This window comes from Carcharodon carcharias, chromosome 2, assembly GCF_017639515.1.
Source record: "Carcharodon carcharias isolate sCarCar2 chromosome 2, sCarCar2.pri, whole genome shotgun sequence".
Classification (NCBI taxonomy): domain Eukaryota; kingdom Metazoa; phylum Chordata; class Chondrichthyes; order Lamniformes; family Lamnidae; genus Carcharodon; species Carcharodon carcharias.
This window is the reverse complement of record NC_054468.1, coordinates 210,403,798-210,475,886: the sequence shown is the minus strand read 5'-3', so window position 1 is coordinate 210,475,886 and position 72,089 is coordinate 210,403,798. Positions and strand designations below refer to the sequence as shown.

General features: G+C 45.0%; 2 protein-coding genes across 15 annotated transcripts; both read left to right on the top strand.

The window, feature by feature from the left end:
- The first annotated feature begins 16,829 nt into the window (after positions 1-16,829).
- On the top strand, positions 16,830-53,024 carry LOC121275255 (NLR family CARD domain-containing protein 4-like). 14 transcript variants are annotated; one of them, XM_041182687.1, is made up of 12 exons: positions 16,830-17,017; positions 19,626-19,839; positions 23,566-23,624; positions 31,484-31,545; positions 31,966-32,040; positions 35,351-35,611; positions 38,411-40,423; positions 40,972-41,064; positions 43,054-43,224; positions 44,013-44,105; positions 49,608-49,775; positions 52,594-53,024. In XM_041182687.1, the coding sequence occupies exons 6-12, from the start codon at positions 35,392-35,394 to the stop codon at positions 52,935-52,937; spliced, it is 3,102 nt and encodes a 1,033-aa protein (XP_041038621.1). In that variant the 5' UTR covers positions 16,830-17,017; positions 19,626-19,839; positions 23,566-23,624; positions 31,484-31,545; positions 31,966-32,040; positions 35,351-35,391; the 3' UTR covers positions 52,938-53,024. The 14 variants fall into 14 exon arrangements, with proteins under 14 accessions (XP_041038621.1, XP_041038617.1, XP_041038622.1 ...); XM_041182683.1 differs by lacking the exon at positions 31,966-32,040 and adding an exon at positions 31,660-31,752; XM_041182688.1 differs by lacking the exon at positions 31,484-31,545.
- A 3,421-nt stretch (positions 53,025-56,445) lies between these two features.
- LOC121274414 (ankyrin repeat domain-containing protein 9-like) lies at positions 56,446-58,199 on the top strand. Its single transcript, XM_041181727.1, has one exon. It carries the CDS (start codon positions 56,838-56,840, stop codon positions 57,711-57,713), a length of 876 nt encoding a protein of 291 aa, XP_041037661.1. The 5' UTR covers positions 56,446-56,837; the 3' UTR covers positions 57,714-58,199.
- Positions 58,200-72,089: the final 13,890 nt, after the last annotated feature.

Sequence of the window (72,089 nt, the reverse complement as noted above, 5' to 3'; positions counted from 1 at the left end):
CAACTGCAGCAAGATATCTTAACTCCTGTACTCAAATCCCCTTGCAATGAAGGCCAACATACCATTTGCCTTCCTATTCGCTTGCTGCACCTGCATGCTAACTTATAATGACGCATGAACAAGGACATCCAGGTACCTTTGGACACCTGCACTTCCCAACCTCTCACCATTTAAGAAATATTCTGCCTTTCTGGTTTTTCTACCAAAGTGAATAAATTCACACTTATTCACATTATATTCCCAATGCCATGTCTTAGCCCATTCATTTAGCCTGTCCAAGTCCTCTCAAAGCCTCCTTGCATCCTCCTCATAAATTACGTTCCCACCCAGTTTGATGTCATCAGCAAATTTGTAAATATTACAGTTGGCCCCCACATCAAGCCATTTATATAAATTACGGACAGCTTTGGACCTAGCACTGATCCTTGCGGTACCCCACTAGTAAGAGCCTGTCATTCTGAAAATGATCCATTTATTCCTACTTTCTGCTTTCTGTTAACAAATTCTCATCCAATCTGGTCTATTTCTCCCAATCCCAAGTGCTCTAATTTTGTTTACTAACCTCCTTATCAAAAACCTTCTGAAAATCCAAATATACCACATCCACTGGTTCTCCTTTATCAATGCTACAAGTAATATCCTCAAAAGCGTCCAACAAGTTTGTCGAACATGATTTCTCTTTCACAAATCCGTGTTGACTGCCCAATTTTACCAGTCTTTTCTAATCTTTTCACATCCTTTATAATAAATTCTAACATTTTCCCTACTACTGATATCAAACTAACAGGCATGTAATTCTCCATTCTCCCTCTTCCTCCCTTCTGAAATAGTGGGGTTACATTTGCTACTTTCGAGTCCACACGAATCTTTCTAGAATCTATAAAATTTTGAAAGATAACCACCAAGGCATCCACTATCTCTCTAGCCACCTTGTTCAACACTCTGGGATGAAGTTCATCTGGTCCAGGGGCTTTATTGACCTTCAATCCAGTTAACCCTTCAAGTACTACCTCTTTACTAATACTAATTTCTTTTAGTCCCTCAGTTTCAGAAGCCCCTTCGTCACCTAGTATTTCTGGGAGATTTTCTGTAACTTCTGTGAAGACAGATGCCAAAGTAACTTTTTAGTTTCTCTGCCATTTCCCTGTTTCCACTATAAATCCTCCTGTCCTCATCTGTAATGGGCCCACATTTGTCCTAGCTAACCTTTTCCTCAATAATTTGCATTCTTATTCTCTTTTCTCTTTCTTTATCAGTTTATTGGTCATCCTTTGCAGGGTTCTAAATTGCTCCCAATTCTCAGGCTTACCACTTTTCCTGGCATCCTTACAAGCCACTTCCTTTGATCTAATGCTATTATGAACTTCTTTCGTTAACCACGGTTAATTTACCATTCCTTTTGGTTGTTTGTGCCCAAGAGGAATGTATATCTATTGTAGACCATGTAGTATTTCTTTAAATACTAACCATTGCCTGTCTACTGTCAAATCTTTTAGCATATTTTCCCAAATCACCATAGCCAACTTTTCTCTTTTCCCTTCGCAATTTCCTTTCTTCAGATTTAAAACCTAGGGCAGTATTTTATATGTGACGTGCGGGTGGCGGAGCCCACACATCAGCGCTTAAAATGTCACGCGCTGATGTTGGGCAAGCATGCCAATGTCAGCGCGTGCCATCGCGCTATTTAGGTGAGCAGGCGCTATGAAGCGCAACACGCGCCCGCCCTTAATTAAAGGCCTTGTTAAGGCCCTTAACTCGGCAATTGAAGCCGATTTTGAGGAGCCCGTGCGATCTTCACCTCGGCGCACGGGCCCAACGGGCAGGCGGGTACCTGATTTTTTTAATAAACCTCATCCACGGGTGGAATATGTGGGCTCAGAGGGGTTGTTAATGTTTTATCTGAAGTATTTACTGCAGAAAGTGTTTTGAACTTGCCTGTGTGATTGCTGGCAGTTCAGATCCATTTCACTGTACTTTGAAGTTTCAGCTCAGCACTCTGTAGACAGTAATCTTTATCGGGCCTGCAGCTTTCTGGAGGCCTCCATTTAGCTTGGGGGTAAGGGTTCTGACATCTCCACTGGAGGCAGCTTTTCTGAGGAAGAATGGAGGGATAGAATAAGGAGGAGGCCAGGAGTGGACAATCAGCCTCCAGGGGAGCCACATTTGGGAGGCCAGGCACAGGCACAAGGGGTGCAGGGCCAAGAGGTTGTCCAAGGTGGAAGAGGCAGGAGAAGATGCCACTATCCTGCTGCCAGGGTATACAGGCGGTGAAGCAGCTACCTCAATATGACTGAGGTGCAGTGCCAAAAGAGGCTCCGACTGTCAAGGGAGACAGTCAACTATATCTATCAGATGATTGACCCTGAGATCTCCCTAACTGTGTGGGTGGACACCCCATGCCAGCGGCTTTGAAGCTCACAGTTGTCCTCCACTTCTATGCATCTGGCTCTTTACAGGGCTCAGTGGGTGATCTTTGCAATGTCTTCCAATCAGCTGTCCACACTTGTGTCAAGCAGGTTACAGACGCTCTGTTCAGACGTGCATTGACCTTCATCCACTTCCACTACGACCAGGCCAGCCAGACACAGTGAGCCAGAGGCTTCACAGCTATTGCTGGCTTCCCCCATGTCCAGGGTGCAATAGACTGTACACATATGGCCATCAAGGCACCAGCAGGTGAGCCCGGTGCCTTTGTCAACAGGAAGGGCTTCCACTCCATGAACGTGCAGATAATGTGTGATCACAGGATGCTGATTCTACAAGTCTGTACAAGGTACCCAGGCAGCTCCCACGATGCCTACATCCTCAGACACTCCCAGGTTCCGGGGCTCTTCAGTGCTCTGGCTCGGCTGGATGGATGGCTGGTGGGTGACAAGGGCTATCGCCTCAGAAGGTGGCTCATGATGCCTCTCCACCATCCAAGAACATAGCTGAGAAGCGCTACAATAGGAGCCATGGTACCACAAGGGCTGTGACGGAAAGAGCCATTGGTCTTCTCAAGATGCACTTCCATTGCCTGGGCCACTTGGGGCGCACTCCAGTACGCCCCCGGTTCGCGTCTCTGTGATAGTGGTAGCGTGCTGTGCCCTGCACAATCTTGCACTGGAAAGGAGGAATGCAGTTGATGATGAAGACCTTGACACCCTGGATGAAGCTGCACATGAATCCAGCAGTGGCTCAGAGGATGAGGAAGCACAGGCTAATGATGAGGGACAGCACACTGACCCGCTACTACACCAAGGAGGCAGGGACATCAGGAACACTTTAATCCAACGAATCTTCAGCTAGCTCCACACATATGCATCTGCAGGACCAGCATTGCCTGGCGCTTCCACACATGGCACTTAGGTGCTACATCTTCCACCTCATCAGCTTAGTACAGAAACATCAATGTCCACTGAAACACTCATGATATGTCTGTGAAACATACAAATGCAGCACAAAGGAAACACCCTCATCCATGGTCAGAAAAGTGGACTTTATTGCCACCAAAATAAAGCACCTATGTGGCTCTGACGCACATAACGATATTTTCCCTAATCTAGGGCCAACACAAAATCTCAGTGACAAACCCGTGGAGTTCCTAACGTGCCTTATGCTTATGTTTGCGGGTGCTACGTCTTGGTGCCGCCCCATCGCTCAGAGTGGCTTATGAGACAGCCTGCTGACTCTGCTGTCCTGTTGGCCTCGATGACCTTGGCGGCCGTCTTCTGGCCTGTGGAGCCTGTGCTGGCCCCACCTGGGAGGGAGTGGGCAGTTTTAGAACTGGCACCTCCCCAGTTGTCGCAGCCTCAACAGATGCAACGGTCACTGGCAGAGGGGCAGAGGAGCTGCTGCCCTCATCCAGTGCCCTGAGAGGAGCTCGCAGCGATGACAGGCAGCTGCTGCACCAACGTGCCGCAGATGTATGGGCACCGAGCTGGGACACTTGGTGCCCAGAACATCTCCCACATTGCCAATGACCACCTGTGGCCGTTAGTGCTGTGAGGGCTTGCAGGTCTGAGCGTATAACTCAATCAGATGATTCTCAATCTGCTGGAAGTCCCTCTCCATGAGAGTCGCCAATCTCTCAATGGAGGAAGCCTGAAGCTCTGTCCTGAGGTTCATGCCATCACTGACACTCTGCCTGGATTCCTCCACCACAGAGACCAAGTGAAGCACATCCTCATGCAACCCTGCCAGATGCTCCCGCGCACCCTGCTGCTTGTCCTGCAGCTGCTGCATGTCGGGCACATCATCACTGCCCGACTCAGCATGTGCTTGGTCCCCTGCAGTCCTCTGGCTGCTGGCGCCATCAGCACTCTCTGTCCGTGCCATCTCCTCCAGCAATTGTGAAGTGCCCTCTCCACTGTGCCCTGGGACACTAGCTGACGTTATAATCCCCACCGATATGGTAGTCGCTGCCCTGGTGCCTGGCTCGCTGAAATGATGTGATGCGAGTTGCAAGTGATACCCCTCAAGTGTGGAGGGGGAGCTCTGGACTCGTTGGAGGCGGCCATGCGGTGTTGATGCTGAAATTAACAACAAGGACAGTGCTCAGTTAGCGTTCAGTCAGTAACACCTTTCATCCCTTTTCCCGCCAGGCTCATAAATCACTCACCCTTCAAGAACCTAAGGAGACGAACATTGGTGGGGTGGTAAATAGTCAAGAGGAGGCCTAAGCATTACACGCGCTTACAGACAGGCTGGTCAGATGGCCAAGGAAAGCCACATGGAATGTTATGTGGATAAGTGTGTGGTTAAGCACTTGGGCAAGACAAACAGGGTACGGGAATACATGAGTAATGGTAGGACTGTGGAAAGTCACGACAATTACAGGGACCTTGCTGGGCAGACCCATTAAGGTAGCAGAACAGGAACATAAGGCGTTTAACAAGGTAAAAGCCAGACTTGCCTTTATTAGCCGAGGAATAGAATGTAGGAAAAGGGAGGTCATATTGCAAGTGCAGAAAATGCTGTCGAGGCCACATCTACATTTCTGCGTTCAGCTGTGACCTGCCCTTCATGGGAGGGGTGGCATTGGATTGGGGAGAGTGTAGAGGTTCCTGACCTGGATGCATGCTGGCCTGGAGAGCTGGAGTTATGAGGAAACATTGCAAACACTTGCGACATTTGCTGTGGAGCACAGGAGATTGACAGGTCACATTATTGACCTTCATACCGTTATGAGGGGCATAGAACAGGTTGACAGAAGGCACATTTCCCCTTGGAGCAGGGATGACTAACGTGGTGGCATTTATTTAAGGTGAGTGCCATGAGGTTGACAGGTGAGGTGCTGAGGACCTTTTGGACAGAGCAATGTGGGACACACTGGCTGAAAGGGTGGTGGAGGTACAAACCCTCCTCAGATGGAATAAGTCTTTGGATGTGCAGCAGCGATGCCATGGCATGTTAGGCCATGGGGATAGTGGTCACAAATGGGATAAGGCGACTTTGGAAGGTGGTGGAGACGCGCATCCTCAAGGGGCCGAGGGACCTTTGTGTATGACCCACACGTCTGACTGTATCAGTCTGTGAATGAGCAGTGTTGCTGCATTAATGATTGCAGCAACCTCAGTGCTTTGGATGGTGGGGAGACAGAAAGGATGGGACTGTGGCCCTCAAATACCTGGCTGCTGCACCCCAGCCTCGCCAACACCTGCCGACCTGGCCGCCTGCCTCCTCCCCAGCTCCATGGCCTGCTCCTCATACGTGGTGAGGTGCTGCAGCATGGCGTACCCACCACCAGTCCGCAAACACTCCGGGCTATTGTGCTGTGTTTTTGCCTGCAGAACAGAGAAGAGCATTTATTGGGGCTGATCGCTCATGTACACTGCACGCGCATGCCGCATCCCAACCACAGTGACCCATCTGAGGCTCCAGCGGCTCCTGTCCACACGACTGGTGATCAGTCCCCAGAAGATAGTACGGCTGCTCCCAACCCCCTCCCCCAACGGCCATCTTGGACACATTCGGTGTCCATCACTTTGAATAACACACAGGTCTTAGCACCCATGGCAAGGAGGCGCAACTAGGTGTGGCACCAAGGCCAGCAGATGGCTCTTGGCCACGACACCTTGAGGCTCCCCTTCCACCATCTCATTACCATCAATAAGACATGTGTTGGAGATCTGTTTGTGTCTAGCTGCCTCCCCTGCAGGTTGCCCCCAGACTACTCAAATGCGACAAACACCAACATATGCTGCGAGGAGAACCCATCTTCTCCTCAACCACTAAGGCTGATGTAAGCATGGTCACTATCCGTTTGCCCATCCAGCATGCGCCAAATGCCTAATGCAACAACACTAAGATGTGGAGCAGAGTTGGGGGGGGGGGGGGGGGGGGGGGGGCGCAAGGCTACCTGCTGGATCAAATGGTCAAGGCTGACATGGTACTCACCATTGCAGAGTGCAACAAATCATTGAAGCGCTTGTGGCACTGTGTTCCTGTGCGCGCACAGCATCTTGAGAGCTAACAGCCTCCGCCACCTCCTGCCATGCCTGCCTGGTCACGTGGGGGGCCCTCCTCCTCCCATCCTCCGGAAACAAGACCTCCCGACGATGTGACGCCTCTTCAAGGAGGGCAGCAAGGCAGGCATCAGAGAACTGAGGGGCACATTAGCCCCCTGCTGGCATACCCTGCAGCCTGCCCCCCTCCTCCTCCTCTGCCCTGACCTCCTCTGGAGCCCGGTCGCTGGCCATGGTGAATAGCCTAAAGGAGGCTGCCTGGTCTTTCTTTATACAGACTGCCAGTTCCCACTGTACACGGGAGTCTACAACACGCTGGGTGGGCCTTAATTGGCCCGCCCGCGCAAAATGGCAGCATGGCCTGTTTCGCCGGCGGAGATCAACTACGTGCCTGCTGCCAATTGGGTTGGGCCCGCCCTTCCGACAAACATAAAATTCTGCCCCTAGTTTCAGAATGAACTATATCGCAATCAAACATAATGCAAAATTATATATCATGGTCACTAAGAGCCCACTAAGAGCCCAAAAGCTCTTTTACAGCAAGGTTATTAATAAGCCATTTCTCATTACACAACACTAAATCCAAAATAGCCTGATCACTGGTTGGCTCCTCAACATACTCCTCCAGAAACACACCTCATATACACGGCAGGAATTCCTCCTCTAGAGCATTAGTGCTGATGTAGTTAACCCAGTCTATGTGTAAATTGAAGTATTATTACTGTATAACCCATGTTACATGCATCCCTGATTTCCTGATTTATACCATGCCCAACATTAGCACTACAGTTTGACAGCCTATGAACAACTCCCACCAATGTTCGCTGCCCCTTGTTCTACCCAAATGGATTCTACATCTTGCTACTTTGATCTAAGATCCTCTCTTCCTAATATATTGATCTTGTTCCTTATTAAGAGTCATCTTCCTTTTTGCTTATCCCTCCAAAATACCAAATATCCTTGAATATATAGGTTCCAATCTTGGTCACCCTGTAGCCATATCTCTGTAATGGGTGAAGGTGCACAGAGTCACATGACTGGGGGCAGGGCGAAGGTACACAGAGACACATGACCGGGGGCAGGGCGAAGGTGCACAGAGATACATGACCGGGGGCAGGGCGAAGGTGCACAGAGACACATGACCGGGGGCAGGGCGAAGGTGCACAGAGACATATGACTAAGGGCAGGGCGAAGGTGCACAGAGACACTTGATTGGGGGCAGGGCGAAGATGCACTGAGACACCTGACTAGGGGCGAGGTGAAGGTACACAGACACATGACTGGAGGCAGGGTGAAGGTGCACTGGGACACATGACTGGAGGCAGGGGGAAGGTGCACTGAGACACATGACTGGAGGCAGGGGGAAGGTGCACTGAGACACATGACTGGAGGCAGGGGGAAGGTTCACTGGGACACATGACTGGAGGCAGGGGGAAGGTGCACTGGGACACATGACTGGAGGCAGGGTGAAGGTGCACAGAGGCACATGACTGGAGGCAGGGGGAAGGTGCACTGGGACACATGACTGGAGGCAGGGTGAAGGTGCACAGAGGCACATGACTGGAGGCAGGGGGAAGGTGCACTGGGACACATGACTGGAGGCAGGGGGAAGGTGCACCGAGACACATGACTGGAGGCAGGGGGAAGGTGCACTGAGACACATGACTGGAGGCAGGGTGAAGGTGCACAGAGGCACATGACTGGAGGCAGGGGGAAGGTGCACTGAGACACATGACTGGAGGCAGGGTGAAGGTGCACAGAGGCACATGACTGGAGGCAGGGGGAAGGTGCACTGAGACACATGACTGGGGGCAGGGTGAAGGTGCAGAAAGACACATGACTGGAGGCAGGGGGAAGGTGCACTGAGACACATGACTGGAGGCAGGGTGAAGGTGCACAGAGGCACATGACTGGAGGCAGGGGGAAGGTGCACTGAGACACATGACTGGAGGCAGGGTGAAGGTGCACTGAGACACATGACTGGAGGCAGGGGGAAGGTGCACTGAGACACATGACTGGAGGCAGGGGGAAGGTGCACTGAGACACATGACTGGAGGCAGGGGGAAGGTGCACTGAGACACATGACTGGGGGCAGGGTGAAGGTGCAGAAAGACACATGACTGGAGGCAGGGGGAAGGTGCACTGGGACACATGACTGGAGGCAGGGTGAAGGTGCACAGAGGCACATGACTGGAGGCAGGGGGAAGGTGCACTGAGACACATGACTGGAGGCAGGGTGAAGGTGCACTGAGACACATGACTGGAGGCAGGGGGAAGGTGCACTGAGACCCATGACTGGAGGCAGGGGGAAGGTGCACTGAGACACATGACTGGAGGCAGGGGGAAGGTGCACTGAGACACATGACTGGAGGCAGGGGGAAGGTGCACTGAGACACATGACTGGGGGCAGGGTGAAGGTGCAGAAAGACACATGACTGGGGGCAGGGGGAAGGTGCACTGAGACACATGACTGGAGGCAGGGTGAAGGTGCACAGAGGCACATGACTGGAGGCAGGGGGAAGGTGCACTGAGACACATGACTGGAGGCAGGGTGAAGGTGCACTGAGACACATGACTGGAGGCAGGGGGAAGGTGCACTGAGACACATGACTGGAGGCAGGGGGAAGGTGCACTGAGACACATGACTGGAGGCAGGGGGAAGGTGCACTGAGACACATGACTGGGGGCAGGGTGAAGGTGCAGAAAGACACATGACTGGGGGCAGGGTGAAGGTGCAGAAAGACACATGACTGGGGGCAGGGTGAAGGTGCAGAAAGACACATGACTGGGGGCAGGGTGAAGGTGCACAGAGACACCTGACTGGGGTGTGAGGGGGAAGTTATTCAGGGTCAGAAAGCATAAATTGTCCTGGGCTATAGCGCACCAATTTAGAGGGTTGTGCTTGGCAAACCTGTCCTTGGCCCTATGAACAGTACAGGGAGGGGTTGGGCCTGACCATCCTGTGTCAGTCGTGTCCAGCATGGTGTCCAGAGTGTGGTCAATCTCTCAAATACATTGGTCCTGGGGGTTGTTGGATTGGTAATGTGACTCAGATGGCACAGTCAGGGGAGGCATCAGCAGCCTGTAGATGGGGAACAGGTAAAACAGTAGGGGGGGTACTCGATGGTCTCATTGTGGGGGCAGGGAGTCTTGGTATGTCACTGTGCATACGGCCTCAAGATGGGAAGGGGTCAGGTTGACATGCAGCATCGTGATGTCCAATAAAGGAGGATGTCAGGCGGGCTGAGCTCAATGAGGGCGAGGAAGCTGGGGCTCCAGAGGATGGGCCAGAGGTGGCAGACATGCCTGAGAGATGCTTATGGCTACAAGGCTCCAGGACAATGATGACGACTAGCTCAACAGTTGGCCTTTAATTGTGCCCTCCACGCTGCCTTGACATTAGCACGTTCAGTGCTATCCTCAGCATCCCCACGAAGGACATCAATCTCAGAATGAGTAGTCGCAATCTTGCGTGATGATGGCCTCATCCTTGGAATGCTAGGCAACCTCTGGAGCACGTGGCCATTCTGTTATGTGACCATAACACCACCAGCTCACCTTGTGAATAGAGTAGATATGGTACAGTCTCTTCAAGCATCTTGCCAGCATTCCACTGTCTTCATCAGCCTTCATGAGGCAAGAGCAGCATTGCCAACCTCAGTGCACTCATGTCAGTATGACTCGAGTGTTGCTAGGTGCTTCAGTGAGGACAATTAGCACTCACTGGTTCTCACTTTGATGTGTGAGGTCTAATCTGAATCTGGACTGCAGAGTCTCTCCACAGGCAATCTTATGCAAGATTAGTGTTCAGGCCACATCATCATACTGAGTCCACAGCATGAGATCTTTCTTTAGAATGCAGTGATGGATGTGAGCCTATGAGTCAGGTCATCTTTATGTAAGAGCTTCAGCAGCAGCATTGTCTGATAACTGACAATCACTCATGACCCTGCCTTTGTCTGGAGTATCCCATCTTCTTGTGCAGCCTAACTTTTACATCTGTGGGCCTGAGAATGCAGTCACTGCATTTGGGCCTTAATTAGATAATTTGTTGCTTATAAAGAGCACACATCAGATATAGTGGAGCTTAGCTCTAATCCCATTTGAGGCCTCCTCATCTTCCTTCCAGAAGTCTCAGGTATCCACACAGAAACACAGGTGGCATTCTGATGATGAGATGACCATGTAGATTGCCAATCGGAGAGCTGGCTCAGGGATTTGGGCAAGCCCCGCCAGGCTTCAGATCCAGAGCAGCATCCTCCCATGTAATATTCCAGCATGGGACCTTGACACACACCTCTGATCTCACTTAGTCATTGTCTTCCAGCAAGCATTTCAGGAGTCACCAAGTGTCAGCTAAGTCCAAAGCTCTGCATAATGTAGGTGGAGAAGTGGGGACTACTTTGGGCTGATGTCTAGTTGTAAACGTGGAGACGGTATGATACTGCAGGCTGCCAGGAGTGCATAGGATCCCCAAATATTGGTAGATATGTAATCTGCACTCAAGCCTAACAGGAGGCCGTTGAAAGATACACTGACTGAGATTGCAGCTCGGCATTAAAATCTATACGGACCACATGGATCATTCCTCAGTGCAGAAGCATCAGGTAAACAAATCAGACTGCAAAATCTACACTCATTAGGCCACATGATATGATCCTCTGACGCAAGTCTCAGATATGCATTGCTCAACCACCATTTTACTGAAGCCAGACACCTTGCTCATGTCCCTGCTGTGCACAGAAAGGCAATGCATTGTAATGAAATGGTGTGAGATACCGTAGACCTGAAGCACATGATGGAATGTATAGGTTTATAATTGTATAAGTTACACAATTTATGAATTGTTGCTCCCTTTGAAGTTTGGGATTCTTGTGTCTATTCTGATGAGTGCAAGACAAAAATCTTCAACAGTATGTCTCTTTTTTTCAGTAATACACAGATACCAAACAACCTTTTATGGTGGTGGAATAAAAATATAATTTTAACTGACTGCTTCACCGAACCATCATCTCACATCTACCACCCTGAAGAAGTAAGCGTTTGAGTTGGAATTCCCAAAACTTTTAAATTTGATTACTTTTTTTGTTCTTTTTCAATCTTCATGCTTCAGCGATATTTTCTAATTTTCTTTAAATTAGGCTAGTTTTTTTTTAGTCTTTTATCAGTTTTTAAAAGCTTCATTAGGAATCCCACATTGTATACACAACCAAAGACGTGGACCAATGTTATGCTTGATTCGGCTGCTGGTTGACATATAAATAATGTGGGATAACTCAACTTTCTGTTTTCCGATCCTTTATCACCTATGTCTCCCTCTACATCTCCTTCACTGCTCCCTCGGTGTGAGAACAACTAATGGTGTGTACTCATCAATTACATTTCTCTTAATCTTCTTCACTTCTTTTTCCTTCATACTCTCCATAAGACCATAAGATGTAGGAGCAGAAGGCCATTCGGTCCATCAACTCTGCTCTGCCAATCAATGAGATCATGGCTGATCTGATAATCCTCAACTCCACTTTCCTGCCTTTTCCCATAACCCTTGATTCCCTTATCGATTAAAAATATGTCCATCTCAACCTTTAACATACTTAATGACCCAGTCTCTACAGCTCTCAGCAGTGAGGAATTCCACAGATTGACTACCCTCTGAGAGAAGAAATTCTTTCTCATCTCTGTTTTAAATGGGCGACCCTTACTCTGAGATTATGCCCTCTGGTCCTAGACTCTCCCACCAGGGGAAACAACCTGTCAAGCCCCCATGAGTCTTATATGTTTCAATAAGGTCGCCTCTCATTCTTCTAAACTCCAATGAAAACAGGCCCAACCGACTCAACCTCTCATAAGAAAATCCCTCCATCCCCGGGATCAACCTAGTGAACCTTCCCTGGACTACCTCCAATGCCAGTATACCTTTCCTTAGATAAGGGGACCAAAACTGTTCACAGTATTCTAGGTGTGGTTTAACTATTGCCTTGTATATTCCACTCCCTTTGAAATAAAGGTCAACATTCCATTTGCCTTACCTTCTGAACTTGTATGCTAGCTTTTTGGGATTCATGCACTAGAACCCCCAAATCTCTCTGTGCTGCAGCTTTCTTCAGTCTTTCTACATTTAAATAATATTCTTCCTGTCAAAGTGCATAACCTCACACTTTCCCACATTATATTCCATCTGCCACATTTTTGCCCACTCACTTAACCTGTCTATATCCCTCTGTAGACTCTTTGTGTCACCATCACCACTTGCCTTCCCACCTATTTTAGTGTCATCCACAAACTTGGCGATGGTACATTAATTTCCCTCATCCAAGTCATTTATATTGTAAATACTTATGGCCCCAGCACCAATCCCTGTAGTGCTCCTCTAGTTACAGGTTGCCTTCTGGAAAATGGCCCCCTTTTCCCAACTCTTGTACATCTATTAGCTCTTGTTTATCTTCCCTGCTCCTTTAATTCCTTTTTTTTTCACTTCCTTTTTTTTCTAATGCTCTTTTCCTATTCTGTTTTTACATTTTTCTTCCATTTGTCTCTCTATCGCTCTTTGATTTCTTGCAGAATATGCAATAACACAGGGACAAGTGGGGAGGCAGGTGGAGGAGTCCAGAGAACAGGCCGAGTTCCAGATGCAGCACAGAGAGTAAAATTGCAGCACCAAGTGGGGTATGAAAAACAACTGAGGGCACTGATTTCACTTTGGCATGCAAGGGAATTAATGTGGTTGCAAAGACAAAGATGATCGTTTCTTTCGGTTGTTCTCCTCGGTCATTTGCAGCATTGTCCACAAAATTAAACTTTAATTCCTGAAAATTCCAAGAAATTCTTGAGGAGTTGGCACTCTGGATGAACTCAGAGCATCAAAGTCTTTTACACACTGTGGAAGCAACTTGCCAATATGTTAAGTAAATGGGTTATAAAAACACTACTGGTATCAAATGATAGCTGGGGTTAAGGAAAACTGCACCCAATATCCTGTGCTGGTCAATCATAGTGTAGTTGATTACAGGTTGGCAAATATTTCAAGTATTGTTTTACATGTCTGGAAAAGGACAATATTCAATTACTGGAGATCCTGATCAATGATTCCAGCACTGATCCTGATATAATCCAGCACAGATCCTAACACAATCCAATCCTGATATAATCCAACCCTGATCCTGATATAATCCAGCATAGATCCTGATATAATCCAACCCTGATCCTCATATAATCCAGCACAAATCCTGATAAAATCCAACACTAATCTTGATTTAATCAAACACAAATCCTGATATAGTCCAACCTCGATCCTGATATAATCCAACCCTGATACAATGCAGCTCTGATCCTGGTGCAATCCAACATTAATCTTGATATAATGAAACACTGATTCTAATACAAGCCAAACCTGATCCCGATACAATCAAACACCAAACCTGATATATAGTCATCTCAATTTCTCTGCTCCTCTCACCCATTCTAATCTGTCTCTCTCTGAACTTACTGCACTCCGTTCTCTCAGGTCCAACCCCAACATTGCCATCAAACCCGCTGACAAGGGTGGTGCTGTTGTTGTCTGGCGCACTGACCTCTACCTCGCGGAGGCTGAGCGTCAACTCAGAGACACTTGCTCCTACTTCTCCCTGGACCATGACCCCACCACTAAACATCAAGCCATTGTTTCCAGGACTGTCACTGACCTCATCTCCTCTGGAGATCTTCCTCCCACAGCTTCCAACCTGATAGTCACCCAACCTCGGACGGCCCACTTCTACCTCCTACCCAAAATCCACAAACAGAACTGTCCCGGTAGACCGATCGTGTCAGTCTGCTCCTGCCCCACGGAACTCATTTCTCGTTATCTTGACTCCCTTCTCTCTCCCCTTGTCCAGTCTCTTCCCACCTACATCTGTGATTCCTCTGACACCTTACATCACATCAACAATTTCCAGTTCCCTGGCCCCAACCGCTTCCTCTTCACCACGGACGTCCAATCCCTCTACACCTCCATCCCCCACCAGGATGGTCTGAGGGCCCTTAGCTTCTTCCTCGAACAGAGGCCTGAACAATCCCCATCCACCACTACTCTCCTCCGTCTGGCTGAACTTGTTCTCACACTGAACAATTTCTCCTTCAACTCCTCTCACTTCCTCCAAATAAAAGGTGTGGCTATGGGTACCCGCATGGGCCCCAGCTATACCTGTCTCTTTACGGGGTATGTGGAACATTCCTTGTTCCAGGCCTACTCCGGCCCCCTTCCACAACTCTTTCTCCAGTACATCGATGATTACTTCGGTGCTGCTTCATGCTCTTGTCGGGACTTGGAAAAATTTATTAATTTTGCTTCCAATTTCCACCCCTCCATCATTTTCACATGGTCCATCTCTGACACTTCCCTTCCCTTCCTCGACCTCTCTGTCTCAATCTCTGGTGATAGACTGTCCACCAATATCTATTATAAACCTACTGACTCCCACAGCTACCTCAACTACAGCTCCTCACACCCCGCTTCCTGTAAGGACTCCATCCCATTCTCTCAGTTCCTTCGCCTCTTTCACATCTGTTCTGATGATGCTACCTTCAAAAACAGTTTCTCTGACATGTCCTCCTTCTTCCTTAACTGGGGTTTTCCACCCACAGTGGTTGACAGGGCCCTCAACCGTGTCCGGCCCATCTCCCGTGCATCCGCCCTCACGCCTTCTCCTCCCTCCCAGAAACATGATAGGGTCCCCCTTGTCCTCACTTATCATCCCACCAGCCTCCGCATTCAAAGGATCATCCTCCGCCATTTCCGCCAACTCCAGCATGATGCCACCACCAAACACATCTTCCCTTCACCCCCCCCCCGCTGGCGGCATTCCATAGGGATCGTTCCCTCCGGGACACCCTGGTCCACTCCTTCATCACCCACTACTCCTCAACTCCCACCTATGGCACCTCCCCATGCCCACGCAAAAGATGCAACACCCGCCCCTTCACTTCCTCTGTCCTCACTGTCCAACGGCCCAAACACTCCTTTCAAGTGAAGCAGCATTTCACTTGCATTTCCCCCAACTTAATCTACTGCATTCGTTGCTCCCAATGCGGTCTCTACATTGGAGAGACCAAATGTAAACTGGGCGACCGCTTTGCAGAACACTTGCGGTCTGTCCGCAAGAATGACCCAAACCTCCCTGTCGCTTGCCATTTTAACACTCCACCCTGCTCTCTTGCCCACGTCTGCCCTTGGCTTGCTGCATTGTTCCAGTGAAGCCCAACGCAAACTGGAGGAACAACACCTCATCTTCCGACTAGGCACTTTACAGCCTTCCGGGCTGAATACTGAATTCAACAACTTTAGATCTTGAACTCCCTCCTCCATCCCCACCCCCTTTCTGTTTCTTCCCCCTTCCTTTTGTTTTTTCCAATAATTTATATAGATTTCTCTTTTCCCACCTATTTCCATTATTTTTAAATCTTTTATGCCCTGCTAGTGTTTCCACCCCACCCCCACTAGAGCTGTACCTTGAGTGCCCTACCACCATTCTTAATTAGCACATACATTTAGATAATATCACTACCTTCAACGCCTCTGTGTTCTTTTGTTTGTGACATCTTTTGATTATCTGCTCCTATCACTGCTTGCTTGTCCCTACAACCACACCACCACCGCCCCCCCAAACTTCTCCCACCTCCCTCCCCACCCTTAAACCAGCTTATATTTCACCCCTCTCCTTATATTCGCTCAGTTCTGTGGAAGGGTCATGAGGACTCGAAACGTCAACCCTTTTCTTCTCCGCCGATGCTGCCAGACCTGCTGAGTTTTTCCAGGTAATTCTGTTTTTGTTCTGATATTATCCAATACTGATCCTGATACAATCCAACGATACATCCGATTCTGCGACACCACCCAAAACTGATTCTTGTGCAACTCAACCCCTGACTCTGATATAATCCCGTTTCGGCCCCGATATAATCCAGTGCGGGCCCTGATGCAACCAAACTGACACAACGCAATGTTGACCCTGCTCTAACCCAATGTTGATCCTGCTTTAATCCAATGTTGACCCTGCTCTAACCCAATGTTGACCCTGCTCTAATCCAATGTTGACCCTGCTCTAACCCAATGTTGACCCTGCTCTAACCCAATGTTGACCCTGCTCTAATCCAATGTTGACCCTGCTCTAACCCAATGTTGACCCTGCTCTAACCCAATGTTGACCCTGCTCTAATCCAATACTGGTTCCCGTACAATGATATCGTCCAGTTGCGGATCCCGATAAAAACCCAACACTGCTCCCAATCCGAATTCAATCCAACCCCCTGATCCTGACCATGGATCTAAGGAGGATGAGGGGCCCTCCGCAAGATGGAAGTTGGACCTTCCTAGTGTGACGCTAACTCCGGTCGCCTCAAAACTATTTCTGGTCACGTGCATCCAGGCGAGAAAGTTTCTTCCAGTTTTCGGATCAGATTGCCAGTCGCGGAGAAGAGGGAGAGGCGGGGAAAGGGAGAACAAGTCTGGTGTCGGGTAAAGCGCTGGCTGCACCTTGACAGGACCCCTCCCCACCCCCACCACCGAACGGGAAAAGCCGCGAGCAGCGCAACAGGTGAGGGCAGCAGTGGATTGATTCACCCCTTCAGTGTCTTAAGTCTCTTTCAGTCACTTCCTGGTTCCTCCTTCCTGCTCCCTGTCCCCATTCTATCCAGCAGCTTCTTCGATCACATTCCGCATGTGCTGTTATCTGGAGCTGTCTGACCAGCCACCCAGGACCAACATTGAGTTGTATCTATTTTTACTTAGTTCCGTTGAAGAGTCACACAGACTCGAAACGTTAACTGTGTTCCTCTCAGCAGATGCTGTCAGATCTGCTGAGTTTTTCCAGGTATTTTTATATTTGTTTTGGGTTGTATCAGTTTGGTTGTATTCCTCTTAAAGGAAGTGGCAGTGGAGAGTGGCGATGCTTGGCTATAATATTCCAAAATTCCCTGGATTCTGGAATGGATCCAGTGGATTGGAAAAATGCTAATATAATACTCTTATTCAAAAAGGTGGCGGGTTGGCGGGGTGGAGACAGAAAGTAGGAAACTATAGACCAGTTAGTTTAACGTCTGTCATTGGGAAATTGTTGGAATGCATTATTAAGGTAGTTGTAATGGGGCATTTGGAAAGTCAAAATGCAACCCATCAGAGTGAGTATTGTTTTATGAAGAGTAAATTGTGTTTGACTAATTTGCTAGAGTTCTTCGAAGATGTGACAAGCAAAGTGGACAATGGGGATCCTGTAGATGTAGTATATCTGGACTTCCAGAAGGCCTTTGATAAGGTGCCACACAGAAGGTTAATACACAAGGTAAGATCACACAGAGTTAGGGGTAATATATTAGCTTGCATAGAGGATTGGCTAACCAACAGAAAGCAGAGAGTTGGGATAAATGGGTCTTTTTCTGGATGGTAAGCTGTAACTAGTGAGGTGCCACAGGATTTGGTCCTTGGGCCCCAACTATTTACAATCTATATTAATGACTTGGATTCAGGGATAGAAGGTACTCTAGCTAAGTTTGCCGATGACCCCAAAATAGGTGGGAAAGTAAGTTGCAATGAAGAAATAAGAAATTTACAAATGGATATGGGCCAAAATTTGGCAGATGGAGTTTAACGTGGATAAGTGTGAGATAATCCATTTTGATCGGAAGAATAAAAAGGCAACTTATTATTTAAATAGAGAGAAATTTCAGAATACTTCAGTGCAGAGGAATCTGGGTGTCCTCATGCATGAATCACTGAAAGCTAGTATGCAGGTACAGCAGGTAATAAGGAAGGCAAATGGAATTTTGGTATTTATTGCTAAAGGAATAGAGTATAAAAATAGGGAAGTGTTGTTGCAACTGTACAAAGCATTGGTGAGACTGCACTTGGTGTACTGTGCACAGTTTTGAGGAACTTACTTGAGGAAGGATGTAGTTGCACTGGAGGCGGTTCAGAGGAGGTTCACTAGGTTCCAGAGATGTGGGGCTTGACTTATGAGGAGAGATTGAGCAGTTTAGGCCTATTCTTGCTAGAGTTTAGAAGGATGAGAGGAGATCTAATTGAGGTATATAAGATGCTAAAGGGGATAGACAAAGTAGACGTGGAGTGGATGTTTCCCCTTGTGGGGTATTCTAGAACAAGAGGCCATAGTTTTAGGCTAAGGGGTGGTAGATTTAAATCAGAGATGAGGAGGAATTACTTTTCTTAAAGGGTCGTGAATTTGTGGAATTCACTACCTCAGTGCAGTGGATGCCAGGACGCTGAATAAATTTAAGGAGGAGATAGATTTTTAATTAGTAATGGGTTGAAAGGTTAAGGGGAGAGGGCGGGAAATTGGAGTTGAGGCCAAAATGAGATCAGTCATGATCATAATGAATGGCAGAGCAGGCTCGAGGGGCTGAATTGCCCACTCCTGCTCCTAGTTCTTATGTTCTGATGTTTCGCCTTTGAGCCCCACTGTTTACTGCCAGGAGTGAGTACCCGGGCGTGCCTTAAATTCCCCTGAATAAATGTGGTACTGGAAGGGGAGGCGATGGCATAGTGCTATTGTCGCTAGCCTAATAATCCAGAGACTCGGCAGATGGTGGAATAATCTGAAAATAAAAGTCTAATGATGAAACCCATCTGGTTCACTAGTGTCATTTAGGGAAGAAAATCGTCCTTACTGGGTCTGGCCTACATGTGACTCCAGACCCACAGCAATGTGGTTGTCTCTAAACTGCCCCTACCAAGGGCAAGAATGGGCAATAAATGCTGGCCAGTGATGCACACAGAGTGCATTCCTTCAGTTCTCTTGCTGTTCACGCACCCCACGTGGTGACTGGGGAGTTTTGAAAACATTTCCACTTTTTCCTTGTCCTGCTATTATCACATCCTGCTTTCTTACCTTAATGCCACCATCAACACCTCTTTTACCATTAACACCCCTTTGTCCCTTTGTTCATGACATCTCTCCTTTGCCTCCACCTATTGCTGACCTAAGCTTCACTTGCTTCAACACCCACCCCTTAAACAGTGTAAATCTCATCACATTTTTCTTCTCTTTATCTCTGAAGAAGAGTCATATGGACTCGAAACGTTAACTCTGTCTTTCTTGCCACAGGTGCTGTCAGAACTGCTGAGCTTTTCCAGCATTTTCTGTTTTTGTTTCAGATTTCCAACATCCACAGTATTTTGCTTTTATCCAGCTTTCCTCTACTGGGGCTGAGTGTTCGGATTTTATTCAACTGGAGAAGGGGTGAAAAGAACCTGTGTTCCAGAATGTGATTGGAAGGTCGCAAAGGTAGCCCCACGGTTCAAGAAAGGAGGGAGAGAGTAAACAGCAGCTTCTAGACATTAGCAGTCGAGAAAATACTAGAATCTATTATTAAGGACATGGTAACAGCGTCATTGGATAATCAGGTGAATAGATTTTCCTGTGAGTAGGAAAGCAATGGTTTTCAGCATTCATCTCACTTACAGTTGCCCAGGAGGCTTGTCAGCAGAGATTTCCAGTCACCCACCCTTTGGGCTGAATCTTACACCCCCACAGAGCAGGTTGGCAAGTGGGGGCATAAAATTGGGCACAGTGCCGTGGGGGCGATTCCCAGCGTCAACTCACCTGCCCCTAGTTGCCCTGCCGCAATTTTGCACACGGCAGGGAAGGCGTCTGGTGGCCCACCTGTGGGCCAATAATTGAAGCCTTTAGGGGACCAATTGATGCCAACTTAAGGGCATTTTTCAGGCCCCTGCCGCAATTTTTCCCGCAGTAGGTGGAGGCCAATACCAAGTGTGAAGCCTGGCATCTTCACTGATTGGACTGGTTGTGGGCAAAAGTTGGGAGGGAAGGTAGTTCCCGTATGGCCCCCCCCCAGGCCTATTGGCGGCCTCCCCAGGTCTTACTCATGCCCCCACCCCCCATGTTTCCCCTCCGCCCTTGCCTGTCCACCCTGGATGGAAACTGTGAGGAGGATGGGAAGCAGTTGCCAAGGGATATGGACAGGGCAAGGACATGATGGAATATAATTTGGCAATGTGTGAAATTATCCACCTTGATAGGAAGAATGGAAACACAGGATATTTTATAGAAAGGGAGCTTCAGTAAATGTTGTTATTCATAGGGATTTGGGTGTACTTGTACACAAATCAGCGACGGTTAGCAAGCAGGCACAGCAAACAATTTTACCCTTTATTGCAAGGGTTTGAAGTCTAAGGGCAGGATTTTTAACTTGTCAGGTGGGCGGGCCCAGGAACCCTCACGAAGCTGACCGCCACCCACGATCAGACCCCAATTAATAGCCAGCCGGCATGAAACGTGCACTGCGGCACTCAGCGCTGCTGCGGTGGTGGCGGGAGGAGGGCGAGTGCGCAAGTCAGCGCATGCATGCATGCACGTGCGCGCCATGAAAGCTCCCTGACGCACAGAGCTGCCTCAGGGAGCTGAAGATTTTAAAACTCAAAAATAAAAAAGTTACCACTGTTAAAAACACGTCCACTCATGTGACTCTGTCGCTTGAGCTGGGACATGTTGTGAATGAAATTTTGCAATTTTTATCTAATTTTTAATTGTTGGAAACAGGTTTCCTAAAAAATCCAAAAGCCGCTTGGCCTTTTTGCCTGCCTGCCAACCGTAAGGTTGGACGGGCAGCGAAAAATTCCATTCAGTTGTTACTTTAATGGCCTTAATAGGCCTGTTAATTGTCAGTGGGCGCGCTACCGATACCCGTGCGCTTTTGACTCCGGCACACGCCCTCCAGCCAAAAATCACGCAAGTGTGCAATGATGCCGGGAAGCTCGGCCAACATCATTGCACGTCATTTTACATTTGAACGGGCCAGGTGCGTGCCCAACCGCTCAGTGTGTAAGGAATTCTTCCTGCAATTACAGAGAACTTTGATAAAAGCATGCCTGGAGCACAGAGTATAGTGTTGGCCTTCTTACCTAGGGAAGGATATTTTTGCCTGAAAGGTTCATTACTTTGACTCATGGGATGAAAGGGCTGTCCTATGGGGAGAGATTGTGTAGAATGAACACATAGGGCAGAATCTTTTGCTCGGTGTGCGGGTGCATGCCCAACACGCCTGATCGTGAAATAAAGCACGGTTACGTCGGCCAAGTGTGCTGCACTCTCGCGATCGTTAGGTTGGCAGGCGCGCGTCGGAGCCGGCAGCACTCCCGCCGACAATTAAAAAGCCTATTAAGGCTATTAAGTTAACGATTGTGTTGAATTTTTCACTGCCCATTCAACCTAATGGTTGACGGGTAGCTGAAAAGGCAAGCGGCCCTGGCATTTTTTTAGGAAACCTCACCCACAGTTGGGATGAGGTTTCCTAAAGCAAATAAAAATAAAATAAAAATTTTACACTGTTCCCCTTAGTTGAAGGGTCAGTCACAAGGGGCATAAGTTCAAGGTGAGGGGCAAGAGGTTTAGGGGGGATGTGAGGAAAAACTTTTTTACCCAGAGGGTGGTGACAGTCTGGAATGCGCTGCCTGGCAGGGTGGTGGAGGCGGGTTGCCTCACATCCTTTAAAAAGTACCTGGATGAGCACTTGACATTTCATAACATTCAAGGCTACGGGCCAAGTGCTGGTAAATGGGATTAGGTAGGTAGGTCAGGTGTTTCTCAGGTGTCGGTGCAGACTTGATGAGCCGAAGGGCCTCTTCTGTAATGTGATTCTGTCAATTAAAAACATGTCCCTGCTCATGTAACAAAGTCACATCTGTTACTGTCACTGGCAGCTGCCTCAGGGAGATTGAAGCACTCATTCATATGTATGAGCGAAGCTCGCGGTAGTCCCGCTCAACCTCCTCCCCCTGCTCGCACAGGCAGCGGTGCCGTTTGCATTCCATGCTGGGCAGGCCTTAACTGCCTTCCCGACCACCCCCATCTGCCCCAAACGGGCGCCTCTGCCAAGGGCAAAATTCTGTCCATAGAAAATGAGAGGTGATCTCCTTGAAACATATAACATTCTTAGAAGACTTGACAGGGTAGATGCTGGGAGGCTAGTTCACCTGGCTTGAGAATCTAGAACTAGGGGTTATAGTCCAAAGATAAGGGGTTGACTATTTAGGACAAGTGAGGAGAAAATTCTTCACTCAGGGCTGTGAATCTTTGGAATTCTCTACCCTAGAGGGCTGTGGATCCTCAGTTAATGAGTATATACAAGGCTGAGGCTGATAGATTTTTAGAGTCTAAAAAAAATCAAGGGATATAGGAATAAAGTGAGAAAGTGAAGTTGATTCAGAATTTCAGCCATGATCTTATTGGATGGTGCAGCAGGGCCAGGGAACAAATGGCCGACTCCTGCTCCTGGTTCTTATGATATTAAATCAGGCCAAATCGGTGTTCCAGAATATGCTACTAAGGTTTTCCTGTCTCCCATATAATGGAGGTCGCTGCGGTCCTTGCAACAAAATTCAGGGAGACTTTCACCCTCACCTCTGCTCCCCCCCCACCCCCACCGCTGTTTTGGGTGTTAATTAAACAATTAGTGTGGAAAGTAACATTCAAATTGTGACATAATAAAGGCATAATGGTGATTTTGAACATGGAAGAGGAAATAAAATTCCATGTGAATTCTGTGAACAAAGTGCTACCATTGCCTAGATATTTCCCTTTACGTCCAGGAATCCTTCACTGGCACCTACTACCTTTCGTAACATAGTTCCAGCTCTCATTGTAAAGACGTTAGTCCAAATTTCCTGAATTTATTGCTGGGTAACCTACATTGGCACTTGGCTAAGAATCATTTTGATTTGAAAATTCTCATCCTTGGTTTCAAATCCACCCCAAGGCTTCCAGCCTCTCTATCTCTGTAACCTTTAGCACTACACCCATGTAAAATAACTGTGCTCCTCTAATCCCGGCCTCCTGCACATCACCAATTTTAATCCCTCCACCATGGGTAGCTGTGGCTTCATTTGTCAGGGCCCTAAACTCTGGATTTTTCTCCCTAAACTTCTCCAGCTCTCTACCCTCCTTTCCTCCTTTAAGATACATACATCTTTGACCAAGCTTTGCGTTGTCTGCTTGTACATCCCCTTATATGGTTTGGTGTCAAATTTTGTTTGATAGCACTTCTGAGACATTTTACTATGTCAAAGGTGCAATATAAATGCCAAGTTGTTGTTGTTGTTCTTGTTTCCCAGCAACTGTACAGTTATGCGGAGAAATCCAGGCAAAGCAGATCCTGAAGTCAGCTGATAAGGTAAATCATCATTCTAGGTGTTGAGGAGATGTTCAGACTTTTGCAGCTGAATGCGGGGAATTACTTGGCCACTTTTCGGGTCTCTTTCCAGCGGGGCGGTGGGTGGCATTTGCCCCTTCCAGGATCTCCAGTGTTCCACATTGGAGTCCAAATTTTTGGATCAACATCTACGGAAGGGAAGGAAAATTTAAAAATGGTTACCTTCCGTGCCTTGCCTGCAACCACTCCCACCCCCACCGCTAGCACACCCCGTTGTTCACCATAATGGAGAAAGAGAGGCTAGAGACTGTAGGGGGAGAGGGTGGTGAAGGTTATACAAGGACCTCTCTGGGGAGCAGTTTGTGTGCAGACTGTTTTTCATGAAGGAATCAATTGGGCACCCTTGAAGCTGTAGTCCATCTCACATGGATAAACATTCTATGGCCCTAAATTTCTGTGGATGGGGACCTTTCCAACATCAGCCCAGCAGTTTCTGCTGTGTGATCCAGGGAGGTGTCAGGTCCTGTGTTTGACAGGTCACAGATGCTCAGTACCAAAAGGCTTCTGACTTCATGTTCAATATGGTCACCTGAGCAAAGAGACAAGGCCATTAAAGTGTATCAGTCCCCTCCAGTGCAGAGGGCTATTGACATCATGCATGTGGTACTCAAGGCCCCTAAGGTACTCTCTCTTTATTAAACAGCAAATTCACAGAATTGTTATGGTGTAGAAGGAGGCCATCCAGCTCATTGTGTCTGCACCGGCTCGCTGAGCATTTTAACTTAACGCCAATCTCCTGCCTTTTCCCCATAACCCTGCACATTATTTACATAGAAACAATCATCCAATGCCCTCTTGAATGTCTCAATTGAACCTGCCTCCACCACACTTCCAGGCAGTGCATTCCTAACTACTCACTGTGTGAAAAAGTTTTTTCTCACCTTGCATTTGATTCTTTTGCAAAACACTTTAAAACTGTGCCCTCTGGTCCTCAATCCATTTACGAATGGGAACAGCTTCTCCCTATCTACTCTGTCCAGACCTATCATAATTCTGAAAACTTCTATCAAGTCTCCTCTTAGCCTTCTCCTCTCCAAGGGAAACAGTCCCAAACTTCTCCAGTCTTTCCTCATAACTGAAGTGTCTCATCCTTGGAACCATTCTTGTAACCTCTTCTGCACTCTCTCCAATGTGTTCACATCCTTCCTATAGTTTGGCGCCTAGAACTGTACACACTGCTCCAGCTGAGGTCTAACCAGTGTCTTATATAAGTTCATCATAACCTCCCTGCTCTTGTACTCTATGCCCCTATTAATGAAACCTAGAATACTGTATGCTTCAGAAACAAACCTCTCTATCTGTCCTGCCACCTTTAATCACTTATGTATTCTTCCACTCTTCGCAATGCCTCCATATTAATGTTGATCACCTGGCAAGCTGCCTTGGTGACTTCATTCTCCATGGTTTGGTCGTCACCAAATCCAACATAAATTGCTGTCAGCGATATCAACAAGAAAACTTTTTATTGTTGTAAAATGCCAATTCTGCCAATCCAGGAAATGCTACCCCAGGAGGGCTGCATGAGTTTACAAAGACAGGCAGGCACAAGGAATGAAAGAATTTAAAGATAAGGATAAGAATTTTAAATTAGAGGCATTGGGGGTCACTGTAGGTGAGTGAGTAATGAGCAGAACCTGATGAGAGATATGGTATGGGCAGCAGATTTTGGATGAGCTGATGATTACAGAATATGGAGGGTGGGATGTTGAATAAGAGACCATCGGTCTAGTTACCAACAATGTATCCAAATCTGCTGCACAATGTGAATGGAAATTATATTATTCAAAAGTGCATTAACATGCATGGACTTGAATTCACAATGTGAGACAACTGTTGGCTTTTTACTGGTTGGCTGACTTCCCCATGGTATCACTGATGGAGCCCACACTGCTGTAAGGGCCCTTTAATTTATGCAGCACCATATATTAGTGGAAAGGAGCTCAATGAAATCAGTGTTCAACTTGTCAGTGATTGTCAGTGCTGCACCATGTGTCCTTATAACCATTTCCGTTCCAGCTCCTGGAAAGCTTTCACTCTAAAACAGTCTAGTGGGCTAAAGGGGATAAATTATGTGGACAGATTACATAAACTTTCATTCCCTTGAGTAAAGAAGATTAAGTGATCCAATTGAGGCTTTAAGCTGATTAAAGGATTTGAAATGGGAGATGGAGAGAAACTATTTCCTGTGATGGCAGAGTCCAGAACTAGGACAACATAACCTTAAAATTTGACCTTGGCAATTGAAGGGTGATGTCAGAAAGCATTTCATCATCTAAAGGGTAATGAAAATCTGGAACTCCTTCCCCCACCACAAAAAAATTGAGGCTAGGTAAATTTCAGAACTGGGATTGATAGATTTTTGTTAGGCAAGGGTATTAAAGGAATGAAGGACAGACAGAAGGAGTTAAGATACAGATCATCCCTCTTCTAATTAAATGGCAGAACCGCCTCGAGGGTCTGAGTGACCCACTCCTGCATCTATGTTCTTAACCATAATTACAGGATCCTTTCTTTACATCTGACTGGCTGTTAGGCACCAAGTATACCCGCTGCAGGAGTTGATGATGACCCCTTATGCACTTTCCAAAGCACAATACTAGAGATAGCTACAGTAAGCCTAACTCTTGTATTTAATGGTGTATTTATTTTGAATATCTTGCTTAACCTGGATTGTGTACATCAAACGCACCTCTGCCCTTTTCCTCCAATATGTTACTCTAGTCACCACTTCCTGATTGTAGTACCCTGTTGCCACATTGATTGGAATCAGCTAACTGAACAGAGACCAAGAATTAAATATGGAGGCTTAATAGACTATCTTGCTAGACTATATGCAGGGTATCAGCAGGTTGTAGAAATCCGAGAAAAGTCATGGAGTTTGTTAAATGACTTTCCAGGCCTGGAAGGGTCCAGGTAATTTCCAAAAAAAAGCCCAAAGTTGTTGAAAATCCATGGAATTTTATAAAGACAGGGATGAGACTTTTCTCGCTTTGGACAGAATTCAAACCTTTTCCACTGTTTTTCCAACGTCCACTTCCCTTTCTCTGTAATTGTTTGCTTTGCATGTCCAGAATCCAGTATAGGTTTTGTTTTCCTGCCTGATCCTGCCCATTACCCCTACTGATTGGCTGCCAGAAGAAAAAATAGTAATCATTGGCTGAGTAGTCTGTCAATCAGGGATGGTCCACACACCCGATTGGCTGCTTTGGATATTGCCAGATCAACAGCAGTAATTGATCGAGTGGTACGTGTCAGATTCCCCAGTCCCTCCTTTCTTGCTTGCCTTGTGTAAGGAAAGGTGTGTTTGTTAGTGTCAGCTGCAGATTTCTGTTGTAGAGGCAGAGGACTTGGTGGGTGTTTTCTTTGAGAGCAGGAGCATGTTGAACATGGTAAAGTGGAGCAGGACAAGAACCTAGGTCCATTATACTGGGAAGGCCTGCCACTATCCAGTTAAGTGCCTGAGTGGCAGTTAGCTCAACAGGCCTTCCCTAAAAGAGACAACCCAAGGCTCTTACTGCCTCGCTAGCTGGCAGATGAGACCCCCTTCACCTCCATTAAATATCGGCCATTGTATCTCAACCAGTGAATTGCAAGGCCACACTATCAACATGTTGGCAGTTGCTTGTTAATGCAGGTCATGTTGATATTCATTATTATGACATGATCCTGAAGGAATTCCAGCAGCTAGTTGACAGCTGCAGAAGTTCAGTTTACGTCTTTCAGCAAGGACACAGACAGGTTGGTCCACACACCAGATTGGACATCTTCTACAATTAGTCGCTTAGCAGTACAGAATCTGAGTATTGCTGAAATAAGAGATATGCTGTTGAAGCTTTTTGTCTTGCACTCATTAGGACAGATTCACAAGAATACCAAATCTAAAGGGAACAACAATTTATACTGCATGTGAAGAGGATGCTGATTGGTTGGTGAAAGGACTCTGATTGGTAGAGGCATTGCCATGGAGGATGCACCAAGGAACAGTTAACTGCCAAACTTTTGTTTAAATTCAAACCAGGCAGATCAACTGATTGGTCAAGGCATTGCATGGGGAATGAACCAGGGAATGGTTACCTCCCAAGTTTTTATTTAGTTGAAAAAGGACAGGCTTATTCTGTTTGCAAAGGACAGGGCCCTGTGTGTAAATATATGTAGCTTCTAGCACACGTTAGTGAGCTATACTGTGAGCCCAACTGATGATCTTAAATTTATTGTGCTCAGAATTACACTGACAATCAGGATTACTTAGTAATTGCTGTCCAATCACAAAATCACATCTAATGTTGGACACTATGTTTTGAATTTTGCAAGCACAGGCTGGTTCAGTACGGTCAGTACTTTGCCTATTGCAAGCAGCCCAAAGGACTTGTTGCTTGATACGATCTGCAAGTTATTGGGACATAGGTCCTACATACCTGACATCACACCAGCACTGAAAATCGGATACCAGATTACTAACTTATGCAATAGGCAGAACACATTTTTTGCTTGACGCCAGCAGTTAGTGGCGAATGCCACTCATGTTGCTACCGCATTGCAGCAATGTGAAACAGACAGCTTCACCTGTTGCTCAAATTTTTGACACACCCTTCCCTTTCAGGGCTATTTGAGGTAGACTGGGCACTTTTCAAGACCGAAAGTGGTGGCATTAGGCCCTTTCGTGAGCTTGCATGATATACAACTAGCAATGATCTAATCAGGGTAGCCATTATCCCGTAGGATAGCTTTGATGTGCCCTATTTCAGCATCAAGCTAGTTCTGTGAACAAATGGCTTGGGCCTTATTTATGAGGTTGCCTATAAGGCCAATCTTATAACACATGGAGTAATAGGAATCCCAGTGCGCATATTGATCAGTGACGGTAGGCTTGCAGTAGATGGTAGTAGAGAACTCATTAGCAGACTTTTCAACTAGTACGTCAAGGAAAGGGACTTCATTTGACTGCTCAATTTCAAAGGTGAATTTGAGCGCAGGATAGAGCCCATTAAGGTGCGTAAGGAAATTCTTACATGCAGCTGCAGATTCAAATATAGCAAACATATCATCTACATATTGGAAATATGCAAGGAGAAGTTAGGTGTCATTCCATCATAGACGCGTTTCTTATTGAAACCAACAAATATCTTAGGGAAAGCTGAGCCTAGAGGGGATCCCATGGCATCACCATCAAGTTAGCGATACATGGGGCAGACTTTTGCCCTTGATGGGTGGGCGGGCCCCACCGGCTCGGCGGCGGGTGGGCAGCCGAATGCCGTCGCCGAAACGGGCCCCGCTGCCATTTTGAGTGGGCGGACCAATTAAGGCCTGCCCAGCAGGCTGTCCAATGGGAAGCGCTATGTGCTTCCTGTGCTGGGGGGGTGGAGGGATTCCCCAACTGTCAGAGTGCGCTCTTTCGCGCATGCGCACATCTCCCTGAGACCAAGTGCTGTCTCAGGGAGAGCGCTGAAAGTTTTATAAACTACAAAAATAGAAAAATACAAAAATTATTAACGTCCCCCTCATGTGACAATGTCACACGAGATGGGAGATGTTAATAAATATCACATAAACTTTATTAAAGTTTTTTTAAAGCTGACATGAAACCTCATCCCACCGGTGGATGAGGTTTCATGTTTTTTCAGAAGCCCGCTGGGGCTCCTGGCCTGCCCGCCAGCCTTAAGGTTGGACGGGCAGGGCCTTTAATTGGCTTAATTATCCTGTCAATGGCCTCAATTGGCCATTGACAGGTCGGTGGGCGGACAGCTGATTGCGCTGTCTGCCCATCTTTCTGAATATTTAAATGGGGCGGGATGATGTCGGGGCTTCCCCCCAATGTCAGCCCGCGTCGCAAGCAGGCCCCGCCCCCAGCTCGCCGATGGAAAAATTCTGCCCATGGTGTTGTTCAAACTGAACTTAATGGCACGAGTTGCTGAGTTCTTAAGTTTGATGAATACAGATTCAGACATTGACAGTGCGCCTGGATTGCCATGATATAATGAAGTGGTGCAAATGCCTGTGGTTTTCGTGAGTGTTACATTAGTGAATGAGCTAGCAATATCGAATGACCACATTAACACTTCATTGCTATCAATATATATGTCCTCTCTGGTCTTCGCAAAGATGATTCCGCGATTGGACAGCACTCGCTAAACAATCCTGATTGCGCTCGAAATTACACTGACAATCAATTTAAGATTATCAGTCGGGCTCACAGTGTGGCTCACTTACATATGCTAGAAGCTATATATATTCACACACAGGGCCCTCTCTTCCACAACAGAAAGAACATAGCCGTGTATTGCACCTTTTTCAACTAAACAAAAGCTTGGGGGATATACATTTCCTGGTTCATTTGCAGTGGCGATGTCTTGACCAGAGTCAGCCTATCTGGTTTGAATTTAAACAAAAGTTTGGCAGTTAACTGTCCAGTGGTGCATTCTCTATGGCAATGCCTCTCTCAGTCAGAATCCTTTTGCCAACCAATCGGCACCTTCTTCTCATGCAGTATAAATCATTGTTCCCTTTAGATTTAGTATTCTTGTGAATTTGTTCTGATGAGTGCAAGATGAAAAGCTTCAACTTCATGACTTTTTCAGCAATACCTTCGACTTTGCATTGGAAGGAGAGACAAATACAAGCATTTATGCCACATGGCCAGGCATCAGTGGAACAAGAATTCTCAGAGCACAAAGAGTTGGTCATAGAAAACCAAAAGGAGAGATTGCTTGTTTCAAGGAGACTTTTAAAAACCATATTAGAGATGTGGGAAGTGTCTGCAAAGTAGTAGTCATTAAAGACTCTTTAGCATCAACTGATAGTGCCAGACAGCGCTATGGAACCTACCTGGAAGAAGAAGTGGCCAAGAAATAAGAAACCCAGAGGAGAAAAAAGCAAGTTAGAGAGGGAAGTGCAAATTTGAAAATAAAAGGAAATCAAATCGAACTGAGACTGATGTCAAATTACAACAGCATGATGCAGTTGAAAAAGCAGAAGTTATGGAACACACCAGTGTCTTAACTCTGCATTGCATTTGCAAGCAGTGTGCCATGAGTTGAAATAAAAAAGTGAAATTTTGCAGAACATTGAGGTTGTGCAGAATGTGGAATAACTTAAGCAGCACTGAGCATGCAAAATGCACATAAAAGCTTTGCAGCTATTGAAAAGCAGATTGCTCATCTGTTCATAGAAATAAATCTGGACTGAATTTTAGATATGTTCTCAGGTTGTTTGCTTACTTTTGTTTTTTTCTTCTTTTAACAAGTAAATAGACTAGTGACCCCATGCGCACTTAGCATGGAACACAAATTCGATAAAACTAAAAAGTCTTATGAGAAATTGAGGTTATTAGGTACACAATGACACACAATACAACTTCCAATGCTTATGTAAAACTACAAATTCTATAGCTTGTGATGTATTTGAAAGAAGCAAATGGTCATGAAATATTTTAATTTGTTCATGGAGAAGTCATGGAATTTTATTTGATTAAAGGTGCTGGACCCCTGTAAATGGCCGTATAATATCTCCTATACTGGCTTAGTGTTAATTTTGTTTGATAGCTCTCCTGCAAAGCACCTTGGCCTATTTTACTACATTAAAGGCCCTATACACATAAATATAAAAGTTATTGTTGTTCTTGATGGTCATTATAGTTTAGCAGTGCATTTACCAACTAAGGAATTCGGGGAGCCTAGTGATGTTTGTTACTGAGAACTGTTAAGATCCTGAAACTCTGCCATTTTAATTCAAGATTGAAACTGATGATCATGTGCATTTGCTGGTTGGTTAAGAAAAAGTTACCTTGTGCTACTCTTAAATATGTTAATTGGCTTATATTTCAGGTACAACTCCTCTGTTATGGCTTCTTCAAATCATCAATAGTTCTTGTGACTAAGTGATACCAGTAAGTATCTATTTGCAAGACTGTTGGACTGATTTTAGCTCTTAGCTTGTGGGAAGCCCACGTTTTTAACTTAACCCACATTCTCCATGTGCTTATGGCACTTTATATCCACAGTGGCCTTCTCAGAGGACCTCAGAATTAGCAGACCATCTTTTGGTGTTGCCTGCTGTTAAAGACTCACTGTGGCCTGAAAGCAAAAACATTTAAGTGAGTTAAAAACAGAAAGGGCTGGAAAAACTCAACAGATCTGGCAGCATCTATGGAGAGAGAAACTGAGTTAACGTTACTAATCCACATGTCTATGTTAACTCTGTTTCAGTACCGAAGAAGAGTCATATTGGACTCGAAATGTTAACCGTTTGTCTCTCCACAAATGCTACCAGACCTAATGAGTTTTTCCAGCACTTGTTTTTATTTCAGATCTCCAGCATCCTCAGTATTTTGCTTTTACGTTAAGTGGATTGAAGTGTTTCTGAAGAAGTATGAAATAATCAGGTTAGTCCGGCATTCATGTGCCTTAGCAGAGTCACAGGAAATGCTGACCCAGCTTTCTTTACTAATAATTAATAAGAATTGCCTTACACATATTAATGCTCTCCATCGCATGCTCAAATTCACCCTTGAAATGAAGCAGCCTAATGAGCTCTTTCCTTGATGTGATTGTTGCTAATGGGTTCTCTACTACTGTCTACCACAAGCTTGCCTTCACTGGTCACCTTGGAATTCCTATAGCTCCATGCGCCATAAGATTGGCCTTATCAGCAATCTCGTAAATAGGGCCCGAGTCATTTGCTCAGCTTGCAAGCTTGATGCTGAAAAAGGGCGCATCAAAGCCATCCTGCAGGGTAATGGTTACCCTAATAAGGTCATTGCTCGCTGTGTTTCACACATACTCAGAATGGGCCTAATGCTGCCAATTTTGGACCTGAAAAGTGCCCAGTCTACCTCAAATTACTCTAGAAGGGTAAAGTATCTCAAAAATTTAAGCAAAATGTGAAGCAAGCCATTTCATGCTGTTACTATGCAGTACTAACAGGAGTGGTATATTCCACTAATAGGATGGTGCCATCAAGCCAAAAAGACATTCTGCTTACCACGCAAATGAATAATGTGGTATATGAATTTTAGTGCTGGTGAGATGCCAGGTATATAGACCATATGACTCACAGATTATATAAAACAGCATACCCCTTTGGCTGTTAGCAATAGGTAGGGTACTGACTGCTCTCAAGCAGCCTGTTTATGCAAAACTCAGGACCTAATGTCTAACATCAGATATGGTTCAGTGATTGGGCAGCACTTGCTGAACAACCCTGAGTATGATAAGAATTGCACTGACAACGAATTTTAGATTATCAGTCGGACTCACAATGTAGCTCACTTATGCTTGCTAGAAGCTACATAAATTCATACACAGGGCCCTGTGTTCTGCAAACAGGAAGTGCATGTCCAGACATAGTGCTTTTTTAAAAAATTAAACAAAAGCATGGGGGACAATAGCTCCCTGATGCATTCTCCTTCACAATGCCTCAACCAACCAGAGCTGACTGACTAACCAATCAACATCCTTTTCTTAAGCAGTATAAATTGTTGCTTCCTTTGATATTTGGCATTCTTGCATCTGTCCTGATGAGTGCAAGACAACAAGGTTCAACAGCATGTCTTTATTTTTTAGCAATACCCATGTTCTGTATGACCAAGCAACTATAAGAATTAATTTGTTCACTCTCAGATTGTAAGCATCATTGACAATTTATTACCCATCCCCAGTTGCCCTGAGAAGACCTGTTTCTTGGACGACTGCAGTCCACGTAGTGATAGTGCTCCCTTTGTAGCATGGTGCTACAAATAGTTTTCTTCTATGTAGCATTTTGATACATCTGAGTATCTTACTAGCCATTTCAGTGGGCAATTAAAAGTGGGACTGGAGTCACATATGGGCTAGGCCAGGTGTAAGAATGGCAGGTTAAAAAGCAAAATATTCTGGTTATTTGAAATCTGAAATAAAAAGAAAAAACCTGGAGACCCTCTGCAGCTTAGGCAGCACCTGTGGGGTGAGAAATAGAGCGAATAAGCCTGATTTTAACTCTGTGTAAGTGAATGAGTTTTGACTGGGTTAAAATTGGGTCCAATGTTTCTGACCTTATATCAGAACAGAAGTGATCAGAAGGTTGGCAAGTTTCCTTCCCTAAAGGAAATTTATGAACCAGTTGGGCTTTAACAATGATCCGACAGCCCTATGGTCACTTTTACTGATACTAGTTTTTTTTTAATTGCATGTTTTTTTTTAAATTGAGTTCAAGTTTCTCAAACTGTCATGTTGGGATTTGAACTCATGTCCTCTGAATTATTAGTCTAGAAATATGGATAGCTTGCTCAGTTACATAACAATATGCTAAGACAGCCCAAAGTAAAATATGTTCACGTCTGCTAATAGTATGCTGATGTGTGGTCTTAGGATCCCATTTGCCATTTTGGCTGCGAGAGTACCTCCCATGCAGTCTACCTGCCTGGAAAGCCACCATTGCTCCTTCCTCCCTTCCAAGCATTAAATAGGGACTTATATTGGTAAACCCATTGGCATCAGTAACTGTGCTGGATGCAAAAAAAACATAACAGTTGACATAAAGTTTCATGAGAACCAAAATGTCAGCAGAGAAGGTCTGGTGAAGCTAAGGCAGCAGAGCAGCAGTACCTCTAAGCAGTGCCTAGCCTATGTCCTTTCTTCCAAATATTTTCCACATGGTGGATGCCCATTTAACATCTGGTACACCATGACATCACCACAATAAATTAATATTTAAATGAAGTGCCTGGCTATTTGAGCCTTGTGTTTCCAATGTTGCCGATCCCAGCCTCCCAGTTTGACACATGGAGCCAAGAGGGTAGAGTTCCAGCAAAATTATCTTCTGTCCTTTATTCACCCTTGGCTGCTCAAAGTGTACTAATAGAATAAGCAGCCAGGTATGGAAAATCTACACAGCAGCATGGGCCCCATAAACAGCTGATAATTTTCCCACCCCATACAGCATGTTAATTTTTAACAGGAAAAGGCCGTTGGGCCTAAAATAACATGTATCTTGCTTGGCAGATTAACCCTATCTACCTGCCTTCTGACCACATCACTTTCTTCAGAAGCACAATGGGCCAATTTTCACTGTTATGCTTGCTGTAAACAGGGTGGTAACAATCTCAAAATGAGGTTGGTACCCTTACCACCTCAACATTCCAAAGATGTGGCTGGCACATTAAGAAAGGGGCCTAACTCTGGCTGCCTAAAGTGCCTGCTGGCTTTAGACACTAAACGCCTCTGAATATGTTCGTTAATAGGGGTCCTAGGATCCTAATGCCTTTTGGATAGTGTACCTCCTATGTAGCTGATTTATCTGGCATCCTTTCATTAAGATTCATTCATCCCTCCCCTCTCACACTTTAGAAAGAGGAATTTTGATGGGGCATTTCGACAATGTAAGCTTTTTTTAAGGTCTTAAGTGGTTGATTCCTTATAAAAGCAAACTGCTATCATGCTTCTGGCAGCTCTTTGAAAGCCACCCATCTAGTCCCTCTTATGGAATGCTAGTGACAACAGCGGGCTTAAATCTATATAAAATGTTCACAATGAACATAATATTCAGCCTGACAAAAGCAGTTCATAGCCGTTTCTAAAAGAACATACTGAATATATCAAGCTTCATTTGTCTATGATAGTTACCAATGATACATTGCTCCTCCTATAAATAAATGCATCATCCATTTATCTGGAATCCTTTCTAACTTCATGCTATCCCTGTCAATCATTTTTCAGTGGATTTCATTCGAGAACGTCGTTCTGAACTAGTTCAGCGAATGGGAAGACAGATAATCAACCAGGTGGTTGATGAACTTTACAGTAAAGGTGTTCTGAACGTTGAAGAGAAAGATTTGATTCTAGGAACACAGCTGTCTCAGGAGAAAGCTAGGTTGATTCTTGGTTACATTGAGAACAAGGGGACAGCTGCGTGCAAACTCTTTTTGGACTACCTCAAGTGCTACGACCAATATCTCTTTGAGGACCTAAAATGGACAAGTGAGCAAGAACATGTTTTTCACATAAAATTGAGAACATAATCTTTCTGAAGTTCGAGCTCTAGCAATTTTATATCTATTGGCATTTTAGTTTCCTACCAATTATTTTCTCTGTTTATATATTCCATTTTTCCCTAGCCCCTCAAATCACAGTCATTTTTGTCAGTATTTTTAGTTTTTTTGTTTTTTTTTCCTTCCTGTGGCTGATTTGACTACTGACAAGAACCATTCTCACCCCTACTCCCATCACTTCAACTACAATGAACTCAGCTGGGGTCTCTTTTTTCCCATTCCAATAAGCATCCTCCGATTAGCAGAAAGCTCTATCTTATAATAAAATTTATCATAAAATTCCTGTCCAAATAATCTGCTGGATTTTTACCTTTGGCTTGCTGCTGTTTCTAATTCCTACCATGAAGCAGCATGAGCACTGTGAGAACTCAGCAGGAACAACAGTGACTGAATATCACTATAACAAGTGTTGTGCTTAATTGTTACTGGAGGCTTCTGTGCCACTTTGAAGCATCTTGACTAATGGCTTCCAGTAAAGTTGTCTCACTGACCATTCATTTCACTTTGCCTGATACTGGATATACTGTTCAATCATAATCACATCAGCCAGCCTCAGATTAGTTTTCCAATTTAGATTTTTCAGATGTCTTCAATCTTCAACTCCACTGGTATCTTTCTGGATTACCATTCCAATGTTATCTTCTGGATTGTGACCTGACAGCACACTCTTAGACTCTGATTATCTAAATTTTATTTATTTGTCTGTCCTATAGACTCTACTTCTTCTTACTCCCTGGCAGGAAGGTGAAAACAAAATCCCAATAAATTTTACCTCTCCACATCTTATTGCATTTATTTCCCTTCTCTGATAATATTGTTTTTGATTTTTTAAAATTTTCTGCAGTGTCCTAGTTTAACTTGTTTGATCGTGTTTCACTTGCAGGAGGTAGGAGGCTAAGAGGGGAGTTGAGGAGAAATTTTTCACCTAGAGGGTGGTGGGAGTCTGGAACTCACTGCTTGAAAGGGTGGTTGAGTCAGAAGCTGTTGTAACATTTAAGAAGCATTTAGATATTAACTTGCATTGCCATAGCCTCCAAGGCTATGGGCCAAGCGCTGGAAAATGGGAAGCGTTGTCAGATCTTTGTTGACTGACGCAGACACGATGGGCCGAATGGCCTCCTCGTGTGCTGTAAACGTCTATGAGTCTATGCAAAAACCGACTGTCACCTTCCACCTAAGATCACCCAACTCTGTAATTTCCTCCCCCCTTGTCTCACCATACTCCTTCCCTGTTCAGTCTCTGTTTTTTCTCTGCCTCTCTTAACCCCACTTGGCCTAATTTTCTACCCCATTTCTCTGTTTCCTTAGAAGCAGGTTACTGTGCCCCTCTCCATTACCCCTTCAAAATATCTACTTCCTGGTTTATGATTTCTTAACTGTAATCTTACTGTGGAAGGATGTGTCAACACCCTAGGCCTTACATATCGATGGAAATTCTTTGCCCTCATAGGCCGCCCCAACTCTGTTTCCTTGTTTTGCTACATCTGTCACTCATTGTCATCACTGGAGCATCTGAAATTCCACCTTGATCTAATCCCTAACTTTTCCGCCTCTAAATCCACATTTGAACATCCTATTTTCTTATAGATCTACCCACATCTACTTTAAAAATATCCTTATCTAACATCTGCCTAAGCACTGTTATTTTTCTGACTGAAATGTCCTCTCTCATGCCCATGCTCAGTCACTGCAGTGAGTAACTCCTGATTTCAGTGATGTCAGCCTTTCATACAGCTTTGGAAACTTTTTTGTCCTCTTCGTTTTCCATAATCTCATTATCACAAAGGACCTCATGACCTTTGAGATCTCAGGAAACGTTTTGTCTCCCTTTTTTCATACATCCACAAAGACCAAACTTATTCTTCTCACACCTTCTTATTTCTTCTACATGCTTATCTTTCCTTACTTTGATCTTGTCCATAACTGTTTTGCATCAGCTTTTAATACCCTCAGCCTCACTAAATTTCAGTTCCTCTCTCATCCCCGTTACTTGCTCAGTACAACTAGCTCTGTTATATACTGTTCGTTTTTCATAGTGTTGCAATCTTAGCTTGACTCTGAGCTGAACTGTTGACCCCACACCTTCCCCTTCACAAAGACTGCCTACGTGCTGCTCTGTAATAAATCCATGCCCATCTTTCCTGCCTCTCCACAGCACTGAAAGGGCCATAATCAAAGTCACAAATTACATCTGTGATGCATCATCCATCATCCTTCTTAACATGTCTGCAGCCTTTGGCATGGTTGACTGCACCACCCTCCTATGATGCCGTTCCTCCATTGTCCAGGGGGTAGGGACTCCCCTTACCTGTTTCGACTTTTACCTCTCAAGTGGTAGCCAGAAAATCTCCTGCAATGGCTTCTCTTTCTGCCCTGACACCATTTACAGACATGTGATCCTTCCTGCCTAGCCATCCATTTTGTGGAAAATCAGCACTGCCAAATTCAAGCCTTTTCCTAATGTCCATCTGACAGGATGAATTACTCTGTGTGGTGATTATACAAATGCATTCATCCAGACTTGTTTCATCAGTATTTCTAGCAAAAATAGGAATACGATCTTTTCAACTATGTTGCAACCGTTGAAAGAATCAACTTTTTGAATGTATGCACAATGTCAATACATATAAAAACCAGGGTAATTCCTTCTTTATTATGGTATAATGTGCTCCAATTACTTGCAAACTAAGTGAAACTTTAATTCATCTTTTCCATTTTGTCTATGAAGGTAAAAAAGCCAGCATTGAAAAGTACACAGAGAAGGACATTGAAATGATTGCTGAGGATTTAAGAAACCTTTATCTATCTTCAGCTTTTCAAAAGTTCCATCCTCTTGGTGAGGAAATAGACATCATTTTCGACCTAGAAACCACATTTTCTGATGCTGTGTTCTGGAAAAAAAATATAAACAACCGAACAATAGACCAACTAATGTTCCAGGACCTTCTGGATGAACTAAGGAACCTCACAGTGATTGAAGGTGAAGCCGGCAAAGGTAAAACAACTCTTCTGAAGAGGATTGCATCTCTCTGGGCTTCAGGGAAACACCCCTCACTGAATCGTTTTAAATTGGTTTTCTTTGTTAGTCTCAGGAATATGCAGAAGGGACTGTATGAAAGCATCTGTGAACAGTTACTTAGGGAACCATACAGCCTGGATAGTTTGACATTCATGAAAATCATAGAGATCCTAGAACGCAATGTGCTCTTTTGTTTGGATGGTTTTGATGAATTTAAGTCCCAAGATTACCCTGAGACTGCCAGGCTCTTCACAAAGAATGCCCAGTACAAGCACACAGTAGTTTTAACAACACGATCTGAGACCCTGAGCCAGGTTCGAGGCTACGCCGATCTCCTAGTGAAAATAGGAGACCTAACTTACAATGGTGCAAAAATGCTGATTGAAAATGTATTAGAGGAATCCTTGGCCAAGAGTTTGTTGACCCAACTTGACCAATCGAGCACTATGAAGGAGATGATGAAGACTCCACTCTTTGTAGTGATCGCATGCGCCATTCAAATGGGAGATGATGACTTCATTCCAAAGACACAAACAGCATTGTTCCATACCTTGCACAAGCTAATGATCAATAAAAGTCACTACAAAACCAGAGACTTGCCAGAAGAATATATCATTGAGAGCATAAGACGTTGTGGAGACCTGGCTTTGGATGGAATCTTTAAGTCCAAGTTTGATTTTAATATCGAAGACTTGTCATCTCAGAAAGAGGAAAGGCTGCTGTTGGCTGCAGGCCTCCTGAATAAATATGCTGCCCAAAGACTTAAGCCAGTTTACAGATTCTTTCACAAATCCTTTCAGGAGTACACAGCAGGCAGGAGATTACATGAATTGGTGACATCTAGCTCAGTGACAGAGATTTCCAAAGGGCAGATGTACTTACAGAAAATAAATACTATTTCAGACATCACCTTCAAATACCAGAATCTACTTCTGTATACGTGTGGATCATCTAAAGATGCCGCAGCTGAAGTAATCAAGCACATTGTGGGTGTTAAGGACTATGGAACACTTTTGCAGTTTCTAGATGAGAACGAGGAGAGTGTGAATGTAGAAACTCAGATGCAAAGTTCTGAGGAAGTGGAGAAACTTAAACTTCTAAACATGAACACTCTTGTTGAACGTGGCCTGACCTTTGTCTATGAAAGCCGTTCCCAATCTGCTCTAGCTGCAGAGTTTGCGATCTTTCTTCAGGGAAAAGAACTCCACATCAATTCCCATTATATACCAGATTACCTCTTCTACTTCGTTGAACATTTGCCCTCTTGTTTAAGAGCTTTAGGTCTCATTAAACTTGCGTTTTCTGGAAACTCCTTTTCTTCAAATGGAAATGGAATTAAAAAACCTGAGAGTGAAAATCAAATGCAGTCTGTAACTCAGGCCCGAATACCTGAGCCTGCCATTAAACTTTTCTATGAAACACCCTGGAATCAGACTTTTAACACATTGCAAATCACATTGAGAGATTTTCCAGACTTGAAGCCAAAGGAGATCAAGTGCATTGGGAAAATCTGTTGCTCTGCTTTGTCTTTAATACTACATATAAGCAAGAGTGCAGGAATCACAGGAAAGCTCCATAAAATTCTGAATACCTGTGCACGGAACGTGCAGGACCTGGTTATTGAATCCACACTATTAACTGAGGAAGATGAACAACAGATAGTAAAGATGTACCAGTTAAAGACCTTGCACATCAATGATCTCCAAACAGAACAAAGAGATGGTAAGTCAACGAGCAGCTCATTGTTGCGCCGGTCTTCTTCCCCTCCTGAAGATGCTAACATATGCATGGGTATAGTTCCATGGGTGCTGGCAACTCTGCTTCCTTTGCATTTGACTATTCTTCATTTGTGAACTTAGCTCAGTTGAGCATTCAACCATGGGACATCCTCCCCAATATCCACTTAAGAGCATTTTGCAGCAGAGGTCTGATAGCAATTAGGACCAGGTGTAGGATATAATCAGCAACAGGAATCGGGATGATTTTCTTCCCTTTAATAACTGCAGAAAATATAGAAGCATCTATTATGTAAATTATAATATGACATTATAAGTACCATTATAATGTAACTGGCAGAAAGGGGCAACTGTAATTAATGGAACATTTATAATATTGATCTTATTCCTATGATCTTTGATATTAAGTCTTAACTGTTGCAAATTAGAAGAGATTTGAGTGTAATAAAGGAATCAGATAAAGTAGCAGCAGAGCACAGAAGTACTGAAAATTGCAAATATTCCTGATTCTTTTCTTCCTACTTTCTCTTTCAGGAGGATTTATTGATGGGATACATTGCTTGAAAAGCATTGAAAAGCTGGTACTAGAAAATGTGAAAATGAATGACATTGATGTTAAAAAAATAGGTACTGCCACATGTGCTTAATCAAAACTGTTCTGAGAGATTCAACGGATTATCTTGAGGTTATCCTGTCCACTAGTTTTTGTGACTTGTTCAAACCAAAACTCTATTGGGCACAAAGGTGATGGCTTCAAAGGATTAGTCAACTATGGTCCAGTTTTGCATGCAGTAGACATTACAGTAACTGATAACAAATACTGTACCATTCAACATTTCAAAGGGCGACAATCTTGAATCATCTTATTTATCTCTGAAGCAGTCACCATTCATGTACATAGCTGGTTTCAGACTGTTTCAGAATGAGGCAAGGAATCAAGAATGATGATGTTTGTCAATATATTAATTATTGACTGAAATCTTAGTTGATACACGAGAACAGGTTAAAGCTGTGTTGGTTCCACTCAGTCAAACAGAAACATTCAATGGTCAAATAATGTCTGCAGTTCCTTCCTGCATAAAACTCATTGGTGATTTAATGGATGTTTCAGAATGATGTAATAATGCATCATTTTCATGGAATAATTGTAACAATGTCTGTTGTATCTATTATACAAGTAGCAAACTGCAAAGTTATTTTCTAGATATCAGAATGCAGCAGCCAACTCATACTGTAGCTGAACTACTCTGCCTCCACTGAGGCTCTGTCAGTAGATGCTCGGCGTTAAAAAAGAAATGTGTCAGCTGTAGGATAACATTACACCCCAAAAGCCAAGGTACAAACTTCCGTTCCACCCTTGAGTCAGAGGTACATTTAAATTGCACGTGGGTGAATGAAGTAAACACACACTTTGAGGTTTTTAGTTTTCAAGGACATTTCTAGTTTTCTCTGAAATTTGAAGTGTTGCTTTGTATGCACATATCAAAATATAATGGAGTTTTGCTTGAAGTCAGAGAACCATTGTGTAGATCAAATGTAAGAAAGCAAGGCCACTGAAAAGAGTATTCAGCCCGTCCAGCTTACTGGCACTACAGACTACATATTGTCTGCTCTATCATGGATTAACCCCATCCATTTAAGCCTTTTGAGATAAAGTGTTCTCTGTTCCTAAACATGAAGTTAAAGTCTAGAATATCTCAACATTTCCATTCTTCAGCCTTCTGCTGGAGTTTCATAGATAAAATTTTCTCCCTGTCCCAGCAACGAGGTGCCAGAATGTAATTTTAACTTTTAAGTGATAGGGTAAAATGGGCAACATCAGGTCAGTCACTCATTATACCAACAGCCTGATTTTCCTTTGTAATGATATTCGGTTGCATTTTTGGCAGTCGATCTGATGTCACCCATTTGATACAATCGTTAAAAGTTAAAGTTACCCAGCCATTTGTGTCCCATGGAACATTTGATCTGTTCAACTTATCTATCCCATCATAATAACTTAGCTTTTATAAGGCTGATGTTAACCCATTCCGCCTGACAGAAACTGGGTTGGAGGGGTGGGCAGGATGCATTTAAAATCACTGATGGGCCTTATCACAGGTTCCTAACTTAACCTGCTTACCAAGCAAGCAAGAGACACACCCAGCCGAAGCCAGCGGGTCCTTTTATTTTGAATATGCAGATTGGGCTCCAATAGTATTATCTGGGCTTGACTGTAATTTTAACTGGTGGGTGAAGCCATTCTTTCTGTCTCCAGCAACAATGTCCTGCCACCCAACAAGTCAAAATCAACTGCAAAAAAATGAGATCCAGGAGTTGAAATCTCCCACACTCTGCATAGTGGCAAGGTCGGATTGGTTTGTCATTGGTCTCGGCCCATACCTGCATTACTTGCACGCATGTGAAAATTGAGGCTTATAAGTTAGACAGAAATGCTGAATGTGCCTTATTCTCATTAGGCCTTGAACAATAATACCAGTGGAAATCAATTTGAAAAATTAGTGGCCATGTTGAATTATGGGCAGTTTTTATTGTTGTCTAATGTGTGCTGGAACTGAAGTGTTGATGCTTCTTAACTCATTTTGCATTTCCTTTTTTTTTAAAAAACCAAACAAGCTGAAAGCCTTAAGAAATTCAGCAATATCTCCGTGTTCCATCTATCCCAGCTGACAGGTCTTGGCAATGGAATTGAGCAACTTGTCAAAGAATTAAGCAGTGGCATCTGCAGCCTCCAAGAAATTAAACTGGCCAGCTGCTGTGTGACAGGAAGAGCTGTCATAACACTTGGTATGTCGTTTTTTATTCTTTGCTGGGATGTGGGCATCGCTGGGAAGCCCAGCATTTATTGTTAATCCCTAATTGCCTTTTAACTGAATGATTTGCTAGGCCTTTTCTGAGAGCAGTTAAGAGTCAATCACATTGCTATGGGTCTGGAGCTACACGTAGGCCAGACCAGGCAAGGATAGCAAATTTCCTTCCCTAAAGGACAATAGCGAACAAGATGGGTTTTTACGACAATCAGTGATAGTTTCATGATCACCATTATTGAGACTAATTCCAGAGTTTTTTATTAATTGATTTTAAATTTCACCAGCTGCCGTGGTGGTGTTTGAACCCATGTTCACAGAACATTAACCTGGATCTCCAGGTTAATAGTCCAGTGGCGTTACCACTACCACCATTTCCCCTTTTATCGTGTTTCTTATCCTATTTCTGTTAATATTTGAATATTCACATTCAAGCAGTAAGTCCCATAGGCACCTTCAAGGCAGACTGGCTTGGAGGAGTTGCTGTGGCTTTCACTCCAATTTTATCTTTTCATTTCCTCCTCCCTTCCTTGGATTGGCAATTCCTGCTGGGTAAAGCAGCATTCTCACTGCCTATACCATTCTTAACGTATTAACTTGGGAAGTCAAGGGCAGACTTTTCTCTGGATTTACGCTGGCCTAATTCCAGTAGTTGATGCAGTGAAATTGGGCAGAGAACTGTTTAGCCAACAACCTGCAATATAAATTGCCCTTCTTTTGAAGAAGATATTCTGTTTCACTTATTGCATCATCTCTTTTTATTCACAGCTCAAAATCTCCACAATTTGCAAGGGTTGAAAGTTCTTGACCTATCAGGAAATAACCTAGGAGAGGAAGCAATCGATGCAGTCAGTCAACTTGGTAAGCAAAACAATTAATTCATCACATTTTCATGTTAAGTGGCTTATCTCCTGTGGCATTGCCTACAGATTAGTCTGAGATTAAGGAATGTTTTATAAATTGAGGTGGATCTATATTTAGTATGGCTTTTGATTCTTTAAAGCCCATACTCAGGTTCTCCAAATGGGGAAGTGGTTGAAATAGGTTCATATTGAGGTCAGTTTGAGGCTTATTACAGTATCATAGAATAGCACAGCACAGAAGGAGACTATTCGGCCCATTGAGCCTGTGTTGACTCTTTTAAAAGCACAAGAAATAGGAGCAGGATAGCCTGTCAAGCCTGTCATTCAATACGTCTTGACTGATCTTGGGCCTCAACTTCATTTTCCTGCTTGCTCTCCATATCCCTTAATTCCCTGAGAGACCTAAAATCTATCTATCTCAGCCTTAAATGTATTCAACAATGGAGCATCCACAACCCCCTGGGGTAGAGAAGTTCAAAGATTCACACTGCTTTTGAGTGGTCATTTTTCTTGATCTCAGTCCTAAATGATAGGCCCCTTATCCTGAGACTGTGCCCCTGTGTTTTAGACTCCCCAGCTAGTGGAATAGTGGAGAGATAGTGGAAACTATCTGTCAGCATCTACCCTATCACACCCATTCAGAATTTTGTAGGATTCAATGAGATTGCCTCTCATTCTTCTAAACTCCAGAGAAAATAGACCTAATTTGCTCAGCCTCTCATCATAGGGCAGCCCTCTCATCCCAGGGACCAACTTAGTGAACATTCACTGTATTGTCTTCAATGCAAGTACATCCTTTATTAAATGTGGAGACAAAAACTGCACACAGTATTCCAGATATTCTCAGCAAAATCCTGTACAACTGTAGCAAGACTCCTGTATTCTTGTTCTGCAATCCACTTGCAGTAAAGGCCATCATGCCATTTGCCTTCCTAATTGCTTGCTGCACCTGCATGCTAACTTTCTGCATTCCTTGTACAAGCACATCCAAGCCTCTTTGAATATCAACACTTACAAATTTCAAACCCTTTAAAAAATATTCTGCTTTTCTATTCTTATGACCAAAGTAAGTAACTTCACACTTGCCGACATCATAATCCATCTGCCATCATGTTGCCTATTCATTTTACCTGTCTGTATATATCTTTGCAGCCTCTCTGTGTCCTCCCCACAGCTTACCTTTCCACCTAGCTTTGTATCATCAGCAGACTTAGATACATTACTCTCTGTCTCTTCATCTAAGTCATCAATATAGATTGTAAATGGCTGAGATCCCAGCACTGATCTTTGCAGACTCCACTATTCACTGCCTGCCACCTTGAAAAAGCCCTGTTAATGCACGTGTTCAGCTTTCTTTTTCTTTCGTAAAACCATGTTGACTTGTTGACTTGGGGGAGGCAGTGGTGCAATGGTATTGTCATTGGACTAATAATTCAGAGACCATGGCAGATGATGGAATTTGATTCCAATAAAAATCTGGAACTAAAAGTCTAATGAAGACCGTGAAAGTAAAAACCCACCTGGTTCACCAGGGAAGGAAATCTGTCATGCTTACCTGGTCTGGCCTACATGTGACTCCAGACCCACAGTAATGTGGTTGACTCTTCAGTCTGCCCTCTGAAATGGCCTGGAAAGCCAGTCAGTTGTATCAAACTGCTATGAAGCCTATAAGGAATGAAACTCGATGGATCACTTGGCATCAATATGAGCAATGTTGACGACTCCCAGCGAAACTCCCTCCTGAATGTGCCACCACCTCTGTCCTGCCAGACAATGGCAAACTCAGCCCTATCGACCCTGCAAAGTCCTCCTTACTAGGGGGGCTTGTGTCAAAATTGGGGGAGCTGTCCCTCAGACTAGTCAAGCCTGACGTGGTCATACTCACAGAATTGTACCTAACAGACAATTTCCCAGACATTATCCCTGCGTGTGTCCTGTCCCGCTGGCAGGACAGAGGTGGTGGCACATTCAGGAGGGAGTTTCGCTGGGAGTCGTCAACATCGATTCCGGACTCCATGAAGTATCATGACATCAGGCCAAAGTTGGGCTTATTACCACCTCTATCTCCCCAACCTCCCCTCCCAACCTCAGTTGATGAATCTGTACTCCTCCACGGTGGAGAAAGCATTGAGGGTGCTTCCTGAAGTGCCACTGAGGTGATAAAGGTGCAGAATATATTCTGAGTGGGGGACTTCAATGTCCATCATCAAAATAGGCACTACTGCTGGCCGAGTCCTAAAGGACATAGCTGCTAGACCATGTTTGCAGCAGGTGGTGAGGGAACCAACGAGAAGAAAAAACATACTTGACCACATCCTCACCAACCTGCCTGCCAGATGCATCCATGACAGCATCGGTAGGACTGACCACCACACAGTCCTTGTGGAGATGAAGTTCCATCTTCACATTGAGGATACTCTCCATCGTGTTGTGTGGCACTACTACCACTGTGCTAAATGGGATAGATTTCAAACAGATCTAGCAACTCAAGACTGGGCATCCATAAAGTGCTGTGAGCCATCAGCAGCAGCAGAAATGTATTCAACCACAATCTGTAACCTCATGGTCTAGCATATCCCCCATTTCACCATTACCACCAAGTGAGGGGATCAATCTTGGCTCAAAGAAGAGTACAGGAGGGCATTCCAGGAGCACCACCAGGCATACCTAAAAATTAGGTGTCAACCTAGTGAAGCTACAACTCAGGACTACTTGCATGCTCAACAGTGTAAGCAGCCAGTGATAGACAGACTTAAGCAATCCCATGACCAACGGATCAGATCTAAGCTCCACAGTCCTGCACATCCAGGCGTGAATGGTGGTGGACAATAAAACAACTCACTGGAGGAGCAGGCTCCACATATATCGCCATCCTCAATCATGGGGGCACCCAGTACATCAATGCAAAAAATAAGGCTGAAGCAATTGCAAGAATGTTCATCCAGAATGTTCGTCCACCGAATGGATGATCCATCTTGTTCTCCTCCAGAGGTCCCCAACATCAGAGATGCCAGTCTTTAGCTGATTCAATTCACTCCTCTTGATATCAAGAAATGGCTGAAGGCACTGGATACTGCAAAGGCTATGGGCCCTGACAATACTCCAGCAATAGTACTGAAGACATCCAGAACTTACGGGGCCCCTAGCAAAGTTATTCCAAAACAGCTACAACACTGGCATCTACCCAGCAATGTGGAAAATTGCCCGGGTATGTCCTGTACATAAAAAGCAGGACAAATTGAAGCCAACCAATTATCACCCCATCAGTCTACTCTCGATCACCAGTAAAGTGCGGGAAGGGGTCATCAACAGCGCAATCAAGCGGCACTTGCTTAGCGATAACCTGCTTATTGATACTCAGGGTTCCGCCAGGGCCACCTAGCTCCTGACCTTATTAAATCCTTGGTTTAAACATGGACAAAAGAGCTGAACTCCAGAGGTGAGGTGAGAGTGACTGCCATTGACATCAAGGCAGCATTTGACCGAGTGTGGCATTAAGGAGCCCGAGCAAAACTGGAGTCTTACCTAGCACAAAGAAAGATGTTGTGATTGTTGGAGGTCAATCATCTCAGTTCCAGGACATCACTGCAGGAGTTCCTTAGGGTAGTGTCCTTGGCCCAACCGTGTTCAGCTGCTTCATCAATGACCTCCTTTCCATTATAAGATCAGAAGTGTGGATGTTCGCTGATGATTGCACAACGTTCAGCACCATTCATGACTCCTTAGTTACTGAAGCAGTCCATGTCCAAATGCAGCAAGACCTGGACAATATCCAGGAATGGGCTGACAAGTGGCAAGTAACATTAGCACCACACATGTGCCAGGCAATGACCATCTCCAATGAGAGGATCTCACCTTTGCCATTGACATTCAATGGCATGACCATCAATGAATCCTCCACTCTCAACATCTTGGGGGATACCATTGACCAGAAACTGAGTTGGACTAGCCATATAAATACTGTGACTACAAGAGCAGGTCAGTGGCTAGGAATCCTGCGGCAAGTAACTCACCTCCTAGCTCCCCAAAGCCAGCCCTCCTCTACATGGTACAAGTCAGGAGTGTGATGGAATACTCTCCACTTGCCTGGATGAGTGCAGCTCCAACAACCTTCCAGAAGCTCGATACCACCCAGGACAAAGCAGCCTGCTTTATTGGCACCCTATCCATAAACATTCACTCCCTTCACTACTGACGCACAGTAGCAACAATGCGTACCACCTACAAGATGCACTGCAGGAACTCACCACATCTCCTTAGACAGCACCTTCCAAACCCTTGACCGCCACCATCTAGAAAGACAAAGGCAGCAGATAGATGGGAACACCACCACCTGGAAGTTCCCATCCAAGCCATTCACCATCCTGACTTGGGAATATATCACCGTTCCTTCACTGTCACTGGGTCAAAATCCTGGAACTCCCTCCCTAACAGCACTATGGGTGTATCTACGTCACATGGACTGCAGCGGTTCAAGAAGGCAGCTCACCACCAGCTTCTCAAGGGTAACTAGGGATGGGCAGTAAATGCTGGTGTAGCCAGTGACACTCAGATCCCATGAATGAATTAAAAAAATTATACTCTGCTTTTCTAAGTGCATTGATAAGACTTCCTTAACAATAGATTCCAGTGTTTTCCCTACAACTGATGTCTAACTGGCCTGTAGTTCAGTTTTCTCTCTCCCTCCTTTCCTATAAAGTTGTGCAATATTTGCCAACTTCCAATATAGTCGGACCATTTCTAAATTTAAGGAAATTTTGACATCGGAGGACATCCACTATCTCTGCAGCTATCTCTTTTAGAACCCTAGGGTGTAGGCCATTTGGTCCCAGGAATTTGCCAGGTCTTACTCCCTTAATTTTCTCCAATACTTTTTCTCTGCTGATATTAATTCCCTTAATTTCCTCATTCTTTTTAGTCCCTAGGTTACCATCTATTTTTGGTATGAAACATGTCTTCTACTGTGAGGACAGATACAAAATATTTGTTCAATGCCTCTGCCATTTCCTCATTCTCCTGTCTCCCTACTTCTAAAGCGCCAGCATTTACTTTAGCCACTGTCTTAATTTTTACACATTTATGGAAACTACTACAATCTGCTTTTATACTTCTGGCTATTTTACTCTCTTAAACTATTTTTTTCCCTTTTTAGCAACTTTTTGCTGGCCCTTTGCTAGTTTCAGAAAAGCAATCCAGTTAGTCCCCCTTCCCACTCTTGCGCCATATCATTGCTGAGTGAAATTTCTGTAGATTGAGAGCTGCCAGTAAATCTCTGGCTCCTGTCATTGGAAGGAGAGACCATGTCTGGAAAGCAAGCAGGAAGTCAGTAGATTTCTCCCTTTCTTTCTCTTTCTCCTTATACTTTTGAGGTGCCATAGTTTAATAGTTTGAGGTGTGATGCCTAAAATATGGTGGATACATGTAAAGCTTTTCTAGACAGGATACTTGTATTAGATAGGAAATTTGTAACCAAATCTTAGCTATTTTTTTCTTCCTACAGTTGATCAACTAACTGTTGCCTCAAGTTTAAAGGTGCTGATGTTGCCTTTTGGGCAAAATGTCAACAGTTGCCTTGAAAAACTGCTAATCCAACTGAAAAGTCTAACAAATGTGACAAAGTTAGGGCTGCAGAAATGGAGGCTGAACGACCTAGACCTTGACTCACTGGGTAAGTTAAATGCACAGGGCCCAAGTTTCCCATGATAGACTTTCAAAGTTTAAAGTGCTATGTGTCGTGAATCAGTATCAAAAGATAATCTTCAAGAAAGAATTGAAAGAATTGCTATAGCCACTGTTAACTAAAATATGTGGAATGAAGTTAATTAACACACATGTCAAAATATACTCCAATTCGTTAATAATTGGAACATGTTTCAGTGTTGATATAAAGAAAGGAGGAAAGGCTTGCATTTATACGGCGCTTTTCATGACCACCAGACATTCCCAAAGTGCTTTACAGCCAATGAAGTTCTTTTGAAGTATAATCACAATTGGAATGTAGAAACACAGCAGTCTATTTGTTTTCAGCAAGCTTGCACAAATAGCAATGTGATAATGATCAGATAATCTGTTTTTGGCCATGTAGATTGTGGGATAAATATTTGACAGGTTATCTGGGATAATCACCTTACTCTTTATTGTATTCAATGTTTAAAGAGTTTGTAACTTGTGTCTGTTAACATTGTGAGATTCCTCACAAATAGGGTGATAATTTGAGTGTGGGATGGGTAAGAAACTTGCTAAAGGAGTTGTATTGAGTTGGAGAAATTGGTGAGTGGTATTCCCCAGAAATCAGTGCTGTAAACTTTCCTGTTTCTAATTTACATTGACAATTTGAATTCTGAAGCAACTGGACAATTTGGTTAAGTTTTCAGTTGATACCAAGCTAGGAAAAGCAGCTGAATATGATGAGCTAAATTGGAAACTTCAAAATGAGTTAATTAATTTTTGACTAATTACTTTCTTGTCCAGTGGCGTACCACAGGGATCTGTGCTGGGTCCCCTAGTATTCATCATTTATATAACCAACATAGATGACTATGTGGAGGGCAGGATTAGTAAATTTACGGATGACACAAAGATTGGCTGAGTGGTTAACATTGAGGTTGAGTGCCTTGGGCTACAGGAAGATATTAGCTTGGCCTAAATAGCCAAGTGGTTATGGTACTGGGTTTGTAACCCCAAGATCAAGAGTTCAAATCTCACAATGGCAAACTATGAAACAATGTAACTTCATCTGAAACAGATGGAAACGGGTTTGTACTCGAAAGAGTTACAGGAAGATATCGACAGGATGATCAAATGGGCAGATAAGTGGCAGATGGAATTTAACCCTGAAAACTGTGAGGTGATACACTTTGGAAGAAGTGATTTGACAAGGAAGGATTCAACGAACGGCATGACACTAGGAAGTTCTGAGGAACAAAAGGGACCTTGGTGTCTGTGTCCATAGATCTCTGAAGGCGGAGAGGCATGTTAGTGGGGTGGTGAAAAAAGCATATGGGACACTTGCCTTTATCAATCAAGGCATAGATTACAAAAGTAGGGAGGTCATGTTGGAGTTGTATAGAACCTTGGTCATTATAGGAAGGATGTGATTGCACTGGAGGGGATGCAGAGGAGATTCACCAGGATGTTGCCTGGGATGAAACATTTAAGCTATGAAGAGAGGTTGGATAGACTTGAGTTGTTTTCGTTGGAGCATAGAAGACTGAGGGGTGACCTGATCGAGGTGTACAAGATTATGAGGGGCATATTCAGGGTGGATAGGGAGCAGCTGTTCCCCTTAGTTGAAGGGTCAGTCACGAGGGGACATAAGTTCAAGGTGAGGGGCAGGAGGTTTAGGGGGGCATGTGAGGAACAACTTTTTTACCCAGAGGGTGGTGACGGTCTGGAATGCACTGCCTGGGAGGGTGGTGGAGGCAGGTTGCCTCACATCCTTTAAAAAGTACCTGGATGAGCACTTGGCACGTCATAACATTCAAGGCTATGGGCCAAGTGCTGGTAAATGGGATTAAGTAGGTAGATCAGGTGTTTCTCACATGTTGGTGCAGACTCGATGGGCCAAAAGGCCTCAGCTGCATTGTATGATTCTGTGAAGCACCTTGGAATGCTTTTCTGCAACAACAGTTATATATCACCATTAACAGTGAAATGCCCGAAGCGTTTCACAAGAATATTATCAAACAAAATTTGACACTAATAGCGGGGGATGGTGGCGTAGTGGTAATGTCACTGGACTAGTAATCCAGGCAAATGCTCTGGGGTTTCAAATGCAAACATGACTGCTGGTGGAACTTAAATTCAATTAATAATAATAATAAAAAAAACCTGCAATTAAAAGCTAGTCGCAGTAATATTAACTGTAGCAATCATCATTGTTGTAAAAACCCATCTAGTTCACTAATGCCCTTTAGGGGAGGAAGTCTACCCTCCTTCCCTAGTCTGGCCTACATGTGAGTCCAGACTCAGAGCAATGTGGTTGACTCTTAATTGCCCTCTGAAATGGCCTAGCAAGCTACTCAGTTCAGCAGCAATTAAGGATGGGCGACAACAAAGGCATCGCATGAAAGAGTGAAGAGAGAAAAGCCACATAATAGGTGTTAGGGCAGATAACCAAAAGCTTGCTCCAAGAGGTAGGCTGTAAGGAGTGTCTTAAGGGAGATGGAGAGGTTTGGGGAATGAATTTCAGAGCTTAGTGCTTTGGAAGTTCAGGACTCGGCCGCCAATGGTGAATCAATTAAAATTGGGGATGTGCAAGAGGCTAGAATTGGAGAAATCTCAGAGGGTTGTAGACTGGTGGTGGTTGGGGGGGGGGGGGGGGGGGGGGGGGGGACGACCATGGAGGGCTTTGAGAACAAGGAGAATTTTAAAATGGAGGCGTTGTTGAACCAGGAGCCAATGTAAGTTAGTAATTTTTAGTTTGCTTTCAAATGACTAGCAGACTTTCAATTCTACCTGCTAATTGTTGAATTTCTGTTCCTCAGCTTCCTTGGCAATCAGTGGGCATCTGGAAAACCTTCAGTGTTTAGATCTGGCAGAGAATTCTGTGACCACAAAAGGCTGGATAGCATTTTTTGGAGCCCTGAGAAAAATTGAAACAGGCGGCCTTTTCAAGTTGACATCATTAGATTTTAGCAGCCAGATGGAATTATATCCCGAAGCATTCATGGTGAAAGAATTTGTTCAGTGGATTGTAAAGCTCCATTTCATTCACGAGGTTGTACTGATCAATTGGATGTTTGATGAAAATGACCTGAATATGATTAAGAACGCAAAAACAACTCAGAAAAGGGAATTTCAGATAAGGCTGAGAGAAACATACAAGTGACAAATGATCAGCAAGAGGATTTGAAGCAGCTATCAATTTTGTTCCATTTTAAAAGTATTTTATTATAAAAAAACAATTTTTCACTAATTAAAATGCTTGTTTTTATTATAATTTAAATAAATTAAGGGGTAGTACAGAACTTTAGCATTGCTGAAAAAAGAGACATGACTAAGCTTTTCATCTTGCACTCATCAGAACACTTGCAAGAATTGTGATCAATTTTGGGCCCTGTATCTCAGGTAGGATGTGCTGGCCCTGGAGAGGAGATTCACAGGAATGATCCCAGGAATGAAAGGTTTAACATATAAGAAACGTTTGAGGACTCTGGTTCTATACTCGATGGAGGTTAGAAGGATATGGGGGATCTGATTGAAACTTATAGAATACTGAAAGGCCTGGATAGAGTGGACGTGGGGAAGATGTTTCCATTAGTAGGAGAGACTAGAACCTGAGGGCACAGCCTCAGAGTAAAGGGAAGACCTTTTAGAGCAGGGATGAGGAGAAACTTAGTTAGCCAGAGAGTGGTGAATCTATGGAATTCATTGCCACAGAAGGCTGTGGAGGCCAGGTCATTGAGTGTATTTAAGACTGAGATAGACAGGTTCTTGATTGGTAAGGGGATCAAAGGTTATGGGGAGAAGATGGGAGAATGGGGTTGAGAAACTTATCAGCCATGATTAAATGGCGGAGCAGACCCGATGGGCCGAATGGCCTAATTTCTGCTCCTATGTCTTATGGTCTTATAATACCAGTACAAGGGGGGAAACAACAATTTATACTGTATGTGAAAAGAGTGCTGATTGGTTAGCAAGTGGCGTTGTCATGGAGAATACAGCACTGATGGTGACTGACAGTTAATTGCCAAGTATTGTTTGAAATTTAAACCAGACAACTTGACCCTGTTTGGTCAAGGCATTTTCCTGACGAATGAGCCAGCAAATGGCTGTCACTTATTTTGTTTAGCTGAAACAGGGGGCAATGCAATGGGTGTACATGCTCTTTCTGTCTGCAAAAAACAGGCCCTTCATATTAATATATGTAGCTTCCAATACCCCAAATGCACTACACTATGAACCCGATTGGCAGTCTTAAATTGGTTGTCAGCGTAATTCTTGTCATATTGAGGATTATTTAGCAGATGTTGTCCAATCGCAGAATCACATCTAATGTTGGACACTGTGTTTTGAGTTTTGCAAGCATGAGCTGGTTGAGTATAGTCTGTACCCTACCTATTGCGAAGTGGCTGGAACATGCTCTTTGATATGATCTGTCGGTCTTTGGGACGTACAGCCTACATACCTAGCATCACACTGGCACTGAAACTCATAAACCACATTACTCATTTGTGTGATAGGCAGATCGTCTTTTTGGCTTGACAGCAGCATTGCGAATACCACTCATGTTGCTACTGCATAGTAGCAGCGTGAAACAGCTAGTTTCACCTGTTGCTCAAATTTTGAGATACCTTTGCCCTTCCAGGGTAACCTGGGCACTTTTTGTTAACTAATTTGGCACTTTTCAGGGCCAAAAGTGATGGCCTTAGGCCCGTTCATGAGTTTGTGTGATATACAGTGCAAAATGAACTGATCAGGGTAGCCATTATCCTGCAGGAAGCCTTTGATGTGCCCTATTTCAGCATCAAGCTTACATGGTGAGCAAATGGCTTGGGCCCTATTTATGGCCATTCAGCCCACTGTGTCTGTACTGGATCTCCAAATGTGCAATTCACTTAGTGCCATTCTCCCACCTTCTCCCCATAACCCTGCACATTCTTCCTTTTCAAAAAGCAGTCAAATTCTCTCTTAAATACTTCAATTGAACCTACCTCCACCACACTCTCAGGCAGCGCATTCCAGATCTCAATCACTTGCCGTGTGAAGAAGATTTTTCTCATACCACTGTTGCTTCGTTTACTATTACTTTATATCCATGCCTTCTTGTTTTCGATCCTTTCATGAGTGGGAACAGTTTCTTCCTACCTACTCTGTGCAGACCTCTCATGATTTTGAATACCTCTATCAAATCTCCCCTCAGCCTTCTCTAAGGAAAACAGTCATAACTTCTCCAATCTATATAGCTGAAGTTCCTCATCCTTGGCACCATTCTTGTGAATCTTTTCTGCACTCTCTCCAATGCTTTCCAAAAGTGCAGTGCCCAGAATTGGACACAATTTCCCAGCTGAGGCCGAACTAGCGTCTTACATAAGTTCAAAATAATCTCCTCGTTCTTGTACTCTATGCCCCTATTAATAAAGCCTGGGATGCTATATGCTCTCTCAACCTGTCCTGCCACCTTCAATGTCTTGTGTGCACACAAACACACACACACACAGGTCCCTCTGCTCCTGTACTCCCTTTAAAGTTGTCTCTCCATGTTCTTCCTACCAAAATGAATCACCTCACATTTCTCCATATTGGACTTCATCTGTCATGTGATCACCCAATTCACCAACTTGTCTGTCCTTTTGAAGTTCTACACTTGCACTCAAAATTCCTCCATCTTTTATGCTGGGTGGACGACTCCCGGTGAATTAACCTGCGCAGACTAGTGAAAACTCTGAGGCGTATATGTCCTGGCTCATCCTTACCACCACGTCTTGTTTTCCCTCATTCTCTTTCCAACCCTAATATAAAAGCAAAATACTGCGGATGCTGGAAATCTGAAAGAAAAACAAAAAATGCTGGAAAAACTCAGCAACCTTGTTGGTGTCATGTCCTCGCCGTTCTGAAAGGAAACACGGTCAACCTCAGAGGGACTGTACCGTATTCGACCTAGAATGATCGAGTTCCAGCGAAAACAATGGGTACTTTTGTCATGGGTTTAAACTGAAAAGCATCAAGTGACAGGAGCGTACCATTGTGGCGGAGCTGCAGGGAGCGGAATTTCAGATGCAGTTATCTCCCTGCATCAACAGTCTAGCAGCAAACTCCCAGTTGGTTTGAAACTGGTACCTGGCCAGCCCGTGTCATGTCCTTTTATTGCATCACTTCATTCATGTTTAGCTTCAGGGACCGTTTCCCTTTAATAATTACCCGCCCCCCTCCTGTATCTATCTGTACAACCTGTCTCTGCATTTTAACATTCATTTAATTTCCTTTGTTTTTACCCCCTCATTTCCCTCGTCCTCTTTTCCTTCTTCATTGCTGTCTCCCCATCCCCCCCACCGCTTTATTTTCCAGTTTTCGTTTTCTGCATTATGCTTTCTTATTCTGTGCCGGCGAGACGGTACCACTTTTACCTCCCCTTGTCTCTTTATTTCTGCCCTTCCTGCCTCCTCAGTCGCCCGGGGGTCGTTTGCACCCTCAGCCTCGCCGTCCCGGACTGGCACGGTGAAGCAGATCGATCGCAAAGGCGGAGGAGAGAGAGCCGCACGCCGGTGCTGCGCACCACCGAGCGGCACCAGCACAGCAGATGATCAAGAGCGCCGGGCCACTGCTGGGAAAGCGCAGTGTCCCGCACCAACCCTCCCCCCACCCACCCACCAACCACAACCCCCTCTCAACAACAACACACCACCCTCGTCCCAGCACCAGCTGCAAACTCTGCTCCTCCTTCCTCCCTCCCCCTCGGCTCGGCGGTCCTCCCAGTTCCAATGCGCCTCTCTGAATCCGCTAGCAGGCTCGGTTTGCTTCTTGATTTTTCTCTCACCGATTTAAGGGAAGGTGTTCCAACGAGAAGAGAGAGCCCGATGCGGATGCTTTGCTGAAGAGGCTGGAGCGAGAGGAGGCCCCGTTGTGCGCGTTGGCAAATACTGCAGTGAAAATGCCAGGGACAGATTTGACCTTGGGGTTCGTGTCGGATTGAAATTAAAACAAAAAGGAGGAGAGGAGTAAAGGGGGAAAGGTGACCATCTTGGCATTCTCTCAGTGGACCACTTTAACTGGCTCATTTCCTTGTAAGATGTGCAGCAACCCACCTTCCAACCACGACGATCAAAGACAATGTAAATTCCTATCATATATGTTTTACCAGGCAGTGAGAGACCGAAAACCTGTGTGGATGTTGGAAGACATGAGGACTATGGAGTCGTTTTACTGGGAAGAGAATACCAGCCTACGCACTTACTCACCTTCAGAAGCCCTCCTGTACGCGGTGGTGCATAATCATCTCCCCTATGCCCAGTATTTGTTATCCCATTACCCGGACGAGGCACTCGAGGTACCTGGAGATCGCTTCTGCTGTTGCCCATCGTCCGCCCCCCATCTTGCCATGGCAGTCAGGTACGACCGCAAGGACATTCTGGGCCTGATCCTGAAGATAACCAATCAACTGCCAGGCTTTAAATCGTACATTAACAGGAAGGGCTGTTTCCACATAGAGGACGGGAAGACGCCTTTACATTTAGCTTGCGAGCTCCTGAGGGCGGAGACTGTCCTCATGTTGCTGGGCAGCGGGGCTTCGCCCAAGATTGTTGACAGCAAAGGGCTAACTCCTCTGGACGTCATTTTAGAGCAACTCCGGGTGTCAAAGATCAACGCCGAATCCAAAAAGTTATGTATCGACCAGCTGCTGCTTTTCATGTCAAGTCTCCAGTTTAAGATGAAAAGGGCTTTGGAAGACAACCCGAATGAATGGAATGGGCTTTTGGGAGAAGAGAAATACAACTACCTCTGTGGGAAAGCACCGGCCACTTTATTCCTCATATCTATGCAGGGCATTTTAAAATGTCTTCCACCGTCAAGATTTCCAGCGAGCATCAAAGAATTGCCCATACCACAGTCCTTAAAGCCCCTGCCTTTGGGAATATCGACATTCCGCTGTGTGGACATCCTTTAGCATTCCTCAAGATTCTTTGAATTTTCCCTGAAAGGGATTTTTTGAACGTGAATTAACTGTTGCTGTCGGAGCATGCTGTTGCATCAAATACAAAATAATCCTCTAAAAATAATGCATGGCGTTGTAATACTTTTTGATAGATTTTATAGCTTGGTTATCCCATAACATGGTTTAAAATGCGTTGAAAATCAGGAGCTTTACAAAGTTAGCAGACAGACTGCGCGCAGAGAATTGCAGAACAAAATTGCAAGCCTTGCTATATTCGGCTGCTTAAACAATAAATTGCCTGAACTTGGTCCGAGAAGAAAATTGCAACTCAATTCTAACTAACAGCATGATAGGTTCAATACAGCAGCTGGATGCAAGCTATACATTTCTGCCTATATAGTAAGTGAATTGTGACTGTAGATACCCTATGGGATTTCTGCAATGCGTTGATATAACGATGCATAATGAACGAAAAATGTGAAGTTTAATTTTGGCAGAGAACGATATTTAACACAATATAATATTAGCATGGCGTGCGGGTTGGGGGGGAGGGGGAGAAAAAGACATTTAAAGACAGCTATCTAAGTTTTTTTTTAAAGTTTCATTATGGGATATGCAGGTATTACCTTCAGTCCCCTAACACATCCTGTTGTAAAAGGCTACGTTTGCGTGAGAAATCTGAAACAGCCAGGGAATAGCATTTTCACAGCGAAAATCCCTAAACATAGACCCATGGGCCAATCAACTAAGTACTGTAGAGAAACATTAGTCAAATGTGAGGATGAACAATATTTTTAGCTGAGAAAATAACATGAAATGAATAAACTTGCATGTAAAAATAAAATAATTGAACTGGTTAGCCTATATTATATTTAAGGATTTAATTGGTGCCAAAGTTGAACTATTTATATGCTAACAAACTTTTCACAAATGTACAGTTACCCATTATTAAGGATTTTAATAATTTTTACATGTTGCATTTAACAGATTTTTATTTTATGAAACTTTTAATCATGTATATTGTTTATTAAATATAAAATAAACAAATTTAAATAATTATTATGACAGTACCGCAGTGTTATCCAGTCTATTAATCATTAGCCAAACATGGCTAATTGTGAACCAAATGTGACTAATTGCATTTCTATTAGTAAATGAAAAGATACCAATTCAACAACAATATTGGGCACATGATCCTAATGCTTGCTGGTATCACTACATGCATATGTACTTTAACCTTTCTGTGCATTTGTTGAAAGGTTGGTAAGATGCAAAACAGAGTGCACAGATGTTGATCATTGTGATCGTTTTAACAACAACCTATATTTATATAGCAACTTTAATAAAATATCCCAAGGCACTTCATAGGAGTATTATAAATCAACATTTGATGCAATTTTGTATAAGAAGCTATTAGGACAGATGACCAAAAGCTTGGTCAAAAAGGTAGATTTTAAAGAACATCTTAAAAGAAGAAACAGGTAGTGAGTCAGTGAGGTTTAAGAAGGCAATTCCAGAGCTTAGGGCTTAGGTAACTGAAGGCATGACCACTAATGTGCAGCGAATACAATTGGGAATGTTCAAGTGGTCAGAATTAGAGTGCAGATATCTGAGAGGGTTGTAGGGCTGGAGGAGATTATAGGCTTAGGGAGGGTCAAGGTCATGGAGGTTACTGGAATGTTTTTTAAGTAAATGTACAGTTACAAATTACTTATTTGAATGTATGGAAGGTATTTTCTATTAAAATTAGTACATGCAACTAAAACAGTGTAACTATAACCACATCTGTGGCTGGTCAACGATTTTTATTGGACAACACTGCATTAAAGCATTTATAATTGAATTATAAGTGCATGTGAAAGTACGAGTGAACATCTTTTGTATTGCTAATATGCATGAGTATGGAATGAGTTTATTTAAAAATAATAAATATGACAACATTCTGATAAATGTCTTGGTTAGTAATTTAAAGTTCAAATGACAACTAACCCAACAATGCGACATTTTTCATATTTGTGCGTTCAGAATGGGGTTGTTACTGCACCTGAACTATTTTACATAACTGTTGATTGTTGGGTTTCATGATATCAAACCCCTGTGAAGCTATAGCCTGCGAGCAAATGCAGGGAAATGACAATTCTGCTGTTCTAAGCATTTCTTAAAGTTTACATCCCACACATTATTGTGACACTGAAACAAATGCTAATAATACAGCAAAAAGCATTTTAGAAAAGTAGAGAACTGAAAAAGACAGCAATCAAACTATCCCCAAAAACTAAAACCCTTCTTGTGGCCATTCCATATCTATCCAATTCTCCTTTAAAGTTTTCCATCTTATTTGCCTCCATTTTCTTTCTGGGTAGCAAATTCCATGTGTGCAAACACCCTCTGCATAAAATTGTTAAACCTGAATCATCTCTTCTAACCTTGAACCCTCTCTTCTAACCTTGAACCCATGACTACTGGTTGTAAAGTTTGTGGCAATCTTAAAAGTTGACTTTACCCATCACTTTAAAAATCTTGAACATTTCAAAAACACATTACCTGAGCCTTTAGTTTCTCTCTCTTGACTAAACAGTTCCAGGTTCTTTGCCCTTTCCTCACATCCCAGCTGTCTTAAATTGTTGGTATTTCTGTTGTTTACAGTGCCTGGATATCCCTGTGCCTGTGACTGGAATTGTACATGATACTCTATGACTTTTGCCCTCTTCGGGCGGGTGCAGCAGGCAAGCCCAGGAGCAATTGGACCCCGACCGCAATTTTGCGCTGGCCGGCCAATTAATGGCCAGCCAGTGTGAAAGGTGCATTGAGAAGCTTCAGTTCTGCTGGGGGGTGGGGGCAGGAAGAGGGCAAGCGCTGAAGTTCGCACATGTGTGTGGGTACATGCAGTAAAAGCTCCCTGAGGCATAGAGCTGCCTCAAGGAGCTGAGGATTTTTAACAATGGAATTAAAGATATTTAAAATAATGAAAACATGTGACTCCATCACATGAGCAGGGACATGTTAAATAGGAGTGTTAAAAGTTTTAATTTTTAAAAAATCATTGTTTGAAACCTCATTCCGTCAGCGGATGAGGTTTCGCCAAAAATGCAAAGGGCCCCTTGGCCTTTTCGCTTGCCCGCCAACCGAATGGTTGGATGGGCAGCGAAAAATTCTAACCAATTAATTAATTAAGGGCCTTAATAGACCGCTTAATTGTTGGCGGGCACGCTGCTGACTGCTGTACGCACCTGCTGACTGGAATATCATGTGCGATGATGCCAGGACGCTTGCCCGACGTCATTGCGCATCATTTTACGTTCATTCGAGTCAGGCACACAGGTGCCTGACGAGAGGAAAATTCTGCCTAAGTGTGGTTGTACTAATGCCAGGTACAGCCTAAAGATCACTTCCTGAAATCTGTTCTCTAATCCTCTGGCTACGCAACCAGTTGGTTTTCTTTATTGCTGTTCCACATCATATTGATTACAGTGAGCCATCCACCAATACCCAGCAATTCCTCCTTTTGATGTCAGGAGTAGCTTTGGTTCTGCAGCATTAACTCTGCAGATTTAAAGCACTGTTTTGAACAAAGATTTGAAGCATTTTGGCCCTGAAATCTTGCAGGGATTCTACCACATATCCTGTCATAACTGTTCCAGGAGACTGGTAAAACCCCATGGAATTTTCAGGGTCTTTGACTCTGGTCACTCTATTATTCCATTTTTAATCCTGTTTGTTTCTCTTTATTCTTTCTTATTGTCTCTTTGACAGAATATACAATTAGATATCATAACTGGCATAGTACAATTAACATTAGGTGCCTTCAATCTACAGTGTTCATTTTATTGCCAACATTGTCTTGGGTTCATGTTGCCTCTTCCAACAACAACTTGTATTTATACAGCAACTTTGATATAATAAACCATTCCTTGCAAGAGTGCTATATAGCAAAATTTGACAGCAAGCCACATAAAGCAATATTAATACCGATGGTCTAAAGCTTGGTCAAAGAGATAGGCTGTAAGTAACATCTTAAAGCAAGAAAGAGAGATGAAGATGCAGAAAGGTTTAGGAAAGAAATTCCAGAGCTTACGGTCTGGCCAGATGAAGCCACAGCCACTAAGTGTGAAGCAGTTAAAATCATGGCTGCTGAAGAGGCCAGAATTAGGTGAGCACAAAAATCTTGGAGGGTTATGGAGCTGGAGGAGATTACAGAGATAGGGCGGGCTGAGGTTATGGAGGAATTTGAAACCAAGAAGGAGAATTTTAAAGTCAAGGTGTTTCTTGACCTGGAGCCAATTTTGGTCAGTGAATACAGGAGTGATGAGTGAACGGGACTTAGTATGAATAAGAAGATGGGCAGCAGAGTTTTGGATGCCCTCTAGTTTACAGAAGGTAGAATACAGGAGGCTATACAGGAGTGTGTTGGTATAATCAAGTCAAGAGTTAACACAGGCATGGATGTGGGTTTCAAAAGCAAATGAGCTGAGATGGGGTACAGATGGGCAATGTTATGGAGATGAAAATAGGTGGTCTTAGTGATGGCATGGACATGTAGTTGGAAGCTAATCATGAGGTCAAATTTACACCAAGGTTGTGAACAGTCTGTTTCAGCATCAACAAGTTGCAAGGGACAGGGATAGAATTGGTAGCTAGGGAACAGGTTTTCTGGCAGGGGGTGCACAAAATGGCTTCAGTCTTCCCACTATTCAATCAGTGGAAAGGTTTTGCTCATGCAGTCCTGGATATCAGACAGGCAGCCTGCTAATTCAGCAAGAGGGGTTAAGAAGGTAATGGTGAAGTAGAGCTATGTATCCTCAGCCTGCACATGAAAACTAATACTATGCCTTTGGATGATGTCACCGAGGATAGCATGTAGATGAGAGGGCCAAAGATGGATCCTTAGAGACACCAGAGTTAACAGTGCAGGAGGAGGGAGTGGGAAGAGAAACCATTGTAAGTGTTCCTCTGGCTACAATTAGATAAGCATGGAACCAGACAAGTGCAGTCCCATCCATCTGAATGACAGTGGAGAGGTGTTGGAGAAGGATGGTATGATCAGCCATGTCAAAGGCTGTGGACAGGTCAAGAAGGAGGTTCAACAAGAAAGTAGGATTGGGAAATTGGGGTTACAAGTGCCATGTGCCTTGATGAGCCCTTCTGAGGATGCTAAGAGAGGCACAGAGAGAAGCTGTCAGCTTATTGAAGAGAGAGTCAAGTCTGGAATAATGACAAGAGAGCAGGAAGGTCAAGGGTTGGGGTAGGATTTGAGAGGTCGGGATACCTGAGGGGGAATAAGTGAAATGAGGCGTGACAATAGAAGAGATGGGTTTAGGAAGGGTAAAGAGAAAAGAAGTAAAAAATGGGAAGAAAAAAGTGGAAGTTAAAGTGATGATTGGGAATCTGGAGGGGCAGCCAAAATGGACCTGCGCATGGACACAGGGAAGTAACATAGCAGTTATTAGAATACATAAAAATAAATAGGAAATAGATAGAAGACTATAGGAGCTTAGAGTTAAAGTCAAAGATCTAGAGGAGGGATAATGTTGATGTAAAGAGGGTGGAGTTAGCATGGATCATCAACAATTAGTTGTTTGAATTCAGAGATAAGTGTAGTGAGTGGAGTATTGGAAATTATATTATATGGATTAGGGGAAGAATTGAGACCCAACCATCTGTGTAAAAGTGCACTTGGAGCAGGAAGCTGCCCGAAAATTCCCAACAAATTCAGGGTATATCAAAAGACCAGTGCTTGCATCACAAGGAGAGGGAGGTCACAACTCTATGACATGGTGAGATCCTGGTTACAGATTTGCATTGAGAGGTATTTCCTCATAGAGAGTAACGGAAAATCATACAATTCTCCAGGAAGTTTGCATTAATGGATATATAGAAACATAGGCCAAAATTTTCCCTTTGGCGGGCGGGCAGAGCAGGAGCAGTTGCAGTTGGCCTTGGACCTGATCTGCGCCCGCAATTGGGGTCATTTTGCGCAGGGGGGGCCAAATAAGGCCTGCCCAGCGCATTTCCGACTCCCGTGGATGGCAGGAGTGTGCAGGCTGCGGCGGGCGTGTACAGACCGCCAGGTCCAATGGTGACCCGGCAGTCTGTTTAAAAGAAGGCCTGGCAGCCTTCTGTAGGCTGCTCACAATGGCCACCTGGAGATCCAACCACAGGGGGTCTGCTCAGCAGGGCACGCTGGAGGGAAGGGCAGAGGAGCAGGACAGGCTGCAGGGTCTGCCACAGGAGCAGGACAGGCTGCAGGGTCTGCCACAGGAGCAGGGCAGGCTGCAGGGTAGGCCAGCAGGGGGCCAATGTGCCTCTCGCTTTTCTGATAATTGCCTTGCTGCCCTCCTCGAGGAGGTGGCAGCACGACGGGAGGTGCTAGTTCCCCAGGACGGGAGGAGGAGGCAGACATGACGAAATGTGCCTGGGAGGAGGTGGCGGAGGTGGTGAGCTCCCGCAACGTAGTGCGGCGCACCTGGATCCAGTGCCCTAAGCACTTCAACAATTTGTTGCACTCTGGAAGGGTGAGTACCATGTTGCATTGGACATTTAATCCAGCAGGTAGCCTTAGCCTTTGAAGGCTCCCCCTACCCCCACCCCAAGTCTTACTGTAGTGACTGCATTGAATCATGTTGGGCATTTCTCGTACGCTGGGTGGGGAAGCAGATAGTGCCCATGCTTACATCAGCCTAAGTAGTTCGTAAGGAGATGGGTTCTCCCCTGTATCATGTGTTGCTCTTAGTCTCACATGACTAGTCTGGGGGCAACCTGCAGGAGATGCAGCTAGGCACATACTCAGAACTCCAACACATGTCCTATTCATGGTGATGAGATTGTGGAAGGGGAGCCTCAAGGTCTTATGGCCAAGAGCCATCTGCTGCCCTTGATGCCGCACCTATTTGCGCCTCCTCGCTATGGGAGCTAAGACCATGTGTTTCCTAAAGTGATGGATGCAGAATGTGTCCAAGGTGGCCATTGTGGGGGTTTGGGAGCAGGCGTACTATCTTTGTGTGACTGATCAGCAGTAGTGGAGAGAGGAGGCACTGGAGGCCTGATATCGGCCATTATGGTTGGTGTGCGGTGTGTGTGTGCAGAGTCCATGTGCGAATTGCTGCAATGAATGGTCATCTCTGTTTTTCAGCAGAAGAATGCTCACAATGCCTATGAGAGTTTGCGGACTGGAGGTGACCAGGCCCAGCTCGTGATTTTGAGCCGATTCGAGTAGGAGGCCCTGGAGCTTGAGAGGTGCCATGCGCCCAGGTCCACAGGTGTTGGTGAGGCTGGGGTGAAACAGCCAGGTATTTGAGGTCCACAGGGACATCCGCTCTGTCTTCCCACCATCCATAGCACTGATGGTTGTTTGAATCGTTATTGTTGCAACATTGCTCATTCACAGACTGATAGAGTCAGAGGTGTGGGTCATAGACAAAGGTCCCTCAGCCCTTTGAAGATGCGCGTGTCAACCACCTTCCAAAGTTGCCTTATCCCATTTCCGAGCACTATCCCCATGGTCTTGTATGCCATGGCATCGCAACTACACATCCAAATACTTATTAGATGTTAGGAGGGTTTCTGCATCCACCACCCTTTCAGCCAGTGCGTCCCACATTGCTGTGTGCAAAAGTTCCTCATCACTTCACCTGTCAACCTCATGCCCCTTAGCTTAAATCAATGCCACCAGGTTACTTATTCCTTCACCAAGGGGAAAAGTTCCTTTCTGTCAACCCTGTCCATGCCCCTCATAATGTTATAAAGCTCAATAATGTCACCTCTCAATCTCCTCTGCTCCAGGGGAAATAACCCCACTATGCTATGTCTCCTCATAACTCCAACTCTCCAGCCCAGCCAGCATCCTGGTCAGTGACCTCTGCACTCTCTCCACTCCAATCACATCCCTCCCGTGAAGCACATTTCACAACTGCACACAGAACTATAGCTGTGGCCTAGGCAGCATTTTCTGCACTTGGAACATTACCTCCCTGTTCCCATATTCCATTCCTTGGCTAATAAAGGCAAGTATGGCATTTACCTTCTTAAACGCCTTATGTACCTGTCCTGCTACCTTAACGGGCCTGTCAACATGCTCAGCAAGGTCCCTCTGATCCTCCTCACTTTCCACGGCCCTACCATTCCTCGTGTATTCCCGTACCTTGTTTCTCCTGCCCAAGTGCATCACCTCACACTTATCCACATAACATCCCATGTGGCATTCCTTAGGCCATCTGGCCAGCCCGTCAGTATCCACCTGTAATGTTTGGGTCTCCTCCTGACTATTTGCCACCCCACCAATATTCGTCTCCATAGGTTCTGGAAGGTTGAGCGCATAATGAGCCAGGGGGAAAGGGATGAAGTGTGTCACTGTGTGCACGCTAACTGATCCACTGTCCTTGTTGTTAATTTCATCTTCATCAGAGCCTGTCGACCAGGAGCAATTGCAGATGCCCCCTCTCACACCTGAGGGCCCTCAACTGTTACCTGCGTCACACTATTTCTGCGAGGCAGGCACCAGCGCAGATACTAGCACCTCGGTGGGAATTGCAACATCAGCTAGTGTCCCGGGGCACAGTGGAGAGGGCACTTCACAATCACTGAAGGAGCTGGCAGAGACAGAGTGCCGATTGTGCCAGCAGCCGGAGGCCTGCAGGGGACCGGGCACATGCTGAGTCAGGGTGTAATGATGTGCCTCTGGAGTCGTCTGCCATGCAGCAGCTGCAGGAAATGCGGCCAGGTGTGCGGGAGCATCTGGGAGTGATACATGAGACGATGCTTCATTTGGTGTCTGTGGTGGAGGAGTCCACGTGGAGCATCAATGATGCAATGAGCCTCATGGTAGAGCGTCTTGCTTCCTCCATGGAGAGAGTGGCGACTCTCGTGGAGAGGGGCTTCCAGGGGAACAAGCAGCTTCTGCTGGGGTTATGCTCGAACCTGCAAGCCCTCGCAGCACCAGTGACCACAGCTGGTCATTGCCAATGTGGGACGTGGTGTGGGCTTCAAGCTCCCCAGCTCGTTGTCCATCCATCGATGGTGAGCAGGAGGGTCTGGGACGACCTCACGTCGGTGGAACAGCTTCCTGTTGTATCTGCGGGCTCCTCTCAGGGCGCTCCGGATGAGGGCAACAGCTGCTCTGCCCCTCTCCCAGTAACCGCTTCATCGGGTGAGGCTGGGATGACAGGGGAAATGCCAGCTGTGGACCTGGCAGATCCCTCCCAGGCGGGCCCAGCACAGGCTCCATGGGCCAGAGGACGGCCGCCAAGGTCATCGAGGCCAACAGGACAGCTGAGTCAGCAGGCTGTCTCAGAAGCCACTCCGAGCGATGGGGCAGCACTAAGACGTAGCACCCGTAAACATAAGCATAAGGCACCTTAGGCACACCACGGGTTTTTCACTGGTGCTTTTGTGTTGGCCCTAGATTAGGGAATTATTATTTGTTTATGGTTGAGAAATATTTTGGTTTCATTTTGTGTGACCTTATGATGGTGAAAATTAAAACCAGATGTATTACCATGGCTGAGGGTGTCTCCTTTGTTCTGCATTTGTATGTTTTACATACATGTCATGAGTGTTTGAGTTGACATTGAGGATTATGTCCAAAGCCCTTAGTTGCAGCTGATGAAGTGGCAGATGTGGCACTTAAGTGCCGACTATGGAAGTGCTAGGCAAGGCTGGTCCTACTGATCCAGTTGTGTGAAGCTAGCTGAAGGTTTATTGGATTAAAGTGCCCGGGTGTCCCTGCCTCCTTGGTGTAGTCCCAGGTCAGCGTTTAGCCCCTCATCATTCCCTTGTGTCTCCTCATCCTCATCGTGTGCAGCCGCATCCACTGTGTCAATGTCTTCATCGTCCACTGCATCCCCCTTTTCCAGCGCAAGTTTGTAGAGAGCGCAGCATGCAACCACTATCACTGACACATGATCTGGGGGGCACTGGAGTGCGCACCCTGAGCGGTCCAGGCATCGGAAGTGCATCTTTTGGCTCTCTCCACCACAGCCCTTGTGGAGGCGTGGCTCCTATTGTACCACTGCACAGCTTCTGTTCTTGGATGGCGGAGAGGCATCATGAACCATCTTCTGAGGGGATAACCCTCGTCACCCAACAGCCATCCATCAAGCCGGGCTGGAGCACTGAAGAGCCTTGGCACCTGGGAGATTCTGAAGATGTAGGCGTCGTGGGAGCTGCCTGGGTACCTTGCACAGACTTGTAGAATCAGCATCCTGTGATCACACACTATCTGCACGTTCATGGAGTGGAAGCCCTTCCTGTTGACAAAGGCACCGGGCTCACCTGCTGGCGCCTTGAATGGCCACATGTGTGCAGACTATAGCACCCTGGATGCAGGGGAAGCCAGCAATGGCCATGAAGCCTCTGACTCACTCTGTCTGGCTTGCCTAGTCCCAGCGGAAGTGGATGAAAGTCAATGCACATCTGAACAGAGCATCTGTAACCTGCTTGACACAAGTGTACACAGCTGATTGGGAGACACCGCAAAAATCACCCACCGAGCCCTGGAAGGAGCCAGGGGCATAGAGCTGGAGGGCAACTGTGAGCTTCAGAACCGCTGGCATGGGGTGTCCGCCCACACAGTTAGGAGAGATCTCAGGGTCAATAGTCTGACAGATGAAGTTGACTGGCTCCCTTGACAGTTGGAGCCTCCTTTGGCACTGCGCCTCAGTCATATTGAGGTAGCTGCTTCTCTGCCTGTATACCCTGGCAGCAGGATAGTGGCGTCTTCTGTGGCCCCTTCCACCTTGGACTACCTCTTGGCCCTGCGCCCCTTGTGCCTGTGCCTGCACTCCCAAAGGTGGCTCCCCTGGAGGCTGATTGTGCACTCCTGGCCTCCTCCTTATTCTAGCCTTCCCTTCCTCATCAGAGGAGCTGCCTCCAGTGGACATGTCAAAACCTATACCCAGGCTAAGGGGAGGCCTCTGGAAGCTGCAGGCCTGATAAAGATTCCTGACTGCAGAGTGCTGACCTGAAGGTTCAAAGTTCACAGAAAGCTGCTGGAATTCATTCTGAACTGCTACAGATCACACAGGTAAGTTTAAAAAATTTCTGCAGTAAACACACACAGACCAGATTGACAACCCCACTGAGCCCTCTCATCCCACCTGTGGATGAGTTTTATTAAAAAGTCACTAACCCGCCTGACCGTTGCACCCGTGCGCCGAGCCGAAGATCGCAAGGGTGCCTGAAAACCACAGTCAATTTTCAACTTAAGGGCTCGTTAATTAATGGCGGGCGTGCGCTGAACTTCATCGCGTGTCCGCCAAGCGAAATATCGCAATGGCGCGCGGTGACATTGGGACACTCGCCTGACATCACCGTGCATCATTTTATGCAGTGACTTGGAGGGCCCACTCCCTGCACGTCAAGCAGAAAATTCTACCCACGGAAACAGAAACTAGGAGCAGGAGTAGGCCATTCGGCCCTTCGAGCCTGCTCCACCATTCATCATGATCATGGCTGATCATCCAACTCAATAACCTGCTCCCACTTTCTCCCCATATCCTTTGATCCCTTTCACCCCAAGAACTATATCTAACTCCTTCTTGAAAACATACAATGTTTTGGCTTCAACTACTTTTTGTGGTAGTGAATTCCACAGGCTCACCACTCTCTGGGTGAAGAAATTTCTCCTCATCTCAGCCCTAAATGGTCTACCCTTTATCCTCAGACTGTGACCCCTGGTTCTGGACTCCCCCACCATTTGGAACATCCTTCCTGCTTCTACCCTGTCTAGTCTTGTTAGAATCTTATAGGTTTCTATGAGATCTCCCCTCATTTTTCTCAGCTCCAGCAGATATAATCCTAACTCACTCAATCTGTCCTCCATATGTCAGTCCCACCATCCCAGGAATCAGTAGGGTAAACCTTCGCTTCACTCTTTCAATAGCAAGAACATCCTTCCTCAGATAAGGAGACCAAAACAGCAAACAATATTCTAAGTGTGGTCTCACCAAAGCCCTGTATAAATGCAGCAAGACATTCCTACTCCTGTACTCGAATCCTCTGGCTATGAAGGCCAACATACCATTTGCCTTCTTTACCGCCTGCTGCACCTGCATGCTTACCTTCAGCAACTGTACGAGGACACCCAGGTCTCTTCTATGAGGAGTGTTAAACTTCTAACGACCATTTGGTGAAGGAAGATACCAGAAGTCATTCTTTACTCAGTTTAGATTTGTTCAGAAATGAAACATTACAAGTGTACAGCTCCTCACCCTACTCACTACCCCAGTGTCAATAAGTGTCTCTTTATACTCTTTTGAATATACAATAAAAACAAATAAAATAAATAACAAATAACAGCTCCTTAAAGGGGCATTGCAACAAAAAAATCAAAACTTGGACTGAAACTTATTTAAATTAAAATTAATGTTTCGGGGAAGATGATGCACTCCAAAGTGGCTCTTTACATGAGCTCAAGTAATGACTGCCCTCCATCAGTTTGTCCTTACCCTTAATGTATATATTTAACAGCAGGGACATGTCTCCAGCCTATCTTCTCAGCAGTGCCCTTGATTCCTAATAAGATTTTTCTGGTTTTTTTACTCCCTGCATTTCCTCGGTCATGTTACTATATCCTTGGCAGTCTCTTCTTGGCCTCCACCTATCACTGGCCCCCTTTTGAGCTTTCTCGTCCCGCCCCCTTCCACCAGCTTATATTTCATCTCATTTCTATATGTTTTAGTTCTGATGAAGGTTCATACCGCCTTGAAACGTCAACTGTATCCTTCTCTACAGATGATGTCAGACCTGCTGAGTTTTTCCAGGTATTTTTGTTTTTTTTACTATATTCTTTCATGGTTTCTCAAAAATATGAAAGGAAAGGCACAAAAACAATGAAGCTATTAAAATGTTTTACTTAGGAATAAATAATTATATTGGTTTTGTATGGTTAAGACAAGAATACACAGAGTGGTTGGGGGCGGTGGGGGGAGGGTAGTCTGGGGATGGGGGTTTGTTGAGGGCTTGGGAGGAAAGTTGGAGAGTTTGGGGGGTAGTTGGGAGAGTAGTCAGGGGTTGGGGAAGGTAACCTGGGGGTTGGGAGGGCAGTCAGAGGGATGGGGAAGGTAGTTGAGGTTGGGGAGGGTAGTCTGGGGGGCGGGAGGGCAGTCAGAGGGATGGGGAAGGTAGTTGAGGTTGGGGAGGGTAGTCTGGGGGGTGGGAGGGCAGTCAGAGGGATGGGGAAGGTAGTTGAGGTTGGGGAGGGTAGTCTGGGGGGTGGGAGGGCAGTGAGGGGGATGGGGAAGGTAGTTGGGGGTGGGGGGGTTAGTTGGGGGGTCGTGAGGGTAGTTGGGAGCTCGGGAAGGTAGTCGGGATGTCAGGTGTTCAAGGGAGGTCAGGGGCGTGGTCGGGGGATTCAGTTCAGGGTCCCGGCAGGTCAGTCATATAGTAACCCAAGAGTTAGAAGTGGTTTTAATCCTTTTAAATTTCCCTTGTAATTATTCTGCTAAGAGGTTCAGAAATCCAAATCCTCTGATTTAAATTGAAGTATTGGATGGTTTCAGGTGCAGGGTAATTGCACATTGGAAGTTTACACTTTCCTGGCAATTCCTGTGCAGTCCTTCCATGGGGACTTCCAGAAGGTCCCCCCGTGCTTCTTCCGGAGTACCTCTAGGGTGTGACTCCCTTCCCCCCCCAGGAAAGAAAGTTCTGGGCCAATGCCTCTATATCAATATAACAGTTCCAGTCATTAACTATTTTTTTATTATCTTGACTAAAGAAGATTAAATATTGACTTTTATAAATAAAGTGAACACCTTTAGAGTCGCTTATAGCTTGGTTTCTTCTCTCAAAATATTATTCCCGATATTTCTTACATGCTAGGATATTCTGCTTCCACCTTGAAGATTTGGCACTCATCTATCTCAGTGGTGAGTTGGCAGTCTGTGTAAGCAATGTTGTGTATGTTGCTCCTGGTGCTGTAGGAGTTGTGCTTAATGCCACTAATGCTGTGTCACTTGCTGTTGTAACACTTGTCGATGATGCTGTTGATGTTGTCTCACTGGTTAGTGATGTTGGCTGCTGTCATTGATGATCTTTTCTGCTTTTCAAATGAGAAGGAACAGAGTCTATAGTCCACCTACAGCTCAGTTGTAGGTGGACTATAGACTCTGTTCCTTCTCATTTGTTTACCAGTTTTGGTCTCAATGATGTATGGACCTTGGAGTCTCAGATTCAACTTTTGCTGAGTTTCAGGTTTTTAAGATTGGATCCTGTACATGTACGGTTTGTCCTGTTAACAACTTGGGTAAGAATTTGGCATGCCTGTTAAAGTGTTGGCCTCCTCCTACCTGTGCATCAGTGAGTTGCTGTCTTACTTCCTCCTGGTCACTTGGAGGAAGTATCTTGCTTGTTTCCATTCAACAGCTCTGCAGGTGATTTCATGTCAGCCTGAGAGGT

Coding starts and splice junctions, on each gene's coding strand:
- LOC121274414 (XM_041181727.1), top strand. CDS start 56,838: ATGTGCAGCAACCCACCTTCCAACCACGACGATCAAAGACAATGTAAA.
- LOC121275255 (XM_041182678.1), top strand. Junction 40,424..40,971: donor CCAAACAGAACAAAGAGATG/GTAAGTCAACGA, acceptor TTTCTCTTTCAG/GAGGATTTATTGATGGGATA. Junction 49,776..52,593: donor CCTAGACCTTGACTCACTGG/GTAAGTTAAATG, acceptor TCTGTTCCTCAG/CTTCCTTGGCAATCAGTGGG.